Raw genomic sequence first — 72,089 nt, 5'->3', positions numbered from 1 at the left:
GATGTCACTGAGGACTTTCAAAAGAGTGACAAATGGAGAACAACTTACAAAGCAAAGAAAAGCTGCTAGCCTAGTTGCTTATGGAGGCACCAGAATTGAAACCAGTGGCATAGTCACACTGCCATGTCGCTTAAGGGAGCAGTGCTACCCCTTGCCTTTCTTCGTAGTGGACAGAGAGGTACAACCACTGCTAGGATTTCGAGCATGCAGGAACATGGGCATCGTAAAAAAGAGTCTCGACGTCCACCAAATCAGCGTGGAGAGCAACACTTACTTCAGCGCACAGGTGCTAGCCCAGTACAAAGACCTGTTCAGCGATGATCTAGGAGAACTTCTGGTCACATACTCCATGACACTGGATCCTAACATACCGCCTGTGGTCCGACCAGCTCACCGCGTCCCTGTTGCGATGCAAGAGACAGTCAGAGCAGAACGCATGCAACGCATAGGCGTCATAACACCAGTCACAGAGCCAACTGACTGGGTATCTTCCATGGTAGCAGCACACAAGAAGGACAAGCGCGAGATCAGACTGTGCATCAACCCAAAAGACCTCAACACAGCATTAAAGAGGCCTCACCATCCAATGCGTAGCGTAGAAGCCCAGATGTCTGGGGCAACAGTGTTCTCAGTTCTGGATGCCAAGAATTCTTTCTGGCAGATACGTCTTGACAAGAAATCCTCAATGCTGACCACATTCAGCACCCCGTTTGGGCGCTTCAGATTCCTACGCATGCCTTTTGGCATTAACTCCGCAAGTGAAGTGTTTCAGCGCTCGATGGAACAGCTGTTTGCGGGTTATCCATGTTCAGTTATCGTCGACGATATTATTATTGGAGGCAGCACTGTCGCTGAACACGATGCCAACTTAAGGAAAGTGCTAGAACGCGCCAGAGAGGTCAACCTAAGGCTAAATCCAAACAAGTGCAAATTTCGCCTGGACCAGGTAGCCTATGTAGGGCACATCTTCACAAGTGAAGGCCTGATGGCAGACCCCACTAAAACTGCAGCGATCAATGCAATGTCTGTCCCCACGGACGTCACGTCCTTACAGCGATTCCTTGGCATGGTCAATTACCTTGGCAAGTATATCCAGAACCTCAGCGACATCGCAGCACCTCTGAGGCAGCTCACTCACAAGGAGACTGCATGGTGTTGGTTCCAGCAGCATCAGGAGGCCTTTGACCGCCTTAAAGCATGTTTGTCCAGCCCGCCTGTTTTGGCATACTACAATGTCAAGGAGCCGGTCACACTTACGTGTGATGCATCCTGCTATGGACTAGGAGCTGCATGTTTGCAAAATGGCAGACCAATAGCCTTCGCGTCACGTGCGCTCACAGACACTGAGACACGATATGCTCAAATTGAAAAGGAGCTACTAGCTGTCGTATTTGCATGCACTAAATTCAGGGACTATGTCTACGGAAAACCCATCACAGTGGAAACCGACCACCAACCCTTGGTAACCATAATGAAGAAGCCCATCCATGTCGCCCCTGCCCGTCTCCAGAGAATGCTGCTCCGGCTGCAGAGCTACGACATCAGCCTAGTCTACAAAAAGGGCAAACACATGTATCTCGCAGACACTCTTTCCAGAGCTCCATGCTCAAAGACCTCACAAAGCCCATCTGAAAACACTGACTTCGAAGTCATGACCGTGAGTTGCATCTCCACAGCCCGTCTAGAAGAACTGCAAAGGCACACAGCGCAGGATGATGTGCTACAAGCCCTCAGCTCAGTCATTCAACGAGGATGGCCCTCGAGAGAAGGCCAGGTCCAGCCTGCCATCGCCCCCTTCTTTCCGTATAGGGACGAGCTCAGCGTGGACGACGGCATCATCATGAAAGGACATAAAGCAGTCATCCCCCACTCCCTGCACAGAGAGTACATCAGCATCGTGCACAAAGGCCACCCAGGTATTGAGGCAACTAAGCGTAGGGCTAGAAGCGTTGTCTTTTGGCCAGAAATGTCAAAGAACATAACAGAGGAGTTGCTCTCCTGTGCAGTGTGTAATAGCACCAAGGCACATCAGCAAAAAGAACCACTCAAGCTCCACCCCATTCCGGACCTCCCTTGGTCCACAGTAGCCGCCGACATTTTCGATTGGCACGGAAAGCATTACCAAGTCCTTGTTGATTCTTACTCTGGCTGGTTCGAGGTCGACCTCCTCCGCGACCTGACCTCAGCAGCAGTTATCTCAAAGCTAAAGAGGCATTTTTCAGTGCATGGTGCACCCCATACACTTTTCACTGACAATGGTAGACAATACACAAGTCAGCAGTTTAAAGATTTTGCCAAACAGTGGGATTTCACCCACTCCACAAGTAGCCCAGAGTTCCCACAATCGAATGGACTTGCTGAAAGAGCTGTACGCAGTGCCAAACAGCTTATGGAGAAATCACACAGGGATGGGACTGATGTTTTCTTTAACCTGCTAAACCTGAGAAACATTCCCCGTGACACGAAACTGGGCTCCCCTGCTGAACGTCTCATGTCCAGGCAGACTCGCGCTGGCATTCCTATGTGCAGCAAGTTGTTGCAGCCCGCTGCAAGGGATACCAGGCAAATCTGCGACCAGCTTCTCAACAAAAGGCTCACAGTGAAGTGTCATTATGACAAGTCAAGCCATCCACTGCAGCCCTTACAGGAGGGACAAGTTGTCCGCATGCAGACAGACAAAGGCTACGACAAGCTTGGAACTGTGACAGAGGTGAGCAGGGAGCCACGGTCGTACATTATCCAGGCCAATGGGAAAACCTACAGGAGGAATCGGCGCCACATCCTCCCTGTGGCGGAGCCACCTCCACCACAGCTCCAGCCCTACGACCCAGAGTGCCAGGATGCCAGTTCTCCTCCAGTGGATGGTTCAACACACACACCACACACACCTGAACCTGACACCACCAGTCCACAACACCCGCCCTCTCCCATAGCTGAATCACGTGTGCATGTCCCCATCCAGAACAGTGGATCGTACACTACACGTGCGGGTCGCACCTGCAAACCGAACCCAAAATATTTGTAAAAAAAAAAAAAGGAAATGCTTCTGTCATGTTCAGACAGTAATGCTGAATGTCAATATGTTGTATGTTGTAACGTAATGTTAACTGTGTGTGTACTGACATTATGCTGGCTAATAGTGGCAAGTTAATCGTATGCCAACCAGTATCAGGTTAAAACTGTGTTAAGAATTTATACTGGACCAGCAGAGTTTAGAAGGTGATGCAGAAAAGGAAATATTTTATTTTATTAGGTCCATTCACTTTTCTTTAAATGTTAATGGCTAAAAAGAAGGGATGTAGATCATTTGGTAAATGATTATCTGCATTGTTTGTTTGCAACCAGCCACCGTATGCAGGCCTCACTGTCCAATCAGAATGCTCTGTTGTTCCCAACTCTATTCTGATATGTATCTGGCGCCAGTTAAGCTGTTGTACGATTAAACTACAGTCGAGGTAAACTTTCGTGTGATCATTGACTCAAGCGCTGACAAGCAAACTTTTACAGTTTCGTTAGGAAGGGAGAAAGGGAAGTTTTTACTGTATCTTTTGTTTTGAGATTTATTTTGTTAGGTCAGTTAGTTTCCCTCTCTCGTTAGTTAGATTGTGTTTTGTTTGTTATTTTGGCTTGTCGACTCCTGAGTTTGTGTTCCTGGTTACCCACTTGATTTATGTTATATGTTTTATTTGTCTTTACATGTTAAGTGTAATAAATTCTGTTACACTTTCCCCAGTGTTCGCGACCGTGGTCTCCCCTCTTTTCCCCTGTTACGGTCTGACCCTAGACCGGGCCGTAACAGTTTTCTTGTGATAACAAGTTAATTATTTCGTTATCAAGAGAAAACAAAATGTCGTTTCTTATTACTTATAATGTTTATCAGAGATCAGGAGTGCCATGTCAGCATGCATAGATGGCATCTTGACAGCTGTAGCAACTGATTTAAGATGAAAATGTCAGGAGTACCCATTACTGATCAATGCATCAGACTGTACTTCAGTCAAGGTCTAACACAGGTAGAAATTGCATTGTGTCTTTCTGTTAGAGATAACATTCAGATCCTCCCCGACAGTCATGGCAGTGATCTTGAAGGCTTAAATCAGGTGTGATCAAATGCAGTGTTTCCAAAACCTCTCCTGGGCAACCCCTTGTCCATCATGTTCTGCATGATCTCTCCCTGTATGTATTTTGCCACAGCTGTAGCAAGCTGAAGCAGTGGTAGCAGTCGGAAGAACTCTGTGACATCCCCCAGCTCCCTCTCTGCTCCATGACATGACCAAACTGCAGACTGACTTTCAGTAAAAGAAAGGAAATGGTGTACTTGTACCACTGGGCTGCATTTCCACAAGGACACCAGACACATTATACATCGTTCTTCAGCTGATATTACTCGCTAGTTATAGTTTAAATCTGCAGCTTCTTTTTCTAACGTTACCCCCTTGGTCACACTAGCTAGCTACAAGAGATAGAGACAAAGTGAGCAGCTACCATTCATTTTCAGAGTGGGCGTTTTACAGCGACAAAGGACAGGTGGTCGTTATGCCGACAGCTAGGCGGGGCCAAAATAGACGAGAAGTCTATTTTATGCAAATGTTGAGCGATGCGATACGGCGACTGCCAATCCGAATGAAGGCAACGTGACGTAATTCGTTGGTCGCTGAACTCGAAAAAATAATCCACGGTGGCGGAATACGGTCTCAAACAGCTGTATTTCTGTATAAATGTAATATATTTGGCATTTTTTCTCTTTCATTTTGTAAAAGTAAGCGAGAAATAAACACTTTTAAATGCAAAAACCATGTTTTTGTAACCAGATAATACCTCTGTGGTGATTTACTGGGTCGATCCCCCTGCCAACTATCGATACAGGAGGGTGTCCGTCACGTTTGTAACCAGGTAACTACGAGCTAGGCACGCCCGGGAACGCCCATCGAGCGACAAACGCCAAGTGCTTGTCGTCCTCATTTGTAGCTAGTGTGACCGATTGGTTAGTCTACAGAATCGTGTTAGTGGGTCAGACTAACTAGCTAGCTAACTCAGTCCAACACTTCACCAAAAATATAAGGAGGTAAAACCTAGTATGAAAAAATTTGTTCAGCCGACAAACTAATCATATAGATCAGACAGCTGACTTATTACATTACTGTGTTGCTAACGTTAAAATAACTTAATACAATTTAGACCTAGCTAGACTAGATAACGTTAGCCTATTTGTGACATTGAACTAAGTTAGCTAACGTTAGCTAGCTAGCAGCAATAAGGAGCAATAACTCTTACTTTGTAAATTACAAAATTAGGTAACATATTAGTTCATAAATTCCCTTAACTGTGGGAGGATTGTGAAGGACAATCAATGTGCAGAGTGCAGTTTCCTGAAGACGCGCTGGTGTCCATAGTAACAGTGAGGTAGAATAAAGACACGACACGTTCGCCTACGGTTTTTAGTCAGTCTGCTCAGTCCGGGCTCAGGTAAGTGTTAAATGATAAGCCTGTTTTTCGCTTGGTTATGGTTTATGTCAGAATGAGTGGAATTTATTTCTAAGTCTTGCATGTAAATGCAACGTTCGTTGAGTCTTAGAATGTGGGATAATTTTGCTAATTATAGTTGGCTAATGTTAAAGAAAAAGCTAAACAGAGTAAGGGGATGGGTTGAATTTAGACCCTGGCAGTTTATCAGAGTTGTTACTGTTCCTGTGAATGGAGGGGGAGTGTGTGTTTCTCGAAGAGGTAGCCAAGCAATTTACTCATCATTGCAAAAAGGAAGTACCAGTTAGAGAAACGTGCTGGAGCACGGCTGACATTGGCAGATGAGAGTCCAGAGGCGTGTTAACGAGGGGCATGCCAGTGCAGACTTCACATATTAGGAATGCAACACCAACAGGTTACACACTGCACAATGCTAACAGCTACTAAATGCGCTCTGATTAACACCACGAAGAGCTACACTGTGCCTAGCTGGCACTGTAAGACTTTGCCAGTGTAATAAACTTAAATTTAGAGCTTTCTTCTTTTGATGGAACTTCATCTAATTTTCTATATAAGGAGCAGTCAGATGCGTTCCACACAATATTGCCTCAGTCACAGCTGAATAGTTTGTACAGTTCGTGAACGAACGAATCCTTTTGAACGAATCGTTGAGGTGAACTATGAAGACTTGCAGCCGGCTGCTGGTGACGGGACATTCTAAAACGCTTAACGTGGCTTGATGTACCTAAACGTCGATCAAAGAAGACCAAATTTCTCTCACACGTCTCTTGTCATAAACACTCTCACATATCAAAAAATCAAAACCGGAATCCAAGGAATATGGTCGTTATCTTACGTTAAGTGTTTTCCTTTCCATTTACGCCCATTATAAAGAAAACGCTTAACGTGGCTTGATGTACCTAAACGTCGATCAAAGAGGACCACATTTCTCTCACACGTCTCTAGCCATAAACACTCTCACATATCAAAAAATCAAAACCGAAATCCAATGAAAGTGGTAACTATCTTACGCGAAGTCCTCTTCATTGACCCCCATTATATGGAACTATATGGATTTAATATTGAGGTTGAAAATAAAGACACGACACGTTCGCCTACGGTTTTTAGTCAGAAAATTTACTGAACTTTCGCCATAAGAATCAACAACCTACACATTAGGATACATAAAGTGGTAAAAATGGGCTTACATTTGGGGGGGGGGGGGGGCATATTAGCCTACAACATCACTTGAGTTATAGGCTACTTCATCAGCAGGCCTATATTTTGATCAACGACATAGGGTTGTATATTTGCATGAATTTGACAAATCATTTGTAATCTGGTCAAACCAGTGAGAATTTGCTGTCACTGTTGCACAAGTGACAAGGTGATGTAGAGATTTTATTCTTATAATTAATTCTCATTTGAGAAATGTGCCAAAGAAATTGCGAGACCTGTAGCCCACCGTACATTGAACGCGCCTAATCAGCTGTGTCTACTGTCAGAATTTTCCATCCAGAAGACCAATGGAAAGATGCTTAATTTGGTCACTAGCAGGATCCGATTGGCTGTCAGAAGTGTCCATCAAAACCGCGTATCTCACGCCCCTTTCTTTTGAAGAGTGTCAACTGTTTTACCTCAGGTGCTGCTGATTGTCAATTTATCAGAAACTAGAAGAAAGTCGTCAGCCTGTTCGTGTAGGATAGTGCCATCAAGGTAAATCACCTTTATCTTCTTGTAAACATTATGTTTGATCTAGTTAACATTTATATTGGATAAAAGCGTCTGCCAAATGAATAAATGTAAATGTATATTCATGATGTTTGTTTGGATGGATTATTTAGCCAATTATTAATTCATTACTGATTTAAGTTCATGTTTAGAACTACTCAATGTCGGTAACTAACATATCTGTCAGCGTTAAATTTCTTTGTATTGCGAAGAAATAGCTAATATTCAATTTGTATGTCATTGATAACACTGATATATTTGCCTTGATCATATGTGGAGTGTTACACTGTGCATGCTTAAACACAGCGTTCTCACTCCCCATTCAGTGATTCCACTGAGAAATTTCCTTGTTTTTGAAAGAAAACCACACTTTTTCTATTCAATTAACCTAAATTTATCAGAAATATAGTGTAGACATCGTTAATGTTGTAAATGACTATTACATCTTAAAATGTCTGATTTTGAATGGAATATCTATGTAGGTGTAAAAGGCCCAGTTCTGCCACCATCACTCCTGTGTTTCAATGGCACATTATGTTAGCTAATCCTAAATTATCATGTTTAAAAGCCTAATTCATCACTAGAATACCCTTTTGCAATTAAGTTTGTGTGGCTGAAGGCTGTTGTGCTGTTTAAGGAAGCAATAAAACCAGCCTTCTGTGGGCTACTTGAGTATCTGGAACATCAGCACTTGTGGAGTTGATTATGGTCTAAATGGTCAGAAAGAAAGGGTGTATTTGGATGTCTTTCATAACAGACAACTGATTTCTCAATTTTGCACAGGTTGTTAAATGAATGTGTTGAAGGAACTTCAATTTGTGGTAGGCCTAATACATTGCAACCACATTATTTCTATTTATTTTACAGTTATCCAATGGAGTTTTGTATAAGCTATATCTGATGTTTTCAGCGTGTTCACAGAATGAAACCTAAGTGGAACCAATGAAAATGTATTTGCAGTTTACAAAGAAGTGTTATTTGCTTTTTTTCCCCCGAATGTTAGCCCATTTTAAACCATGTTATGTACCCTAATGTGTAGGTTGTTGATTCTTATGGAGAAAGTTCAGTGTCAATTTTCAATCTCAATGTTAAATTCATGACGGTCAGTTTCTTATAATGGGGGTCCAATGAAGAAGAAAGACTTCATTGGATTTCGGTTTTGATTTTTTGATATGTGAGTGTGTTTATGACAAGAGATGTGTGAGAGAAATTTGGTCGTCTTTGATCGATGTTTATATACATCAAGCCACGTTGAGCGTTTTAAATTAAAATTATTAAAATTAAAATTAAAAATATTATTAAATATTATTTTGCTCATCTGCCTGGAATATTATTTTATATTTACATTTTTAGCAGTAGCATATTTTAGGTGCGCACAATGTATTGCAGTTCTTGTTTATCACAACTGCAATTTTACGTAGGCTGTTGTAGCCGGGTAGCATCATCCTCCCTTTTCGCACCTGTTTCTGTTCAGTTTCCCGGTAATCAATTAGCATATCTAACAAGCTCCCAGTGTAATAAGACCCAGGTAAACCCTACCCGAACATCCGCTTCCGGGATATCCGCCCCTTTCGCTACCTGCTCCTACACTGTTGGAAAGGTGTGTGTCGATTTGCTGTGTACTGCTTTGCTTGCACCCATCGAATTATCCGTTTTCTTTTCAGCTTGATTTTGCAGCTGCTGCTAGGGCTGTGACGGTAATGATTTTTCCTTCCTGCGGTAATAAAGCAACAAATTACCGTAATTTAGCGGTTTACCGCACCCCCTCCCCCCGGCACCGACCTCTGACCCCCGACCCCTCGCAACACAAAAAGCCAACCCATAACGTTTGCACATGAACAACTTGTTTATTTTCCTGCAAAATTCTCAGGAAGGCTGATTACAGCTTAGAAAGTGATTGCAAACTTACAAATATTTTACATTTTAACATTTTTACATTTTAATATTTTATATTTTTAATTCACATAATTCTGTAGGCTATACAATAATGGCGTCTGAAGCAGCATGATCAGGTAGGCTATATGTAGCCGCATTAAAACAGTTAATTATTTTTCAAATCAAATGACAAATAAGAACATAGTAAGGGAACATTAGGCTAATGGTTTTTAAACATGCAACATAATTGAACATTCATGATGTCGGTAGGCTATCTACTACAATCACTGTTTGTATAAAGTGCTGCAAAAAATCGAAATGTACTCATTCTTTATTTTGCTGTCTTTATTTTACCAGGCAAACGCAGATGTGCTGAACGGCAAATTTTGTTTTAACCCTTTCGCGTGTACAGTCACACCGGTGTGATTAGCCGTTTAGTGCATATGCTAAAACTGGTGCAATTAGAACACTAGATTGGAGAAATTCTAGCTAAACATAGCCACACAAGGTAGGTCACCTCTGAAATCTTCTGCATGACTAGGCAGGGCCCTTCCCAATCGCTGTCAAGATTTGGGGAATGCCCCTTCTTACGGCGTGGGATTAACACCCACACCCTTTCCCCCGCTTTGAATCCCCTACCCTGACAGCGGGTGTCATAGGCTCTTTTCTGCCGCTGTCCTGCCACAGCCATATTCTCTCAAGCCAAACAGTGCACATTCTCCAGCCGATCCTGTAGCCTATGAACATACTCCAGATCAGGTGGCCCTGGAATATCTGGAATTGGGGGCCGTCCAAAAGCCAGGTCCACTGGGGTGCGGAGCTCCCTCCCAAACATAAGAGCTGCGGGTGTGCTTCCTGTTGATTCCTGTACTGCAGAGCGGCATGCCAGGAGAACTAAGGGTAGATGGTGGTCCCAATCCCTCTGATGTCTGGCAGTGAGCATGGCGAGCTGAGTTATCACGGTGCGATTGAATCTTTCCACCAAGCCATCACTCTGGGGATGCACCGGGGTGGTTCTTGTCTTCTGCACCCCCAGGCGACGGCACACCTCTGTGAATACTTGGGACTCAAAATTCCGCCCCTGGTCACTATGTAGCTCTTCTGGCACTCCAAACCGGGAGAACATGCCCTCTACCAAGCAGTCAGCAATGGTGGTGGTAGACTGGTCAGGGATGGCATACGCCTCTGGTCACTTGGTAAAGTAATCCATCACTGTAAGGATGTAACAGTTTCCATCATCTGTCACTGGGAATGGTCCAACCACCTCGACTCCGATCCTCTCCATCGGGGCCCCTACTCTGTACTGCTGTAGTGGAGCATGTGACTGCCCCGTAGGCCCCTTCTTGGCGTTGCAGATGTCACAGCGATGGCAAAAGCTCTCGACATCACGGCGACACCTCCCCCAGTAGAATTTCTCCTCCTAAGTGTCTTTGTGACACCAAAGTGCCCAACTCCAGGAGGTCCATGTACAGCCTGAAGCACTTGTTTCTGGAGAGATTGGGGGACAACCAACTGCCAGGTGACCCTACCTGTTGCCGGCTCATGCCAAGCCCCATAGAGCCGACCCTCCTGCAGCCGCAGTGAGTCCCACTGGCCCAGCAAAGCCTTCACGGTAGGTGAATGTGGGCTAGCTGTCTCCTTGCTGGGGTGTTCTCTGGCGGCGCTTACGGACGCAGCGGCTCAAGGCTCTCTACTACAGTTTTACCGGACTGCTAGCTCAACTAAAGAAGCAACCGCACAAACCTCCGCTACCATCTATTTTCACAAACGCCAGATCCCTCGCAAACAAAATGGATGAGTTACAGTCACAGCCTACAAATGCCTCATCCGTGAGTGTTGTCTGTTGATTGTGACGGAATCCTGGCTGCACTCGCAAATCCCCGACGCTATGGTGGAGCTAGCAGGACGGACCATCCATCGCCACGACCGGAACAAAGCCTCCGGTAAGAGCAAAGGGGGGGGGGCTCTGTGTTTACGTGCTTGAGGGCTGGTGTTCTAACAGCAAAATAATAGACAGCCACTGCTCACCGGACCTAGAGGCCATGTCTGTCCAGTGCAGACCGTTCTATCTGCCACGGGAGCTAACTGTAGTCATCGTTACCGCTGTCTATATCCCGCCGGATGCTAACGTTTGCACGGCGCTCGGACATCTTCAACACATTGTTAACAAACAACAGAGGACTCATCCCAACGGCGTCCACATAATCGCTGGGGATTTCAACCAAGCATGCTTAAAGACTGTGCTCCCCAAACTCCACCAGCATGTGAAGTGTTCTACTAGGGGAGAAAATACACTTGATCGTGTCTATACCAACATTAAGCATGCTTACAGAGCGACGCCCCTCCCCCACCTAGGACAATCCGACCATTTCTCTCTGCTCCTCATTCCAGCCTACACCCCCCTCTGAAAACAAACAAAACCGAGCACACAAACCATCAGAACCTGGCCTGAAAATGCTCTCTCTCAGCTACAGGACTGTTTTTGTCAGGGCTCCGCCCCCCTAGCTGTGGTGTTTTTGTTTTTCCCTGTCCATGTGCTTTTTGTTTTTCCTTGTGTTCCAGCCCTGCCCCGCTCCCCGCCTGGTCCCCGCCCACCTGATTGCACCATTACCTTCACCTGCCTGCCTGCTCACCTGCATCCCATCTCCTCATCAGCCCAGCCCTATTTCTACCCTGCTTGTTCTTGTCTTGTTTGCCAGTTCGTCTCAGCATTGTCGTACCTGTTTCGTTCCCGCAGTTTTTTGGATGTCTGATTTCTCCGTGTTTGACTCTGCCTGCCTTTCATCTTCGTTTTCTGCCTGCCGTTTTGTCCCGTTGCCTGATCGTTTGCCTGCCCGGTTCCTGACCCTGCCTGCTTCTGTTACCGACCCTGCTTTTGTCCACGGACTGCCTTCCGGTTTTCGACCCTGCCTGCTTTTGTTTCGCAACTTGCCTGCCGTCATAAATAAACCCGCCTGGAACCTGAAGCTCTCTTGGTCTGCGACTGAGTCCTTGGCTGAGCCCTTACAGTTTTGCTTGTACAAAATGGAATCTTTGAACAGCAGGACCTAGAGGCATACACAGAGACTGTGCTTTTCTACATAAAGAGCTGCATAGAAAATGTCATAGTGGACAAACGCATCTGGGTTTTTCCAAACGGGAAACCCTGGATGATGAATGAAGTCCAGACTCTGATCAGAGCTCGTAACTCTGCCTTCAGGGCGGAAGACAGCTCACTGTACAGCATTACCAGAGCCAACCTGAGAAGAGGCATCCAACATGCCAAGGAGGTCTACAGGAGGAAGATGGAGGGCTATCTCATGGACAACAACCCTCTGCAGATGTGGAGGGGCATCCAGGCCATAACCAACTACAAAGGCCAGAGCCCAACGACCACCGGCAGCAGCAGCACGCTGGCAGAGGAGCTGAACAGCTTCTTTGCCCGCTTTGAGACCACCACACACCTGCACACACTGCCTCCCCACAACTCCAGCACCCCCCCCCCCTCTCTCTCTCCAGGAGCATGAGGTGAGAAGGACACTGAGACCAGTGAACCCCAGGAAAGCTGCTGGACCTGACGGCATCCCGGGGACTGTGGTCAAGGTATGCGCAGACCAGCTGGCAGGGATCCTCACCAAGCTGTTCAACCTCTCCCTGACGCATGCCACCGTCCCTTCATGTCTGAAGGCCGCCACCATCATCCCCATTCCTAAAAAACCCGCCATAGACAGCCTCAGAGACTACAGACCCATAGCCCTCACGTCTGTAGTCATGAAGTGTTTTGAGCGGCTAGTCTCTCGGCACATCAGAGACTGCCTCCCTCCCTCCTTCGACCCCCACCAGTTTGCTTATAGAGCGAACCGATCTACAGAGGACGCCATCGCCATAACACTTCACAGAGCGCTGAGTCATCTGGAGAACCGGAAGAGCTATGTGAGGATGCTCTTCGTGGATTACAGCTCAGCGTTTAACACAATCATCCCAGACATATTAGTTACCAAACTGTTCAAACTGCAGATGGACCGCCCCACCTGCACCTGGATCAAACATATTCTCACAAACCGCCCACAATTTGTCAGACTTGGCCCCCACCTCTCCTCCACGCTCACACTCAGCACTGGTTCTCCTCAGGGCTGCGTGCTGAGCCCCTTACTGTACACCCTGTACACTTACGACTGCGCTCCGTCCCACCCAACCAACGGCATCATTAAGTTTGCGGACGACACCACTGTGGTTGGGCTCATCTCCGATGGGGATGAGATAGAGAAACTCTTTGTGTGGTGCTCAGAAAATAACCTGTCACTGAACGTCCTTAAAACAAAAGAACTTATCATGGACTTCAGGAAACACAGACAAGTCCGCGCCCCTCTCCTCATCAATAGAGAACGTGTGGAAACTCACCACCTTCAGGTTTCTGGGCACCCACATCTCTGCAGATCTCTCCTGGACATCCAACACCAAGGCTTTAGTGAAGAAGGCTCAGCAGTGGCTGCACTTCCTGCGTGTCCTCAGGAAGAACAACCTGGACAAGAAGCTGCTGCTGGCCTTCTATCACTCCTCTGTGGAGAGCATATTAACATACTCTCTGGGGGCTGTGTGGAGGGTTATTAACACCGCCCAAAAAATTATTGGATGCCCTTTGCCCTCCCTGGACGACATATCCAGATCCCGCTGCCTCAGTAAAATTAAGGCCATCACAGGAGACCCCTCACATCCCGCCTATCACCTGTTTGACCTGTTGCCCTCCGGACGGCGCTTCAGGTCAATCAAGTCCCACACCACCAGACTAACCAATAGCTTCTTCCCCTGGGCCATACGGACTGCTAACAAACATTGACACCCCCCCCCCAAGCCTCTACCTCAATACAACTGTGCAATTCCACTGTGCACTTTTAAGTGCCAGGCCATATTAATGCACAAGTTTTTCTTTATATTTCTTTTTATTTACAATGTGTCTTCTTTTTAAATTTGTATTTTACTGTATTTATTGTATTTTATTGTATATTTTGTATATATTTTTTTCTATATCGTGTGCCTTATTTGTATTGTGTTTACATAAATGTTCCTCAGTGCGCTGTTGTTGCAGACCACCCACAATTTCGTTGCACCCCCACCGTGCAATGACAATAAAGTCTATTCTGATTCTGATTCTGATGTTCCAACCAGTGCATCACTGGGCTCAAATCACTGTCTTGCCACTGGAGATCCCCTACTTCTGCTGGGGATAATTGCAGGAGTGGGCAAGAGAGGGCCCGTACAGCTGGACAGGACCATTGCTGCTCCCATTCCTCCAAGCGATGGCAGTGACGACAAGCTTCCTCCATGCAGGGCTGCCGGGAGAGGGCATCCGCATTGCCATGGTGCTTGCCCCCCCGGTGCTCAATGGTGAAGGCAGTCTTGTCCCGAGCCTCTGGCACCAGCTCCACCTGCCAGTACCCGCTTCTCAGATCTAGAGAGGTAAACCACCGGGAGCCGGCAACACTGTCCAGGGCCTCGTCACTGTGGGGGAGGGGATATGAATCTTTATGGGTCACAGCGTTAAGCCGTCGATAATCTACGCAAAAGCAGATAGACCTGTCCTTTTTGGTTACCAACACAGCTGGGGAAGCCCAGGGGCTGTCAGAGGGCTCAATCACCCCAGCCGAAGTCATCTCCTGGGTCTTTTCTTCTGCTGCCTGGAACTTAGTTAAGGGGAGGCGTCGGGCACGTTGGCGGACGGGGAGTGCATTGCCTGTGTCGATGTCATGCCGGACGAGGTTAGTGCGACCACACTCCGGGTCACTGACTGCGAAGAGGTGACGGTAATGTGCTAATAAGGCCCGTACCTGGGCCCCTTTGTCCTCAGTCAGCCCCTCTGTGCTTCTTTCAGTTAACTCTTCCAAAGCTGCCGCTGTCACTGGGGAGACTCCCAGGGCCCTTCAGCTACATTCATTACTCGGTCTCCACTTACTGTGCAGACCCTGGATGTGTCTTCTGCTAACACTTGCACCACCTGATTTCCCACTTCCAGGTGTGACTCCGCTGCCTTGATGACTGCGCCCACTGCTCCTAAGGAGTCCAGGCCCAGGATGCACCGCTCACTCATGTTGGCCAGCCAGAACTCCTGAAGAATCTCCCTGCCTCCGAGCTGCAACTTCAGCACACATCTTCCCCGCATCCGCACCTTCTGCCCAGTGACGGTCTTCATCTCTGTCCCGGTAGGCTGCCACTTGACGTTGTTTTCCAACACTCCTGGGCTGAGCAGGCTTATAGTGGGAAAAGAACACGGCCCTAGTGGAGGGCTCTCCGTTGAGTTGACAGGGCACAATAAGGCTCATCCCCGGAGCAATTTGTCCCACCACTTGCGGCCCTGTGATGTGTTGGGGTGAAGCAGCATGGGTCGGCCTTCCCCCTCTAGGCCGACCCGTTGGTGTTTCCCTGCCCTGATAAGGCAGTGGCTGTCGAAGCTGGGTTCGGGGGCAAGGGCCATCGTCTGGGCCGTGGACACTCCCGCCTGCGATGGCCTGGCTTCCCACACCCCCAACACAGAAAGGGTTCTACTTGCTGCATGGCTAGGACCGGGGCAGTTTCCTCCTCACTCCCTTGTATCTGGGGCCAAGGCATTGGAGCCACTGTAGTCACTCCACCTTCATTCAGGATAGCTTCTACCTCCTCAGCTGTTCACAATGCCTATGCTAGGGTCAGGGGGTGAGCCAGACGCACCTGTTGCTGCAGCTGGGGGGGCTGAAGGCTGCGGAGGAAGACATCCAGTGCAAGGCAGCGAATGGAGGACTGGGGGAGATCGGGGTAGGCTCGTCCAGCTAACCGTTGAATGTCTGACACCAGTGTGGCGTGGAACAGTTTAATTGGTTATATGCTTTATTGAGGGTGATGCAACAAGGCTACACTCTCTCAGCATAATGGGAAAGAGATTCCTCTCTAATGGTACATTGGTGACTCGACTCTCAACTCTACGGTTCCGGTTGACGGTTACTATAATTCTGAACATGTAATGTGTTGTAATTCACACCAATAACAACAGGCAATTGTCTTGTATGAAAACTTGTATGAAAAACACAACGAAACAGTACTTTATTAACCCCAGCACAAAGCATAATGGGTAGGATCCAGAATAACATTACTAACAATAACATGCTGGCTTCAGGTGATTCGCTACACTATGATTAATTTGCGTTAAAACATTAAGGCGTTAAAGTTTCCAGATTAATCGCGAATGAGCGTTATTGCGTTACGGTTGACAGCCCTAAAATAAATAAATAATTGTGGTGATGCGGTAATGAGCTCAACCCCGTGGTAGGCGTCTCATGACCGTGGTATTGTGGTGTTGCAGTTATTGTCACAGCCCTAGCTGCTGCCGGCGTAACTTTCAGTATATTCCTCTGCTACTTCAGGTAGTCACATTCTCAGTCCTAGTGCTGTATTTTCCCTGTGATTTGTGTGGTAGCAAGCACAATTGTTTTTGTTTGTAGCTTCATCTGCCAAGCCATAACATTTCCTGGTGTTCATCTTTGATGTGCGTTTGCCACATTGCGGGTTATGGGGCGCCGTTTGTAAAAATGTATACACTGATTTATCCTGCAGTTTTTGCACATTTACCATTGTCAAATGTAAAAAAAATGCAGTACAATTTTAAACTCACTTTTTCATACATTTACGGACAAATTGATGCAAATCTGTCAGTCTTTTTGAAGGGTAATATTTTTCATTAATGAAAAATATGAAATAATAACTTGTGTAAATATAAGTGTTACATTGTAAACTTACTTACTTTGACAGATTTGCATAAATTTGTCTGTAAATGTATGAAAAACAGTTTAAAATTGTACTGCATTTTTTTTACATTTGACAATGGTAAATGTGCAAAAACTGTGCAGGATAAATCAGTGTATACATTTTTACAAACGGCGTCCCATAGCGGGTACGTACGTGCAGGGTACAGTATTTTTAAACAAGGTTTGTTCCCTTTTTTGGTAACTTTATTCCGGCAGGTGGTACTAGGCCTGCAAACTGTTCCAGAGGAATCGGTATTGGCGTGCGCCGATCCTTTCAAGATGCTGTTTTGTCTCTGCCGTTTCGCCCTTGCTCTCGCCCTCGCCCTTAATGTGAATAAAGTCTTTATTAATAAATACTGACAAATCAACATGGTAGGCTACAAAACAAATGTGATGCATAAGCCTATGCATCACATTTGTAGCGTACTGTCTACATTAACAACAAATACAAACACGACATCACTGACTAGGCCTATAAGTATATTAAAATGTTTGGGCTCGGTTAATTCAAAACTTGTAAAATGAAGTATTTCACTTTGAATACAAGCGTTTTTTTTTTTTTTTTAAAGCAAATGACATGTACTTAGGCTGTTATATATGTTAAAATATGGGGTTCTATTACCTTCCTAAAGATGAAGTATACTTTACGGCCACATGATTGTTTGAATAGCATAATGAATATTATGATTTAGCTAATTATGATTAATTTCATTGATATTTGGTTTCACACGTGCTGTTTTGCCATAGAGCAGGCTAATAGTGGACATGATGTTTGGAACAATGTAGAGTAATTTTTAAAAAGCAATAAAACTATTTACAGATTCGTGTATCCCGACCGGATATGGAAATGAACAAATCAGTGAGTCAAAGATTCAAATCATTTTATTGAACTGAATGAAAGGAACCGAATCACTAAAAAGAATTCTTTTGAACACCACTACTGCTGAAGAAACAAGTGTGATTCGCTGGCTCATTATGAATTTTGTCGAAGGGGTGTGGTCTTAAAACAAAATCCATCCTCGGATGACTCAAGGGAGCACCCGGTTAACAACTGGAACCACTTAGAGGGGAGGGTGGAAAGGATGCGGTCTGAGCAGAATATCTGGTCATAATAGAATGTCTGTGGTACAACTGGCACGTTTCTGTGGTTATAGTGCCATAATACTGTACATACAGATACACAGATATTACCTATTTTTGTCTAATTTATTGCATATTGGATGTTTCAGTTTCCCTCTGACGAAATACACAAATATAGTAGTGTTACTGTGTCTTATGCTGGTGCTTGGTGAGATTAAGAAGCCTTGAGGTTCATAATTGTTTCCCACAAAGATGACTAATTTTATAGCATTATTGACCTGTATCATTTTCATCGCATGCATTAGCTACCTGTGAAGGACCAAATTACTAGACTAAATTATAATTATTATAAATTAGGCATATGCATATTATACTTTTTGTGCAGAGGAATAAATGGAGGAGTAGTTGTGTACACATTGGCAAGTGAGGCCCCAGGACTATATTGTGTCTGTACAGCTGAAATTTGTCCATGTTATTTTTTTTCTTAATTACAATAATAAGGGAATACAAAAATGTTTGTTTCCCACTAACTCTCCTACAAACATTATACTAAGGAGCTGACTGCTGTAGATAAGATAATGTGTGTTGGAATAGGAAGGAATATGGGTACAATTAAGCCGTTTTCACATATGAACTCCGGGCAAAGTGCGGAGAATCAGGTCCGGAAATTGGCCGGAATTGCCCTTTCACACATGTAGCACACAACGGGAGATTGTCCGTGACAGACACGTTCTCACCTACAGGAAATACTCCGCTTTGGTTTAGGTGAGGGGCGGCGCCTGGGTAGAGCGTGCAGGAGGCAGGACATGATGCAAAAACTACGCTGCAGAAATCACAGTGGCTGTATTCGAAACCGCCTACTGCATACTGTGTACTGCGTACTACACAAGTATATACTGTATACTGCATGCTATTTTTCAGTGTAGTACCCAGTATGCGACCATTAATAATTACATTTGTAGTATGTTACATTGTCTCTTGAAATCATTGCGAGTTTAGAAATATCCAGATTTCCTCGTATTTTCCAGTTAGACGCCACTTACATTCTCATGAGTGAAAAGTATTGACGAGATCACATAAAGTATTCACGAGTTTAGGTATTTTCAGGTTTTTTCTTTTCAGTGTCTTACCTTTCGGTGGTACGGGTACATAATGTGGCACAGAGGAGGAAAAAGTGAACATGGCTATTGTAGTTTTGGGTAGCCTATAAAAAAATCAGACGTAGTCATCCAAATGGTGCTACCGGTACACATAATTTATTATTAATTATACATTTATTATAACAAGAAGGTAGGTTTTTGTTGTTTGCTATGTAATGTTAGGTCACCAGTTCACCTATCTCACTATACCTATCACTGTTACTTAGCTACAGCTTAGCTAGCTACTAATCAGATAATAAACTACTAACCAACGTTATTAATCATCATAAGAGACAAGAGAGACATAAGAGACATCTCTTTAATGATCATTGGACTCAAAATAGCATGTATTTGGAGGTATCTGCAATGTCAACGAAAGAGTGGAAAGCAATGTACAGGTACGCAGAAAAGAGTACAAGGCAGATGTTTGTATTCTTCCAGTTTCGCACCAGTCGCATGATAGAAAGATAGAAACATCATCAACATGCCCACTCGCTCGCGGTGGATTCTCCAGAACGGTACCTGCTCTATTCACACATGGGCTCACTCCGACATGAGCCGGACTTTGTACTAGGGAGCTGACAGAATGAAGTCCGTCACATGTCCGGTCCGACTGATTCGGACATTTGCGTTCTCACATACAGCTCCTCCGGGTAAGGGCCGGATACGTTCCGGCGTCCAGTGCATGTGTGAAAGGGGCTTTAAACAGTGTACCAGATATCTATGTATCGATGTACCAGGTATTTCTGTTCCTCATCCAGGTAGCAGTACTTCTTCATCTTGCTACAATATATGCACTACTATTAAAGCATAGACATACCGCATGAGAAGTGCTCTTGAGCAAGGTTCATTCATATTATCCCTGTTATCATAGAAGCTGAGAGCAAAACTACCATTCTGTCACCTTCCCCCCATGTCTAGTGTAAAATAAAATGGATTTCACATAGAAATGAATACATGGATAGTAAAACTGTTTCAGTTCTTAGTACAATAAATGAATCCAGTATTAAAAATCTTTACTGTGGCCATTGACAGTTACAGTGGTGAATTCTGTAAATTCAGCCATCCCACTCTGTAGATAGCTGCATACAAGTAGCAGCACAGTAGCCATGTGGAAGTGAAAATTTCACTGTGAGACTATTGCTACAAAGACTTGGTGCTTCAAAAATACATATGTTGTTGTACACATATGCATTGCACACATGCTACCTCTCGCAAGTAATGAGCATGCAACTATAGGTAGGGGTGTGGTGCCCAGGAAATGAATGAGCATAGGGCTGAGCACCAGCATCATTGTGGAAGTACAGCCTCTGAGCAAAGACAGAGAACTGTGTGTTGTGTTGTGACTGTACTGACCAGCATGTCTGCTGCAGGTGTCAATTCCTTTAGACTGCTTGTGTAACTTGTCTAGCTATGTTATGAGTGGTATCTTTAGATGTAAAAATAAACATGGGACACACACACACATCTTACATCGTAGTAGCATAACTATATAACCTTTTGTTGTGTTTGTGCACTCACACAACAATGCTGTACAGCCAACAAAGTTCACCACAACTTTTTAATGTGTCTCTGCTCATTTAATATGTCACTGAATCTCTCACTGAACCACGGTATTAATGTGCAGCCTACTAACTGAACAATGTAATAGGGGTCCGCAACATAAAATAGACCCAATGTACCATATAGGAAAGTAGTTCATATAAACATAACACCTTTGCAATTATTGTATTGGGGGGAGGGGGGGGGGCACTTGGGGAAGAATGGAGTACCCTCAGGTTTATACAGGTCAGGTTTATATGCATTTTCTTTTGTGTTTACCACTTTATAAGTAATTCTTGGACTGGGTGGATTTTAGATAATGTAGAATGCATGTCAGCACTAAATTACAATGTAGTTAGAACACAATGTCTGGTAGGCTAGCTACTGGGTTTGGTAGTGTGTAGGTAAATGCCTGTGGTCTCTCAGGTGAATGCATGCCTTCTCTAAGTTAGCGGTTCTTTTTTGTCCCTTTGTCCCTTGTTCCTCCAAATGCATTGCATTTTGAATATTATATTTTACTATGAGAGAATAAAAAGACCTTGGACCGAGATGGACATAAGGTCATTGATCACAGGGGACTGTTAGGATCTACATTGCATTTATCTACTTATCCACAGGAACTGTCCCAGGGCAAAGTGTCACTACATACCAAGGCAAATGACACCAAATTGTCTGCGGGAACTGATGTAGAACAAAGGGTCATCAACACATCAATGCCTGTAGTCCAACAACTGTTGAGGTGTGGCCTAATCACACCTAGGTATTTCTGTGAGTGCTCATCTGAGCCTAGGCAGTCTTAGTTTGGGCGCTGTTGACATGCGTAACTTTGGCTCCTGGGGAATAAACCTCGTCTCTGCAAGACCAGTCTCATCTCCTTCATTCAACTGTCCGTTCCACAAAGTAGAACCTAACAGGACCAATTAAAAAAGCTCTATACTAAATTGACCAGCAAATAGGCAGTATGCTGGCCAGGACCAGATTTAATTGTCATTTCACCCTGAGACCAGAAGTAACTTGTCTATCAATTTCATAGTTACATTTCAGCAGTTGAGAGCAATACATTTGAAATGACGTGTGATTCCTTTTTTTTCCAGCTGCCATTTTATGCTGACATTTGGAATTTTCATAATTTCAACAATCTTGTCATGAGGCCACGAAATGCCTTTGCCACAGGCGGTGTGGGGATTTAAGAAGGAAGAACATATCCCTGGGCTACACTGACACATTCTTCAGCTGGTCGCACCCATTAGGTCCTGTTCTGCTCTTCACTCATCATGCAAGTTGTTGTGTTCAAACACATTCGGCAGGAATGAGGTGTTGCTGCATGCATACGCAATTAAATACAAAGCAACCTGCCAACATACACACCCATGCCCATTCTCACACACAGACAGTGCAGTGACTCTCCCTGCTGTCAGAGAAAGGCTGGGTTGTCCAAGCACTTTCTTCTGCTTGACTCATGCTGAGATAATTGCTGATTAGGGTACAAGATGTTCTTATAATATAAATTTGCGTAAACATGTTTGCTGTTGGTTCACACATAAACTCTGTGGCCTAGGGCTTGCAGTATTTCATATGGTTGACCTTGTTTGAGCTTGCTTAAATCTTAAATTAACATATGACAAGGCATTATTCATAAAGCACAAATTTGTGCTAAACTTACAGATGCCCCATATTCTCTAAAATGGGGATTTATCACCCCAGTTGAGCCTTTGTCCTTCTACTTAAAGTTCAGAGAAAGGGCAGGATGTGTAGGGCCAGGACTGGATGCCTTCCTGCCAGCACTGTGTCAATTCTAATGAGCAATATTATAAGTTGATTACCTACTTGATTCCACACCCCTGATCCCCCTCACCAGGCAGCTCCAAAGACCTGAAGTAGGAGACCAACACTGTTTCCGTGGCAAAAAAGGCCCAGCAGAGGATATACTTCCTGTGCCAGCTGAAGAAGTTCAACCTACCACAGGAATTGCTGGTAAAGTTCCACACAGCAATCATTGAGTCTGTCCTCACCACCTCCATAACAGTCTGGTTTGGCTAAACAAGACATCAACAAACTACAGTGTTCCATCAAGACTGCAGAAAAGATCATTGGAGTCAACCTGCCCACACTCTGAGATCTTTTCAATACCAGAGCTAGAAAACAGGCAGGCAAAATCATTGGTGATGGCCACCACATATTTGAACTCCTTCCCTCCGGCAGGCGCTTCAGATCACTACCCACCAAGACAAGCCAACACCGGAATAGCTTCTTCCAACATGCAATCACACTCCTGAACTGTTAAACTAACAACTCACAATGCAATAGGTGTGCAACTATAGTTGTACATACCCATATCCTGCACTCAGGTACACTTTATCTCACGCTCATTGTGCAATAGCTGTATATAACACAGTGCAATAGCTGCCTAAAACAAATTGCTGTACAGACCCACAGCCTGCATTCCTGTATACTCTAACTTATTGTGCAGTAGCTGTTAACTTATTGACCAGTATATGTTCATATTTATTTTTTATATTCCTCATTCATTCCATCCTTAGGCCATTCTATGTATGTGTTGTGCACTGCTCTTGTTGTTTGTTGTTCCACTACTGTTGGATGGGGTTCATTGTTGTCACCTTGTAAATCATTATGTGAATGCACTACGAGAGACCATGGAACCAAATTCCTTGTATGTGTAAAACTGTACTTGGCCAATAAAAACTGATTCTGATGCCTGGGAGTACACTGAAGGCAATGGAGTGTGTGTGTGTGTGTGTGTGTGTGCATATATTATTTATATGTACAGTGTAGAGTAGATGTAGTAGTGTAGATATATATATATTATGTATTATTATGTTATGTTATATGTATATATTATGTAATATATATTATGTTATAATATATATAATAAAATGTGTTTAGGGAGACCAGGTGTAGAGAGCCTGCACACCTCCACAGCTAAAAGGTGAAGTCCAAAAACAATCAAATAAAATACAGGCGACTACAATTATCTTGCTAGGAACAGCACCTACTCATCAAAAACTTAATCATTCCCGTACGAGCTCCAGAGTTGATGTCATTGTCTGCCGGCTAGCGACAGTCTTGGTAAACTGGGTGGAGCCAAATAAAGATTTTGATACTTTTATTCTTTTGTTTCGATCAATGTGGCGCAGTTTTAACGATCTTTAAATCTTATGGATAGTTTACCGCTGTCATTAGGCCATATGTGTCCGCCGATCAACACATTATACAGATCAGAAAGTCTGCGCAGCACTGACCCAAAAACGGACCCAAAAAGTCCGCAAACAGAGAGGCTTGCTAGAGGCCTTTACATTACCTTTAGAGTTTACGATCTATGGTGCGAACTACAAACTGTTCTGTTGGAGTTTCCTGTGATTTGCAGCTGTGTTCCTCCTGGGTGGAGTCGTGAGCAAGACCAGGAATGTAACACACTACGACCAGAAAATCGGTAAAGAAGACGGCATAAAAACTGGAGGAATTAGCATTGGAAGTGGAAGTAAAAAAAAAAAAAACCCAGATACTCAGCCGATAAACGACGGTAAGTATAGCAAAACTGAGAATGTATTTTCATGCTCTAACAGCGGCGAAGTACGCTTTTACAAAGTTCAACAACCAGAACTATATGGTTCAACACGAGTGACTTAAGTTTATTTTCTGTTGTTTTGTTCAAAACTGCGTAGATTAACTGTCCAGTCTTGTTCCCAGGATATTCGCGAATGACACGTCTAAAATGTCAGTTGGTCGCATAGTTTGCATGGAGCTAGTCCATTGTTTCAGTGAGAAGGCAACTCCTGGCTGTAGCGACTGCTGTGTACTCAACCATCAACAAACAACTCACGTTTGTTGATTTTTTCAGAGTTGTGAATCTGTCATAATAGGACTACCGGCCATCTGTTTAACTGACAGTGCGATGTAATAAAATTGCATTCTTATTTCAAAAGTTATTTACGTGCAATTTGTTGTGCAGACATATCATCACAGGCAGCGAGCGAGCTATACCTGTTCGCCCAGCTCGCGAGCATTGCAGTCAGCGATCGGTCGCTGCCCCTCCGCTTTTCATTTCCTTTTACGCTAATAATTTAAACGCACTGAAAGCAACAAGGAGATTTATAAATCTGGGAATGGAAAATATGCTTGTATTTTGGAACACATTTTAATTCAGATTTTAATCCGAATTCGAATTCTATTATAGGACAAATCTGTAGAATAGTCCTATGTAAAGTTAATAAGGGAGGTTTGAGTTGATATTTAATAAAAATGTGATCTCATTTTAATTCAAAATGACGCTATATTTTATGAAGGAGGAAACTTGCTCAGAAGTAGTTAATTCGCTGAAGCCATTACCTACAATGACTTTCATTCAACAACGTTTAGCCAGTGAAATTTATACTTGATTTGAAGGTTTTGGTTTTGTTGGTTTGATTCTGAGGTGGGGAACTCGTTCACTCGAGCAACATGCAACCTGTGAAAACAACCTGTAAATTGCCCAGCTTAAGTTGTTAGGTCTGTTAAGGAGATAATTAATGTAACGGTGGACAGTCTGAATTCCACTTTATAATTTATACTCTAATAACATGATTTTTATTAGAAATGAAACTTGTCGACATTCAAAACAAAAATAAAGTTCCTGTCCCATGGTAATTGTATCAGATATAAGAATCAGTACTGTTGTTTAAGTGACATTTTTTGAATAGTAATCCAGTTGCAGACATAGTCTTGGTTTCATATTAAATCTCAACATATTTGCATAGATCAGTGTTTCTTAATCATACTCCTGGAGCCCCCCTGCCCTGCATATCTTCCACCTATCCTTGCCCCAAACACACCTGATTGAAATTAGTGTTCTTGTTCTTGATTAAATCAGGTATGCTCAGCTAATCAAAAGTGCCACTGATGAGTTTAGCCAGGTAGGTAGAGCAGGGAAAGATGGAAAACGTGTGGAGCAGGGGGTCCCCAGGAGAGACCTTGAGAATCAGTGGCATAGATATTTGAGTTGCCCTTGTCAATTTCATGACACCTAAGCTAGATGAATAGCTTTTACTTAAGAGAAGAATCCGTTATTTGATGTGAAGTGTTATCAGAATAACCGTTAATTCCCAAGCATCCATGTTTGTTTAGGAAGATCAAGCGATCATCAGTCAAATAATTAAAAATAATAATTTTAGTTAATTAAAAATATAATATTATATAAAAAATATTTGTTTCTCAATGTCACTTGCTGCCCTCTTCAGAGTAGCCAGCAAGGATTTGGGTATGAACTTTAGCTGCATAGTTTTGAAATGTAATAATGAATAATGCAATGAACTTGTTGAAAGGATAGTAATGTAATAACTTCCATGAATAATGTCACAGTTTGCCAAAATCGATGTCTTTATATTGTCTCATTCATTTCAAGTGTTACACGCACAACACAGACATACATGCACACATTACAATTTTTTAAATTTATTTTATCTATCATGAATGAACTTAAATGCATCACCTGGATTTCATAAGATCCCAGATACACCAAGACCCTGTCGAGTCAATTCATCTGAGGTTTCTTAAAGTTGCATTCTTTCAACTTGATAAATATGTTACCTTAAATTGGAATGTGCTCTTACAAACATGTAAGCAGAACACATTGTTCCTCACAAAAAGTTTTATTAGGAGTGTGTGTGCTTAACTGCGTGTGGCAGTGTGGAGCTTACAATGTATGAGACAACATAAAGGCAGTGATTTTGGTAAGTTATTCCATGTTACAAGTTATTACCTTGAATGTAATTCAATGCAAAATTTACTACATTATGAAACATTGTTACATTGTCCAAAGTTATTATCTCTTCTTACAAGGTGTAATATGCAATACATCATACTGCTGCTCCTTACCACTACACCAAACTGCTGCCATGTTCCTTACCACTGTACCACACTTCTGCCCTGTTCCTAACCACTACACCAAACTGCTGCCATCGTCCTTACCACTACAGCACACTACTGCCCCGTTCCAAACAACTACACCACACTGCTGCCCTGCTCCTGACCACTACACCACACTCCTGCACTGCTAGTTTTCAACTGCCAAAAATTTAAGTTAGTTTGCTTGTTAATAGTACCAGCCATTCCATTTGCGGTACAATCAAATCTCCATCTGATTGTTTGGTTTTACCCTCCTTGTACAGCCAATGAAAGTTTGCACTATTGGTTTTTGATACTTGTTAAGGTTTGTGGGGTTTACACTGTACCTGAAAGCTAGACCTAGACCTGTGCTCAGTGCGGTATAATTTCATTGAATTCCAGCCTCCCCCTGCAATGTTTAGAAAAAATAGATTATCATCTTGCAAAGCTACAAAGTCATATTTCTATAGTATATCGAAGCAATACAGCATTGATAGGGGTTACTGAATTCCAAGTTTAATGTTATCACTTGCACTTGCCTTTAAGATGGGGTCTTAAATGGGATTACTTGCTTATAATTTTGATGCTGTCATCTACTCTGAGGTACCTGTGACCCTGAATAGCTCAAATTTATGAAAGGCAGGCATAGTCTGGGGGCACCCATTTTTGTACCACAGAAATAACCACAATAACTCAGACATCTGACTCCATATAAACATTTACTTATGTGACATGTTACCTCATTTTCACACATGTAATTCAGACACCTAATATGGCTGCAGTCAATTGCAAAAATGGGGCTGTTTTTCAGTTTAGCTGCTTCTCCTTCCTCTGGTTTTTTCCATCTTGATTTTCCTGTCATGTTACATCATCACAAATCTTTGACAAAGCATGACAAAACACTACCCTTGATTTTACCTCTCACCAATGATTTGTCCAGTCTGGACAAACCCTGTACTCAACAATAAAATGAAAACAATAACTGACAAACAAGGGTTCAAAGGTGCCAGCAGCATAGGTGTAGTAGAGGTTCAGTGTGAATATTGCACTTATTCCAAGTAGTAAATAAGTAATATAGTATAAATACTGCACGTGCTCCAATGATGACATAATTGAGTTCAGTAGTGGTACTGCTTTGGGGAAGAAACTGTTTTTCAGTCTGTTTGTGCGTGTACGGATTGTTCTGAAGCGCCTGCCTGATGGAAGGAGCCTAAACAGATGGTGTCCAGGGTGTGTAATGTCCTTTATGATGTTCTTAGCCCTCCTCACGAAGCGATTGCTGTGTAGATGTTCTAGTGATGCCAACTCTGTGCCAACGATGTCTTCTACTGTTTTCACAACACGCTGGAGGGCTTTTTTATCAGCTTTGGTGCAGCTGCTGTACCAGGCTGTCATGCAGTTTAAGATGCTCTCTGTGGTACATCTGTAAAAGTTGACGAGCAGCTTTTGGGGGAGGTTGGCTGTCCTTAGCCTCCTCAGAAAATAAAGGCGTTGTTGTGCCTTACCCACCACTGCTGAGGTGTTGTCAGCCCAGGAGAGGTCCTCTGAGACTCTCTCCACAGCTTCTGAGTTGATGTGGACAGGACTGTGTGTGGTCTTCTTGATAGTCCTAAAGTCCACGATAATCTCCTTGGTCTTTTTGATATTTAAGACCAGGTTATTGTTGGTGCACCACTTTGTAAGGTTCCGAACCTCCTCCCTGTATGCAGTTTTGTCGTTGTCCGTTAGGAGCACGATGACTGTCGTATCATCTGCGAACTTAACAATGGTGTTTGCATTGTGGATGGGTTGGCAGTCATGTGTGAAAAGTGTATAAAGGAGGGGGCTCAACACACAGCCCTATGGGATGCCAGTGCTCAGGGTGAGGGTGGAGGATGTGTGCTTGTCCAGTCTGACAGTCTGGGGGTGGTTAATGAGGAAGTCCAGTATCCAGTTGCATATGGAGGGAGTCCTAATGCGTGGAGTTTGTCAACCAGTTTGTTTGGCATGATGGTGTTAAACGCCGAGCTGTAGTCAACAAAGAGCATCCTGACGTAGGTGTTGTCTCTTTCCAGGTGAGAAAGAGCTGTATTGAGAGTCACACAGATGGCGTCCTCAGTCGATCTGTTTGCCCGGTAGGCAAACTGGTGTTGGTCTAGATCAGCTGGGACAGTGTCTTTGATGTGGGTGAGAACCAGTTGTTCAAAGCATTTTGCAATGACAGGGGTGAGAGCAACTAGCCAATAGTCATTGGGACAAGTTACTGTATTTTTTTTGGGAACAGGCATGATGGTGGTGGATTTGAGGCATGCAGGGACTGTACATGTGGATAGAGAGAGGTTGAAAATGTGTGAATACCTCTGTTAGCTGGTCAGTACAGGCCTGGAGTACATGCCCTTGTACACCATCAGGCCCAGCTGCTTTCCATGTGTTGATGCGAGAGGAGGCTTAGGGGTGATTTAATTGAGGTATTTAAATTTATAAAAGGAATCAATAAGGTTAACTATAATAGATTCTTTAGGGTGAGTTCAGTCTGTAAAACAAGAGGACATAAATGGAAACTAGTTAAGAGTAAGTTCTGCACTGATGTAAGGAAATATTATTTTACACAAAGAGTTATCAATACATGGAATAGGTTGCCAGGTCATGTAGTTGAGGCAGAGACCCTCGCTGTGTTCAAGTCTAGTCTTGATGCAGTTTTGGATACTCTTTAATTAAGAAATGGCGAGCTTAGTTGGGCCGAATGGCCTGTTCTCGTCATCATATGTTCTTATGTTCTATATACTGTATACTGCATGCTATTTTTCAGTGTAGTACCCAGTATGCAATCATGAATAATTACATTTGTAGCATGTTACATTGTCGCTTGAAATCATTACGAGTTTAGAAACATCCAGATTTCCCTGTGATATTTTACAGTTAGACGCCACTTGCATTCTCACGAGTGAAAAGTATTAACAGGTTCACGAAAAGCATTCACAAGTTGAAGTGTTTTCAGTGTCTTACCTTTCGGTGGTACGGGCACATAATGTGGCAGGGAGGAGGAAAAGGCGAACATAGCTATTGTACTTTTGGGTAGCCTATAAAAAAATCACACATAGCCATCCAAATGGCTAACCAGATAATAAACTACTAACCAATGTTATTAATCATCATAAGAGACAAGTTTTGGCAGTATAGCTGTAGCTAACTATCTCTTTAACGATCATTGGACTCAAAATAGCATGTATTTGGAGGTATCCACAATGTCAATGAAACAGTGGAAAGCAATTCACAGGCACGCGGAAAAGAGTACAAGGCAGATGTTTGTATTCTTCCGGTTTCGCGCCAGTCGCATGATAGAAAGATAGAAACGTCATCAACATGCCCACTCACATACAGCTCCTCCGGGTAAGGGCTGGATACGTTCCGGCTTTCAGTGCATGTCTGAAAGGGGCTTAAGAGTTGTCTAGTGTATGAGTTAGGGAACATTCTAAGATGTTTGTAATAATTAAGCTTCAAGCTGGCTAACTGCATGAACAGGAGATCAAATGTAGGACAAATGCTGTGTTCTGAGGTATAAGGACAAACGGTGACCTCAGCAAAAGCCCATGATGGAAGAATCACATTAGGCAAAGAAGATGCAAAAATTGAGCAGGGGGGTAGTTGCTTGGTAGTTCTTTCTCCCCAGAATTCTCTGTATTTACTTAACCTTTAAGAAGACATATAATCTTCAAATTTGGTCATATATCTAATTGTATGAACTGGACTGATTTATCACTGAACCATAGATGCACACTTGAAAAACTACAGTATTATTCTCAAAAGCAACATGTCTAAGTTTCTCAAAGGATATGTTGGTGCATTAGCTTTGATGATAGCCTATAGTTATGACTGTGTCTGTAGCATATTAAAGTAATCCAGGGTGAACATTAACAAGGTAAGATGTAGATTTCAAGTCAACAAAATAATAATGTTGTGGTGTGCCATTGACAGGAGCAGTATTTGAAGACTTTCAGTGAAACCTTGATACAGATACATCTAAGAGTACTGATTTCAGATAAAATGACCCCAAAACAAAATGTATTTAAAATGATAAAAATGAATGCATTGCTAATACCTTTAATAATACATTTAAATATAACACACAGTACTTGAACTAGTCAACTTGGACCTGTGACCTGCGCTCTTGTCCGAGATGAGTCAGAAGACACCAAAACGTACAGTGTTCAGAGGGACAGGCCTACAGCATTGTCAGAAACCACAGAGAATATCTATAAATCAGACTAGTGTTAGAAGTCAGCTAGTATAGACTGACAACCCACCACAGTGGAAGAAGAGATTCCTTTCCTGCCTTGTATGCACTGAGTGCAAACAGCTCTTGTCCAGGACACAGGTAGAACAAGACGACAGACTGTGCAGAGTACTGAGATGTACGCATTAGGGGTCAGAACAGCAGAATCACTGGCCGTCTTCCAGTGTTGTGCAAGTTCACACTTCAGAAGAGGTAGCTCAAAGTTCAGTTCACACAGATTAAAATGAACAAGTTCACGTTCATAGTTCACAATTTTGAATTTTAACAAGTTCACAGTCCCAGTTCATTTCTTCCATTTTGTAAATGAGCTGCTTCAGGAACTATATTATATGTACGTCTACATGCGCAGTGATTGTTATGCAGGATATGGGCAGTTGGTTGCAAGCTGGCGAGCTGTCTATATGATGAGTTGCACTAATAAAAACGTCTCAAGTATGGAATAACGTCATCCGTGTTTATTCATTTTTCATCAAGCAGTAACTTTATCACACCTAAGGATTCCGAATCTCGCGCAAACCTGAACGAGCTCAAGTTCATGTTCTTTAGTTGCAAACGGATACGTTCAAGTTTACCGTTCACCGAAAAAATGAGCATGTTCAATGAACGTTGAGTTGTGGCAGGAGGGCCTCGGTCAAACCCCAAGGAGGTCCTGGAAGACTTGCAACTGTGGGGAATCATGCTTATGTCATTCCCAAGAAGGATGGGTTTAGCGCACCTGCAAATCCTGTTACCCGCATCCTTGGGGTGTTGGCTTGCTGCCTGAGTCATGAAGCTGAATGAGCACCTTTCTGAAACCCTGTGCAAAACATAAGCTCTGTGGCAATGTGACTCTGCCCAACAAACACTCACTCATAATCTCACCATTTCAATGGCAATGGATACAAACAGCCTCAGATCAAAAGCTCTCTGTGAGGTTGGTGTCAGCTGCCTGTCTGTCTCTGCTTGTGTTATAGTTGCGTTGTTCACCAGTTAGCTATTTGGAATATGTGTGGAACACATACATTTGATATTTAAAGTATGCACACAAGAATGAATGACATGTCTCACGTGATTTACACTGTGGTGTTCAGGATTTCAGAAGGAGTTCTACTGTTGAAGGGGCAGCTGTTATAAAATGTCAGAAAAGCATGTCATTGCCCTTATGACGTGTGATGCGGCACTTGGATAACTCATTCATGCACTCAAATTTCTTTTACTGCCAGCTTCTTTTACGTGGTGTTTAGATTTAGATCATTGATGAAAGGCCCTTAAAAAAAGAATTCTGAGCTTTACTCACTGTAAAGGCAATACAAGTTGTTCAACAAGCGTAGACACCAGGAGAGAATACAGGAAACCTTAAACACACACTGTGAATTCGTGGCTCTAGATGAGACCTTATTTCTAGGTTAGACCACCTTCCTCCTGTGTAGAAAACTCATGAAAAGAACTTCTAAAAAAAAAAAACCTTTGTGTCTTCCATTTATAGAAGTACATAAGCCGTCAGTACGGAGCCAATAAAAAATAGTGTTTTTTAATCAAATGCAAAAAAAGAAACAAGTAGCAGAATAATAGTAGCAGGCCAAAAAGTACTGCTAAACAAAATTAAAAGTCTGTGAAGGAACATTCCTTTTATGATCATATTAAATAAAAGGTGCTTAGCACCAGTTTTCATGATCATATGAATAAGATGTGCTTATATTAAAAAGAGAAAGCTGTACTCGCTGTGTTTGGTTATGTGAACTGCTATTTTACCTATTGTAGGACCAGTAGGCTAGAGTTATCTGGGAGGAATAACCACCTGGCTGCTGTCCAGAAGACATTTGGAGCAAAGGGACACTGAGCCTGCATTTTCCTTTGTGTGTGTATGTGGAATTCCCCACACATTTTTTATGCATTTATGCAAGAGTCTGCACTTCCCTTAGCTGGTATGCTAACTGCACCTCTATTATGTTTTGATCAGGACTGGGTTTTCTTTGTGACTGACAAAAAAGTTAGGAACATTGAGACACAGATGACATGCATGTGTGTCAGGGTGCTTTTACTGCAATGTGTTATGTCCTGCTGATATTGAGCTTCAGGTCTGACACATCTAGAGCTGTATAGCATTACATTTCATTTACATCATCATGGCAGGGCATTTGTCAGTACCTTAAGATCACATGTGTATATTGTCACTTAAACCAACCAGGCTCTGATTTACACCAGATATATATTTGTCTATATCTGATTGTTTCAATTCATAATTTAGTTTAATTTACATTTGGCTCTTTTCCCACATGAAGTCTGACTTAATGTATGATTCATTTTTTTACTTATGAAAAATATGGTGAATCAGTGTCTTTGCTCTTCTGGAATTCTAGAAATAAATTTAAGTCTTGTAATTAAGAATTTTAATTTTAGACATAGGCAAAAAGACACGCTGGGATGGGCTGAATGGCCTGTTCTCAGCAATGTAATGTTTTTCTGTTCTTCTGAATATGCCCTTGTAGGCAACTCTGAAAAATGTATATTGGTTGGACTCAAAAAAAGCCAGACTATTTCCAATTCATGGAACAGTAGGTTATTTTTGAAATTCTAAAAGTATGGTAATATATTCATAGTTTGAGGACATTTGCATTAATATCATAATTGTTTCTGTGTAACACAGTGAAGAGAAAAAATCTTTTAGGGGCTGAGATCTAGATTTAAGTGTGTGAGGTTGTGTTAAAAAGTAAAACCATGGAATTTCTAACTGGCATTTCAGACCAAAGGAAAAGTGCTGCTTGGTGGTAAAGTGGTGATGTCATTAATGCAGCATCGGTCTGTGACATGATACCTGAGCTTAGAAGGATTTACCATGAATGCCATTCTGGATGCTTTCTCAAATGAATGTTCTTAAGTGCAAGCTGAAGAATTCCTTAGTGGCACTGTTTCAGTGCCTTGGGGAGTTAAATGTGAGCCATATGCATGTGATGTGTCGTATATTTCGTAATATATTATTTGTTATTTTGGAATTGGACCTATAATGCAGTCACTTATCACTGAGGAATAAGTTCTAATTGGCTAGAGTAAGTCTTATTTGGCAGATTGATACCATAGGGCCTCCAGAGAATTCGCTCATATTTGTTGACTGTTCTGCCTAGGCTATGCTTTAACATTAGCCTAATAGATGCATCTGCAGGGGGATTTATAATGATGTCAAAACAATTTCGTTCACAAAATAAAATCATGTTCATTCACACACACATATAATGCAAAACATTAGCCTGAGACGGAGGTACAGCTCATGGCTAGCTTCGGGGGTGCTTGCATCAAAATGCAGTTAACGTCCATTACAGTGCGCATGCTCATGAACGTGACACCGGTTCAGACAGAGGCAGTGGGAATTGATTAAACCAGTAGTATTAGCTAGCCAGCCCATTATATTGCGTTTTTGTATGATTACCATTGACATAATTTAATATATCACAATAAATAAATAACTAAATAAATAAACGTTTCAAGCTCTCTTGTGGGACATTTCAAGCGCTCTTGGGGGCCTTCTGGTGGCCATGGGGACCCTAAACAGGCGCTTAGTTCGCTTATATGTCGGGCCGGCCCTGCTACATGACTGTCTGCAATGAGGACTTGCGACTTTGGGATTTCACACTACACGTTTGAAAGAGAAGCTAGATTACTTTGTTTGGCTTCCAAGCCATGTTAGATACTTGCTCAGCTCATGTTTATTTACGTGTCCACTCTGGTTTAACCCTTTCGCACGTAACTTATTTTTTATGCTATGTAGCACACATGTTATTTTACATGGTTTGTTATGTTTTCATTAGTGTTATTAAGCTTCTCATAGTTTTCACTTAGCATTTGCATATTTTTTAGAGTTAAATTGCTGTTTCCTCAAAGCTAAAATTAGCTAGAATTTCTCCAATCTAGTGTTCAAATCGCACCAGTTTTAGCATACGCGCTAAACATCTAATCACTGGTGTGACCATATGCACGAAAGGGTTCATTTCCAATGGACCGACTGTAACTACAGACATGCAAGTTGCAGATCACCATTGCTTCATTTAGGCAGAATTAGTTAAACACTATAGTTTAACCGCTCATTAACGTTAGCGGTCTTCCACTGATAAACATGGCATAGCTAGCTTTGTGGGTAGCCTAATTTAGCAATGGACAGCATTATAAGCTGCTGTAAGCAATGTTGCCAGAGAATTTTTAGAAGTGACAAGGGAGAAATGATAGGACCGTTGTTTGTACTCACTAGAACTGCCACACTGTTTCATAAACAAACCTACAATCAAGTTTGTCAACAGCTTAGCCTACACCACTCAATTACCATTACGTTAAACGTAATTTTAATGTTTGACTGGTACCGTAAGTTTTTGTTGCACATCATTGGTTTATCGTAAACTAACTAGTCTGATCGATTACTCTTTGACTTGCTTTTGAGTGACAAGTACCCAAGTGGCATGTTGTGCAAAAAACCCACTGGAGACCTTGTTTGGGAAGGAAGTGGATAACAAGGTACCCAGCAACTGCATCCAGCCAAGGAGGTCATTTGTGTGTGTATTGAAAATGCTGTCCTCACTAGGGACACTTTTCACTCCAGTTTTACATAAGAAGGGATTTACTGCTCTACGCGTGCTCTGAAAAATGTAAAGCGATACGAAAATGCTCATGAAATCTTGTTTTTTGAAAATGATACATGATACATAAAGTTTTTATCCTCCGTCAGCAAAACAAAGCTGGTAGTTGACTTCTGCAAGACACAACAGAGGAGCTACACCCCACTCTCCATCAACGGTGCCCCAGTGGAGAGGGTGGGCAGCTTCCATTACCTCGGTGAACTCATCACCGAGGACCTGACATGGACCACTCAGACTTCCACCCCTAAGTCTCCTCTCGATTAGTCTAAACAGGTTAAGTGACTTGAGTCACTCGTAGCTTTTATATCTCATGCCAGGAACTAATTTAGTTGCCCTTCTTTGAACTTTTTCGAGTACCTCAATGACTTTCTTATAGTGCGGTGCCCAGAACTGCACACAGTATTTCAAGTGAGGTCTGACTAGAGCATTGTACAATTTCAATATAACCTCCTTAGATTTATAATCAATACTTTTGGCCATATATCCCAGCACCCTGCTGGCCTTTTTTGCTGCTACAGTACACCTGCCTAGATACTGTTAAACTTGGGTCAACTATTACTTTTACAACTATTACTATTACTCTTTTTCAAATTGAGCACATTCTAGTTTTTTCCCCGCATGAAGTAGCCTCGTCTAAGGTTCTGCTGTTTAGGTCTTCCTGTATTACCTTAGTTGATTCTATACTGTTGGTTAGACCCCCTAGTTTTGTATCATCTGCAAATTTTACTATTTTACTACTAACCTGTGCAACAAGATCATTTATGTATATAAGGAATAGCAAAGGCCCAAACACCAATCCCTGCGGAACTCCACTTTATACTGGACCTTGCTCTGATACAATTCCTCCCACCGTTACAGTCTGCTTTCTATTAGACAACCAACTTCAAACCCACTCAGTGATAGCTCCTGTAATTCCTGCAGATTTCACTTTCATTATGAGCATCTCATGTGGTACTTTGTCAAATGCCTTTTGAAAGTCCAAATAGATAATATCAAAAGCTTGGTTTGAGTCTAAACACACTGTAGCCTCCTCAACAAAGTCCAGGAGGTTTGTTAAGCAGGAGATCCCTCTGCTAAAACCATGTTGGTTATCATTTAAGATACCATTTTGTTCAAGGAATAATTGCATATTGTCCCTAATGATGGATTCCAGTAATTCACTTGTGATACAAGTTAAACTGACGGGCCTATAATTGCCTGGATCAGTCCGGTCTCCTTTCTTGTAGATAGGTACTACACTGACGTGTTTCCAGTCATCTGGTATTTCTCCAGTTTCAAGGGAGAGGCTTGTAAACCACTTCCGCTAGTTCCCTGAGAACTCTTGGGTATATTCCGTCGGGGCCTGCTGCCTTTTTTGTTTTAAGTTTTTGAAATTTATTTAGTAATTCTGCATCATTTAAATGAGCTTCCTCCATAAGACTGAGAACTGAATGCACCTGAAGGCATATGCGAAAACACTTCACTAGTGAAACTCTCCACAAAGTAACTGTTTAGGGTATCAGCTAGGGCTGGGCGGTATGGCCTAAAATTTATATCACGGTATAATTTGAAGCACGGACGGTAACGGTATATATCACGGTATATTTGTTTCTTAAAATTTCAATACAAATGCTTCTGTAGGGGTAAAGCACTGGTATGGCAACTGCATGACATTTTTACTATTACTGTTTACTATCACTGTACTCTTAACTGTATTGCTAGTACATATTTCACATAGTACAGAGGTATTTTAAGAACATTTATTGTGCAAAACTGTAAAATCAAGCTACACAAAGTGAAAATAAAAACTGACTCAGGGATTAAAGTTCTTCCTCGCTACAGTGGATTCCCGTCAGTTGGATTCCAGACAGGCCATGTATGAGATCAGTGTAGATCTGAAGGAAAAAAAAGTGAGGGGAGGGGGGTTGGAATTGCGCTACCAGATGATAGGTAGCTGATTTGTATAGGCATACAATCTACTTGGATGTCGGTTATATATATACAGTATATATAATATATATATATAATAACCGACATCCAAGTAGACGATACAATTGGAGATGATAGCCCCACGGTGTATTGAATTAGGCTAATCAATTAATCTCGTCTTGGCGTACGCATGCACATTCAACTTCAGTCTACACACAAGCCAACGTTAGATTAACACCAACATATACATTTATAAACGTGACAAAATACCCCAAAATCCCCAAAGTAGAAGAGTCTTAATGTCCAGCAAGCAATAGAAATAGTTCAAATAAGAATAAAGTTAATCAAGACTGCAATCAAAGTCAAAGTTTGTGATGAAGAAGGTGCGAGAAGCCACGGTTCAAAAAGGAACAACCTGCAACCTCACCACTCCGTCAAACGAGAAGAAAGCAATCCTTTTGCGACCATGCACATCTTCTGACCGAGAATAATCCACAAGGAAAGTTTATTCCAGCAGCTAAGAATCATGAGCCTTATTATTAAAAGAAAATAACATGCAGATAGACTTTTAATGGGTGGCCATTATAGTGGGACAAATGGGTTTTGAAGGGTTTTGTCACATGGTTGTATGTAGGCTACATTTTGTGATGTTAGACTACTGCTTTGTGTGTGTGAGCGAGTGAAGGGGGCTCACGGTGTCCCAGACAATATTTTAATGCTTCAGAACAGATTAATCACTGTCAGGTCAGCAAAGATTTGTGTATGTAGATAAAGCTTAGTATTGTGTCTTTTCGATGAAGTTACACTGAGATTTATGAGGGCTCTACCGGTCAGCATGGTATAGTCAAAATCCATACCGTAGGGCAAATTCATACCTCTATGCCTTCTATACCATTTATACCGTCCACCCCTAGCAGCAATAGTTTTGTTATCATAAACCATAACTCCATCCTTATTTTTTATACCTCTTATTTCATCCTTAGCTATCCTTTTTCGACTGTAATATTGAAAAAAAGTGTTTAGGGTTGGTCTTTGCATCTAGTGCAATCTGTCTTTCAAAACGCCTTTTAGCTTCCCTTATTTCGTTCGTAACTTGAGCGTGCATATTACTGTATTCAATCTTATTACTCTCTGAGCCGTCCAACTTGTATTTTCTGAATAATTGCCTTTTTTGTTTCAAACTGTCCTGTAGTGGCTTATTCATCCATTGTGAATGCTTCTTTTTTTAGCTTCCCTTTTCTCACTTGCGGAATGAATTTATGCTGTACATCCAGAATAATAATGCTCCACATTTCTTTCACAGTTTTGCCATCTAGAAGAGGTACCCAGTTTATATTCCTTGTATAATCACACATTTTAATAATGTCAGCTCGTCTAAAGTTGAAAACTCTAGGAGACTGCAGACTTAACTTGCCAAAAAACTTGCAAGTGTAACTGCACTATGGTCACTTGTTCCAAGTCGCTCCCCTACCTCAGTACTGAAAATTCTATCAGGATTATTACATGGGACCAGATCTACAATTGTGTTCTCTCTTGTAGGTTGAGTAACAGACTGTATCAAAAAACAGTCATTTACAACATCCAAAAACTCTTCCTCACATTTACCTTGACCTGACACAGCTTCCCAATTAATTGAAGGGTAATTGAAGTCCCCCATTATTATGGTCTCACCCTCCTGACATGCTAGTTTAGTATTATCACAGAGCATACTGTTAACACTGCTGTCTGAGGCTGGTGGCCTATGACATACTCCAACATTCAGACCTTTTTCATTTTCCCCCAATAGTTTAATCCATATGTCTTCACTAACACCAGGGGGCTCTGTTCTTGGAATTTATTGAATATTAATATTATCCTTTACGTAGAGAGCTCCTCTTCTATTGATTCTATCTTAGCAGCTTGTATCCCTCCACGTTATACTCATCCCCATCCCCTGCACCAAGCCACATCTCTGATCCCAACATCAACAACTACTATTGCTTGTAACAGTTTCTATATCCAAAATGGGCTCTTCAGTCCTCCCACTCTCAGGATTGTGGGTCAAATCATCCTGCAGTGGCATGAAACGGTTGGTCACCGTGATCTCCGGAGATGCCACCCCTCTTGGAATTGTGCGCCCCTTTCTATGCCTACGCCCTACTGTAACCCAGCTCTGTATCTTCCACCCTACCCGGCTTTGGTGAGCACACTATCTCCCTATAGGGCGTACCAATCAGATCCTGGAATTACTGTGGAGTGCAGCTAGTTGGGCCTCGAGATCAAGAATCTTGTTCTTCAAGTGCTCAACGGGTCGGCAACGATCACAGATGAACTCATACTGGAGGTCTCCCTCCAGAAATCCGATCTTCCAGCAATTCTCACACAGTTTTGGCCACATTTTTCTCCCCTAACTGAACATGCTTTCCCTAAATAAAGATTTACTGCCGAGACAGAATTACCAGCTAAAAAGTGCTAAAGCACCAAGGTGGCTCAGAACAGCCAAAGGCAGATACAATAAAACTACGCTTACAGTTCAGCAAAAGCAGATGCGCTAACACAACCAGAATCAGGATATCCTAAAAGCAAACACTGAGGAACAGTAAAAACAAAGTAAACAAGCAAACTGGCTGGCTAGCTAAACTACTCGCCTAGCTAGCCAAAGTATGCTACTTAAAGTTTTAATGATTTGCTCCTGAGAGGGCGAAAAACCACAAAAAAACCTCTCATCAGTTAGGCCCTGTTCACACCTGGTATTAACATGCGTCTTGGGTGATCCGATCACAAGTGGACAGCTCTAAATACGTCTGTTCACACCTGGCATTAAAATGCGTCCCCACACGCGTCTCGAGTGACCACTTGTGATCGGATCTCACTTCCCCGCTCTATATGCAAACAAACACATACATCGTTTCTGTTTGCAAATGTAAGTTTACGCATCATTTAAAGGTCCACTTGAACGAATCTTGTTATGACTGTCACTATGAAATAATGTGTGTTGTATCTGTAAATGAAAACCTAGTTGACTAGCAAGCTTGATTCCGTTCATCACTGAAATTAAATACCCTTAACTCAGCCGCAGCTGATCTTTTGATAAATTCTGTTTATCCTTGGAAAAAGCAGAAACGCTACATTAGAACTGTATTTGTCTGGCACCTTGCTAGTATGGTTGAATTAAATAGGCTAAGTAAGATATTATGTTTACAAAGTTTCTTATGTCATTCACTGCAATGAAAATGTTTCATAATGTAGTTTAATATCAAAAGGTGTTTGCCGGTTTGCTTGTGTTGTGAATACATCTATGAATTACTTTTCTAAAACCGAAGCTCGCTTGTTATGGAAGAAGGGACATTCTAAAATGCTTAACGTGGCTTAATGTTCCAAAACAGCGATCAATGATCACCAAATTTCTCTCAAACATCTCCACCTGTCAAAAAAATCAAAACCGAAATCCTATAAGAATAAGAATAAGAAATACTTTATTAATCCCAAGGGAAATTTGAGTGTCACAACAGCCCGTCCAGCACAAATCAAACGCAACAATAGAATAAAATAAAATATTTATTATTTTATTATTATTTTGGTATTATTATACTTGTGCATAACAATAATAATAACTGTATAGTGCAATTCTTAAACCAGTTAACTGTGAGAGGGAGTGAGATAGTTATTTTAATTGTGCAGTGAATATGTGTGCAGGGGAACAGCACAGGGCATCAAGCATCAGTCTGATCCATGTTGCGGCAGAGGGGAGGAGTTATAAAGTTTGATGGCTGCCGGCAGAAACGACCTTCTGTGTCTCTCAGGGGAACACCTGGGGGAGATCATCATCGACATCTTCTCCATCTGGAAACGGGTCAGAGTAGGCTTATACCTGTGGAAGTCAACGACCAGCTGACATTTAGCTGCAGATGGTTCAGGCTGCACCACTCCACTAAGCGGTCTACCAGTCCCCTGTATTCTGCCTCCTGTTGCCCGTTGATACACCCCACGATGGCAGAGTCATCAGAGAACTTCTGAAGGTGGCATGACTCTGAGTTGTACCTGAAGTCGGAGGTGTACAGGGTGAACAGGAGGGGGGAGAGGACGGTCTCCTGGGGGGCCCCTGTGCTGCTCAATACTGTCTCTGACACACTGCTCCCTAGTCTCACATACTGTAGTCTGTTGGTCTCCCAGCAATAAAGGCTGTATGGTGTTGAAGGCACTGGAGAAGTCAAAGAACATGACTCTCACAGTGGCCCCAGCCTCATCACGATGGGAGTAGGCTCGGTGTAGCAGGTATATGATGGTATCCTCCACTCTGATGTGTTCCTGGTAAGCAAACTGCAGGGGGTCCAATGCTGGTCTGACTAGGGGTCTGAGGACCAGCCTCTCCGGGTCTTCATCACATGTGATGTTAATGCCACTGGCTTGTAGTCATTTAAGACCTTGGGGTGCCCCCTCTTAGGCACAGGGACCAGGCATGATGTTTTCCACAGTGTGGGAACCCTTCCCAGACTCAGGCTCAGATTGAAGGTGCTTTGGAAGACTCCACATAGCTGTTTGGCACACCCCTTAAGCACCTCCATCGTCACACCATCAGGGCCTGCAGCTTTGCCTGAGTGGAGTCCTTCCAGTTGCATTTTCACCTGGTCAGTTGTGATGGTTGGGGGGAGTAGCGAGGGGGGAGGGGCAGTTCCAGATACAGGGACCTGAAAAGGGCTGGAGGTAGGCTGTATGGTGATTGGGGAGATGTGAATGGTGGAGGGGCTGGGGGGTGGGTGGACAAAGGCTCCAGTGTCAAACCTGTTGAAAAACAGGTTTAACTTATTGGCCCTGGCCACACTGTCCTCTCTCATACGGCTGCTGGTCTGATTGTAGCCGGTGATTCTCCTCATGCGTTCCACACTTCCCGTGTGTTGTTTTGTTGCAGCCTGTACTCTATCCTCCTCCTATAGGCGTTCATGCCCTCCCTGATCTTAAGACTCAGTGTTTTCTGGACCCTCTTAATCTCCTCCTTATCCCCAGCTCTGATGGCCCTCTTTTTGTCATTAAGAAGGGCTAGTAATCCAGGGTTTGTTGTTCAGGAAACACTGTACTGTATACTGTGGGGATGACATTGTCCACGCAGAAGTTAATGTAGTCTGTAATGCAATGTGTTAACCCATCTATGTCATCTCCATGTGGCTCGGTTAGACCCTCCCAGTCTGTAGCCACAAAACAGCCCCTCAGAGCCTCAATTGCATCATGTGACCACCTCCTGACTGTCCTGGTGGTCGCAGGTTGCCGCTGGACCAGAGGCTTATACTGGGGTGACAGGTGGACCAGGTTGTGATCAAATCTGCCAAGTGGGGGGAGGGCTGTGGAACTGTATGCGTCCTTAATGTTTGCATACAGTAAATCCAGGTTTTTATTGTCTCTGGCTGGACAGTCAACAAACTGGGTAAAGTTTGTCATGGTGGAGGAGAGAGTCACATGGTTAAAGTCCCCAGATATCGCGATGAAAGCGATGGGGTGCTGTGACTGGAGCTCTGCTGTGACCGAGCGGATGACGTCACACACTGTGGTTGCGTCTGCCGATGGCAGAACATACACCGCGATCACTGTAGCATGTGAGAATTCCCTTGGCAGATAAGAAGGATGTAGGTTTACCGCTAAAAGTTCAATGTGCGGGCCGCAGACTCTATCCTTAACAGTAATAAGCCTCAGATTACACCATCTGTTGTTAATGAGAACAGCAAGCCCCTAACGACCTCACATGATGGAAGGGAGAAAAAAGTGTCCCGATGAGCAGGAACATAAGAAAAACTTCAATAAAGTGTGCAGAGTGCATTCTTAAGAGACTAAAAGAAGGAAAAATGCTAAAAAAAAAAAAAAGATGCTAAAAGCTAACATAAATAGACAAAACAATACAAATAGGTCGGAGCAGTTGCAACGGGCAGCTGCCTGTAGCAGTGCCGGAAGTTGATGAAATCCTATGAGTATGGACGCTTTTTTGATAGGAGATAGTGTTTATGACATGTGAGATGTTAGACAAATTTGGTGATCATTGATCACTGTTTTGGGAAATGCTATGTTAAGCTTTTTCCTTACAATGGGTGTCAACGGAGAGGAAAACGTAGTGAGATAATGACCATACTTCTAGGATTTCGATTTTGATTTTTTGACAGGAGGAAATGTTTCTGACAAGAGATGTCTGAAAGAAATGTGGTGATCATTGAGCACAGTTTTGGAACACTAAGCCACGTTAAGCGTTTTAGAATGTCCCCTTGATATTCATGATATCGTAAACCTTGACTCCCACAATAGTATAACATTTATTTGTAGAACTACAACACTTCACATATTATTCATAATACCATTTTTCCATGTACTATATTGCATTACACCTTTGGGGCTTGGAAGCATTTGAGGTAGCTTGCGAACTCTAGTTGTTGTTGTTGCCTGTTATCGCACTTTAAAACCCTTTCGCACGTAACATATCTTTCATGCTGTGTAGCGCACATGGTTCGTTATGTTTTCATTAGCGTTATTAAGCATCTCATTGTTTTCAGTTAGCATTTGCTATATTTTTTTAAAGTTAAATCGCTGTTACTTCAAAGCTAAAATTAGCTAGAATTTTTACAATCTCGTGTTATAATCGCACCGGTTTTAGCTTAAGCACTAAACGGGTAATCACACTGGTGTGAATGCCGTTGGGGCGTGAATGAGTATGTAGGCTACTTCTGCTACGCAGAGGACGTCAGTTGAGGAGGCGGTCCTTCAGTGTGGCCCAGGACGCATTTGCGTTCACACTGCTAAAACAATATGGCCATATGTGGCCCAGACCACCTCCGAATGTGGTCTGAAAGATCGGATCTGAAATCAGATCTTGGTGCGTTCACACCTGTACTTAGCACTGTCAACTTGTGATTGGATCACCAAAGACGCATGTTAATACCAGGTGTGAACAGGGCCTTAGAGTATGTGCCGAATTAGCTACATTTGCTAATGACTTAGCTTGTTGGCCAACGCTTCGACGGAGAAAAAAAGAGGAAAATTCCCTCTCTGTCCCCTAATGGCAACAAAAGATTCAACTTTAGGAGCAGATCAGACCAATCTTATTTAATAGCTAGGTAAATAGCCCCAGTTTTTATTTTTATCCGATTGAATTGAATAGAATGAATAGAATGTAGGAGCTCAGAGAACCACTCCACAAACACAGCACACTCTTGTCCAGGCAAGAGCAATCGAGCAATCAAACAAGAGAGCACAGCATGTAGGCCTGTTTGTAGGCCTACTCCTTTTTAATTACAATGGAATATGTCCCCTCATTATTGTGGACTTTTAAAAACGGTAACCCGTGGTCCCATTCTGAAGAATGGTTCCAGAAATCTTCTCTGTAGAGACGATGATAATTTGTGATGGGAGAAGTAACAGTAGTAATGACAACAATGTCCCCTTTAGCACTATAGGAAATATTTCTCACTCTCCTGGGGCACTAGCAGGGACAGGTATATACCTGTGCAGGTGCACCCTAAGGCAGGTTCACTCTTCTGTGTTTGAGCTGCCCCTGAGGCAGGGCAGGCTAATGTAGTGAATATGATGTCACGGCTGCTTAAAGCAATACCGGCAGCAGTGTATGTGCCTATTACTGCAGGATCTGTTCTGCATACTGCTAACCACATGTCTTTACCTGGGTTCATAGCCCCTTTGTGAGCCAGTCCTTTACATGGTGATAATGAATCATTTTGCTATCAACCAGTTAAGACAGATTTGAGACATTGCATGTTTGGATGTTAATGCATCTGCTGGCCTCTGCTTTAAAAGGAGGGAGCATGAATCAAGTTTGTTAATTATACAGTTCATAGTGGGTGAGATAATCAGAAGCATGATTCATGTGGGCCAACTGTGTTGGATATTTGGAGGGGGGGTATTTGATTACTACACATAATGCATATTGCCTGTGTGTGTGTATAGGGGTATATACTAGCGGTCGACTGATTATCTGGTCGTCAGAAGAAAATGCTATTGGCATGGCTAACATTCGTTACACAAAATTCCCTCATTGACCAAGACAGACAACATTGAATCTGACCTTGAAAATCAAAGGTTATTTCAGACCTGCTGCTGGAAACAAGGATGGAAGGTCAGTATCCAGTAAAAGGGTTGTTGTGCTGAAACCATGCTGTTAACCAAATTGCACTAAGCTAATTGGACCTTTTTGAATCAGTATAATTAGTATACGCTTAAGTTAAAAAAACAAGCTTGGAACATAAAAAATAAGGACTTGTAGTAAGGACTAATTGGTGCACTTATGCTATAAGTTGCAACAGTTTGGCACTGCACATTTAACAAATAGTAATGTATATTTACTCTTTCAAATGAAACATTTAAAGAAATTTACCCTAAAGCACAGCCCTTCTGAATTACAGTCATCATTTAAGCAACCGTTCACGAAATTAAACTTCAGCTCGCACTGTTGCACTGTATGTGGGAACCTCGTGGCAAAGCTGAAAGTACCCGATTTTTCGCTTTGATGTTTCTTCATTTGCCTCATCATCATCATGGAAGTCGAGTTATTAAAATAAAAAATTGCAGCACACAGATTGCACTTCACTGTATTTTCACTAACTTTATCACAGTCCTTCCACACGGTAGCATACTTTTGTATGAGGTGTCCATTTTTCAGCAAATGGGCTCCTAGAATCTCTCCTGAGCTTCAGAAAGCGTGGATGCGCAGGCTAGTTTTAAGGTTTGATATTTCATACTTTATGATGACAATGCAGCCTAAATGATTTATCAGTTTGCTTTATTTCTTACGCAATGATTGCCATCATTTGTCCGATAATTGAATGCTTTTGAAATAGCGATAGGCATCTGTTGCGTAGCCAAAATAATATAACCATGTAGAAATTTACCAACAACGTCGATATTAGCCCCCTTTTAGTAGGCCCTGTGTCTCTTTCGTACACCGTCTCATTCGAACTTACACACATGCTGCAGCTCAAATGCGACCCTCACCCACTGTAATGCCAAATGTGATTGGCAAAGTCTGCCAGCATTTGCAGTGGAAGTAAAGACCCTTGGAGTGCTCATGGCAAGGCTTGGCAAATTTCCGGGTCACACTCTACACAGGGAAAATGATGAGCAGAGACAGACTGAATGGCCTGTCCTCCCTGCTCTTAGATGTCCAATTTGCTTAAAGTATCTGAAGAATTTTACTCCCCCTCTACCCTATTTTGGATCATATTCTCCCGAGGTTAATGTATGGAACCTTACTCTCCAAAAATTAAGCGAACATATTCCAGAAGCTTATTTCAGGCTGCAATTACACTCTTTCCAAAAGCCAAGTACAGGGGCATTTAAATGCATTGAAAATGTTGATTACCTCAGTCTGACCTAGGAGCCTGCTGGAGTAAGCACTTTAGTGAATGGTAAATTTGATTTAAGTGAAAAATCTGGGATGGGTAACCTGTGGCCCTAGGGCCTGAAGAGCTCTGTGCATGACTCCAGCAGTGAATGTGAGGGAAAAAAACCTACATCAGTTATGAATTGGATAATGCTATGACTTGGGTTACGGCTTTGTGGGGTCGTGTGAATTACATAAAAAGCTACTACAGCATAAACAGTTTTTAGTGGGCTTTTGAGCACACGTACATTATACATTTTTTGCTTAGCAGACACCTATGCAGAGCAATGTACATGATGAGTATATTTGATTAATCCATCATCCACACACCAACAGGAGCCAGTGTCAAATACACAACCAGAAATGTGCACCTGGTCCAACACATGAGTGCAACATAATATACCCTTACAGGAGTGTACCATTCCAACACAATACCAATACATACCATAGTGATTGCAATTTTTAGTTTATTTTAATCTTTGAGAAAGAATTTTCATTTGATCTTCTTGCTCTTTATTTAACTTTATGCCTGAAAACATATGACTAAGGTAGTAAAGAAGGTTTGTAATTAAGTCCATGTTGTCACAGCCTATTTCTTTTCACACCGAAAAAAAAATGTTAAAAGCATTGAAATCTCGGCCTGAAATATCAGTCACAGATAATCGTTATCGTATCGGCCTTGAAAAAACCATATCGGTCGAACCCTAGCATATAGCCATATGCAGTATATATATATATATATATATATATATATATATATATATATAGCCAATTAGCACGAACCACATAATATTGTCTGCAGGCCACAGTGCACTAAACAGAGCACTCTGGATGGGACCCAATTGGTCAATGTACCAGACTGACTGGGAGGGAATGGGAAGCGGCACCCATCTTGCTGAGATTATACATGTACATGTAGAAACACAGCACCCCTGTAGTGAGGCCTCTGCTTCACCAAGTCCATAGTTTCACTTCACTGAACTTAAAGACAAATGTTTGGACAGATGATAAAGGACCAGAGCAGGTGTTGAACTCCTGCATGAACAGTCTCTTATTAACCCGTTATTAGCTTAAGCTAAACACTTATGTGCCCAGTGAGTAGTTGCTTTCACTCTCTGCACGGTGTGACTGTCTGTAATGGCATGTCCTTTTGTAAGGTCTGACTGCTTTTCTATCTGCATGCCCTTTCCAAGCTCTTTATCTAAGGAGTCTGAAGTCCCTGCCCTGTCCTCTGCCATGTAGATGCCTATGATCTGCAGGCATTGTGTCTTTGCTCTAGAATGCTTACGTTTGCGTAGACATTTGTTTGGCAAAATGGAGATCTGTTCATCTGTGCTGTTTTTCCCTGTACATTGAAGTTAATGGCAATCCCTTTGTCGAGGTACTAAAGCGGCTGTTACTTTTCTTAAAAAGTGAGACCATGGGGTGCTCAGGCAACTCCTGATAATTACATCACTCAGCATGGCTTTCTCTTTCATGATCATATCAATCATAAGTAAACTCAACAAGGGGATTAAGTGTCTTTGTGCATGAGAACTGTCAGGATGACAGATGTTGCAGCCTTGCAAGTTACAGGCTGTGGTTAGGTGATGTTATCTATCTAGCTAAAAGCTGGTTTGTAGGATAGCAGGGCTGTCCAGCTTGCACCAGAGTAGGAGCCAGAATTTGCCAGTATCATTCTCAAAATGCCATGATAATATTATAAAATTTGAATACCTGATTAATTTGTTATACCGAGAACCATCAAATGTTTTTTTTTTTTAATCACCCTTTTATTTCTCTGAAATCTACTTTCTGGGCGGAAGGTTGGAATGGCAATGGCTATATATCGCACAGCTATTTTTAGCGCAATAACGGTTATCTCCAATATGTGGCGCTAGGTTTTTTCCCGTATGTTTTTCAGTGGCAGCGGGTGAGCTGGAAACAGGGGAAGCGGAAACACTACCTTTAAGTCTATCATTACTTTCAACCTCTTTCCCTTTATCCTCTTTGATTAACAATAAAACAAATAATTCACAGAATAATTGACAGCAATCATAAATAGAGTAAATGATTATGCTCGCGAAACAGCACAGGTTGTCTGTAGTTTGTGTGCTTGCGAAAGCTACAACGTGAGATTGTTTACTTATCAAAGATGGCATTTATCAATTTAAATTACATGCTCAAATTAACAAGGATGGAAATTTGAATAATTAAGTGGCATGTAATCCCAAAGCTTTCTCTTAAATGTTTCACATTATAGCTTTCTTGTGTTACAAAATTCAAATGACAAAACGGAGCTAAATTTAGTTAAATTGATTTAAATTACTGAGAATAAACTTTTAGGTTAGGTTGAGTGCAATGAACAATAAAGTTTAGAACACAGACCTCACAAAATCTGTGATGCATTTAACATAGTTTAAATCAATAAATTTGGTGTCAATTATTCTGTGAATTATATGTTTTATTGTTAATCAAGGAGGATAAAGGGGAACAGGTTGAAAGTAATGATGGATTTAAAGGTGGTGTTTCCGCTTCCCCTGTTTCCAGCTCACCCGCCGCCACTGAAAAACATACGGGAAAAAACCTAACATCACATACCGACATACTGGGGATAGCCGTTATTGCGCTAAAAAAGGCTGTGCTATATATCACAATGGCTATATCATGCAGCCTAAATGGGGAGGCCCTGGGTATGTATTGGTATTGTGTTGGAAAGGTACACTCCTGTAGGGTATATTATGTTGCAGGTGCACATTTCTGGTTGTGTATTTGACACTGGCTCCTGTTGGTGTGTGGATGATGGATTAATCAAATATACTCATCATGTACATTGCTCTGCATAAGTGTCTGCTAAGCAAAAAAATGTATGTATTGTATGTATTTTTATGTAATTCACACGACCCAACGATGCTGTCACCCAAGTCATAGCATTATCCAATTCATAATTGATGTAGGTTTTTTCCCTCACATTCACTGCTGGAGTCATGCACAGAGCTCTTCAGGCCCTAGGGCCACAGGTTACCCATCCCAGATTTTTCACTTAAATCAAATTTACCATTCACTAAAGTGCTTACTCCAGCAGGCTCCTAGGTCAGACTGAGGTAATCAACATTTTCAATGCATTTAAATGCCCCTGTACTTGGCTTTTGGAAAGAGTGTAATTGCAGCCTGAAATAAGCCTCTGGAATATGTTCGCTTAATTTTTGGAGAGTAAGGTTCCATACATTAACCTCGGGAGAATATGATCCAAAATAGGGTAGAGGGGGAGTAAAATTCTTCAGATACTTTAAGCAAATTGGACATCTAAGAGCAGGGAGGACAGGCCATTCAGTCTGTCACTGCTCATCATTTTCCTTGTGTAGAGTGTGACCCGGAAATTTGCCAAGCCTTGCCATGAGCACTCCAAGTGTCTTTGCTTTCACTGCAAATGCTGGCAGACTTCCATGCATCAATAATTCTCTGTGTGATAAAAAATTCCTAGTGTCACTGTATTCTCTTGAAAGTCAGCTCATGCAGTGTTTGTCAAATGCAAATTTGACCATAGGAATTTTTAATTCAGTACCTTATTGTTCAGTGTAACAGTGAAACAAATCTTGTATAGCAATACTTTATGAGCAATTTTTTGAAATAGTGATGGAATTATGAAATCTATGCAATATTTGACTCATTTTCTGACCAGTTGGTATGGAACAGTATCTAGGAGGGCTACCTATTGCTTAGAAAACCCTAGCAAACACATGGCACACATTTACATGTGAATTCTTGAGACTGCTTTTTGCTCTGAATATGCAGAGTAGCAGCCCTTTGACACTATAACAAGCTTGAAAACATTTGTGTGTGTCGGAGGTAGGGGATTACAGTTAGACAATGATCCAATGGAAAATGTATTATGAGACTGAGGCTAGGGAAAATATCTGTATCAACTTGAATGAATTACACTTTGACATTTTTTGAGTTTATCTGAAGCATCTTCAATGAATACACATTTATCTGTCATGGGGCATTCATAGGAAGCCAGCCATATTCCCCCCTTTGTGCTGATTATTCCCTCTGGTCTCCTCCAGGCTCTCGGTCTCCACCCCTGCACCCCTGTCCTGGTCCTGCAATGGCTCGCCGCTCACAGAGCTCCTCTCAGGAGGGCAACCCCCTGGACCCCAACTACCTACCGCCCCACTACCGAGAGGAGTATCGGCTGGCCATTGATGCACTCGTAGAAGATGATTTGGAGGGCTACTGTGACTTTCTGCAGAGTGCTGGCGTGGTGAACTTCCTGTCCTGGTCAGAGATCGAACACATTAAGTACACAGTGCAGGCCCCGCACCAGAGCACCCAGCCCGAGCTGCCATACCTGGAGATGGAGCCTGATGGCTCCTCTGACACTTACTGGCCAGTCCAGTCTGACCTGGATGCCCCAGGCTTGGACCTGGGCTGGCCCAACCGCCATGGTTTCATGGGGCCCACAGAGGTCACCACACTGGTCAATCCCTCTGACCCCAGTATGCCCAGTATCAAAGAGCAGGCCCGCAGGCTCATCACCAATGCTCATCAGGTGGGTCTCATATGGTTTCTCTGGGGCTGATGGGTTGCTGACTGAAGACAATAAGAGTAGGGTTGGGTACCGAAACCTGGTGCCAGTATGGCACCGGTTCCTATACAACCGGTATCTACCTGACCAAATCTCAACGCAGATTTCGGTCCCTCATTTTGGTGCCGCTTAACCCTTTCGCGTGTATGGTCACACCGGTGTGATTAGCCATTTAGCGCATATGCTAAAACCGGTGCGATTAGAACACTAGATTAGAAATTCTAGCTAATTTTAGCTTTGAGGAAACAGCGATTTAACTCTAAAAATATAGCACATGCTAACTGAAAACTGTGAGAAGCTTACTAACGCTAATGAAAACACCTAAAGGAACCATGTAACGTAACATATGCAACATAGCATAAAAAAATAAGTTACATGTGAAAGGGTTGTTAAGGCACTAGGTTTCTTCCCCGTATGTTTTTCCCCATATCTGATGCGGGAGCACACCAGGTTTCCGAGGCCATGTGAAATGCTTCTGGGGGAAAAAACGGCACTCGTATCTATTCGATATTGATATCACAGCAACAGCACTATGCTGCTTCCATGTGGTAGATAGAAACACATGGCTACAAAAGATAAAGAGTGAAAACATATGCTAACAATGTGAACATTTGTTAAGTGTTCTGTATTTATTTATATTTATACATTTAAGTATACTTTAAACTGTTAACAGTTAATATATTGTTCAATTTAAAGTTCAGATTTGCCTTAGCAATGAAAAAGCCGATCTTTAATGTCGTCGACTGTCGTTTGGTGCTTTTTTTTTAAAGTATTGGTTCAGGCACCGTTTAGGCACCAGGACCGTTTTAAAAGTATCGCTGTAGCACCAGTATCTTAGTCTTATCCAAGTGTTCATGGGGACTGGGGAAGCTAAATTACTTCACTTACTGCATGTTTAAAACCTTTCGCGCGTTTGGTCACACCGGTGTGATTAGCCGTTTAGTATGTATTCTAAAACCAGTGCGATTAGAACACTAGATTGGTTAGACCGCCGGGGCAGTAGTGTAGCATAGTGGTTAAGGAGCAGGACTCGTAACCGAAAGGCTGCCGGCTCAATCCCTGCTGGGCTACCACTGCTGCTGTACCCTTGGGCAAGGTACCTAACCCACAACTGCCTCAGTAAATATACAGCTGTATAAATGGATAACATTGTAAAGAACTGTAATCTGTGTCGCTTTGGATAAAAGGGAAATGAATAAATGTAAATGAAAAATTCTCACAAATTTTATTTTCAAGAAAACAGTGATTTAACGTAAAAAAAATAGCAAATGCTAACTGAAAACTATGAGAAAGTTAATAACGCTAATGAAAACATAACAAACCATGTAACATAGCATAAAAATAAGTTACATGCGAAAGGGTTAACTTCATGTGCATTTCTCTCTATAGGCGCATCCACTATACTGCGAAGATGACTCCCCAGCCTCAACTTCATCTTCGCAGCCGACACTTAAAACTTTAACAAAAGGCTGTTTTTTTATTTATTTGTTTTATAAGTTATTGTGTTGGTGTTACAAGTTCATAAGTTGTGTGATATACTGTGTTGAAATAAATCAACAAACTGTTCAGTCTCCTTGCTGGTTGTTCCGACACATTCAGAATCATTACCTCTTTTGCTGTTAGCATTGTCGATAACAGGGGGCTCGCTCTGTGCGTGTACTTGTAAAATTTGTATTTTAAAAGGGTCATTATTACGGTTTTGTATTTCACTTTAATGTAGCACAGTATTAACAATGTTACTTATTACATTCTTTCTCAGCCCTGGAACTGAAACCATTTTCTGATGCCCCATAAATATATATTTAGATAAGTAAATTAATATCATAAACGTGCGACGACTAGTCGACCAATGGCTTGAACTAATGACTACTAGTCGACTAGGAAAATCTTTGGTTGGGGGCAGCCCTAGTGGTAAGGATGGCAGTGTTATGAGTATCGCTGTGATACTCATAACTCATAACTGTTTGCGCGGCAGGTGATTGGCGTGGTGATGGACATGTTCACGGATGTTGACCTCTTTACTGACCTCCTGGACGCTACCATGCGAAATGTTGCTGTCTACATCCTATTAGATGAGCAAAATGCACACCACTTTACAGCTATGGTCAGCAACTGCAGAATCAACCTGGAGAGAGTTCCAGTGAGTCTTTACTTTTGTTTCTTACTTTAATTTACTGTATTTACCTTCAACAGAAATAGAGGTATGGGATGAAAGCAGCTGGACTGTTCCATCTGAGCAATTGCATTTTTATGTTTTATGATCTAAAACAGTATGCATTGTAAGTCAAACTAGATGTAATCATAAAATAACAGGAATTAGGAGTGAGGTAAGAGGTGTATCAGGTGTGCCAGATGTACCGGTTGACTGGTCCTGTGTGTTTGCAGCTAATGCGCGTCAGGACAGTGGCAGGCACCACTTACTTCTGTCGCACAGGGAAGTCCTTCAAAGGCCAGATGATGGATCGTTTCCTGCTGGCAGACTGTAGGGCTGTACTCAGTGGGAACTACAGGTAAGATGGCTCTGTCTCTTCACCATGCAGTCAGTGTGTTTGGACTGTGGAATGTGATTCTTGTCCTTAATCATTTTTCAATCAATACAATTTCAAGTGTCTAGCAACTCTTGTATGACTTGTCTCTGTTCAGAACACAAGTAGAATCTTAGCTTTTAAATCTAGAATTAGATACAGTACTTAAAATGGTATACAGTGAAACTGGTGCAGTTAAAACAAATGATTTTCTTTCAAGCTTTGATCACACAAATGGCCGTGTTCGCTTGGTAGAAGATTGTATTCCACGGGGAGACTTCCGTTTTGTGTTTTTGTCCATTGCATTGACATTCACCTCAAGATGCAATATCATTGACAGCATTTGTAATGTTTATATACATTTCATAACTACATACAGGCTTCTTAGCATTGGCAAATGGTAAGAAGCCTGACAAATTAATTGGACCTCAGCAATTACAAAAAACTGAGCAAAAGTGATATGAGCAAAGGTGACAGTCTGTGGTCATTATTGGCTTTCACCCTTGAATAAATCAATCAATATGTACATTAAATATCCCACAGGCTCCTTTGGAAAGGTGCTTATTTCCAGTTTATAGAAATTTATATGATAACATTCATGAGATAACATAACAAACAGTTACATAATGTCACATTTATACTTTCCTAAGCCTGATGTGACCCCTCTGAAAGTTCAGAGGTTCATTTGCTGAACAGTCCCTATTAACGAGATTAATGTCACTATTGATGATTGGCGATGCATAATTATGAAATCATAATTTGTTGGATTTGCAGTGAAAAAGTTAACAATACTGGAGCAATTAAAGAGACTAATGTTAGAATAATTATCAATATGCAACACTGTTTTATTCCTCTTTTTACTCTTCCTTAAAATTCAGTAAGCATAATTACTGAAATTGTAATTATAGGAAATTTCCTCTGGGGTGAAGGGAACATTTTTGAAGACACAGCTGTCTAACATTGTCTGATACTGTAAAGCAATTATTGAGGAGCAAAATATGATCATTACTGAGGTGTGACATTGTTCACTAGCTGTTTGCTGAATTGCCCTGCCTTAGAAACAATCGCCAACAATCAGAGCAAACGCTCCTTCATTATTGTCCTTTAGGGTCATTCCCACTCTTGTTCTGTGTTTGCAGTTTCATGTGGTCTTTTGAGAAGATCCACCGATGCCTTGTCCACCTGTTTATTGGGGAGCTGGTAACCACATTTGATGAAGAGTTCCGAATCCTGTACGCCCAGTCCCAGCCTCTTGTCATTGAGAATGCCATACTTCCATTGCCTGGGGAAGGTCATTTTTCCAACTGTCAATATGGCATCCAGCGGACTCCATGTTTCAGGAATACCAGAGGCTACCTGAACATGGAGAGTATCCACCATGCAGGATTCCCAGGACATTCCTTTGGGGACCACGTGGATATGAAACACAATATGCCTCCTTTTAGGAGGGAGGACCCTTTCCCCAGCTCCCTAGAGCCTGCCCAAATGCAGATGCATAGCACAAAATACGCCTTTAAGCAATTAAGAATGGAACAGTCTTTCATGGAGCAGGGCAGGTCCATGGTGACTTCCAGGAACATGGAGATGAAAGCATACAAAAGGCACAGCTATGCAGAGGGGACCCATGAAAGCTACTCCTCTTCCAGACAGTTCATGCAACAGCAGGTCATGAACAACCTGGAGGAGATGGAAGCCCACAGCAGCCAGTTCTACAGGGAGCAGCATCTTCATCAGAGTCCAGGGCAAGGACTAGGGCATGGCATGGATGACCAAATCTCATACAATCAAACAGATCATTACTCTGACCTTGGGCGCCCACCTGAGTTAGAACAACCTGATAGTTATAACCATATCATGGATTACTTGTCTTCCAATTCCTCCAAGGAGATGATGCATGGTTCTGGTAATGTATTAGCACCAGGTGAGGATCACTACAGTCCTATGAACCCCAGGAGGCAGAGTATGGGCCAGCCATATATCTGCCAGACATCCCCAACTCAGCTGCATCCCCCAGACCAAAGGCTGCTATTTACTGAGTCCATCCTGGACCGGCAGCTACGGGATCCAAGCCTAAAACAGGGGCTGCGAAAGTGGAGAATCAACTCATACCTCAGTGCCTTCGAAGATGCAGGAGAGGAGGGCCTTCCAGAGCCACTGGGGCATGATGCCTTTGATGAGCCATCGCAGTCTTCTGACAGAAGGTTGTGCAGCCTAGAACCATCAGTTCCCAGGTTTAACACCAAAGAGCTCCCAAGGATTCCCAAATCCAAGCAGGATCTGCTCCCATGCTATGGAAAGCCCATCATGCCAGAGGTGCAAAAAGATCTCCCTGGTGACCAAGCTCTCACAACAACAGACTCTAAAATTATGCCATCAACTGCTTTTGAGATATCAACTAACACAGAGCACACTAAGGCAGAGGAAGTAAAGTTTAAAGAGACCAGAGAGATCGGTATTACCAGACAAGACTCATTCCGTGGCAGAATCAACCCCATTCTACAGAGGAGCTCTAGATTAAGGTCCTCCTTGATCTTCGGTGCTTGTCAGTTAGAGCAGGATAGCACAGTGGTGACAAAAACAGCTTCAGGGCTTGACCAAAAAGACAACTCCAATGAAGATGATGAGAGTGACCCCTTAAAAACATCCTCTGTTGTTGCACAGATTTTGGAGAAAAGAAGATCTGTAGCAAGAGAACCATTTGACTGGAGCAGTCACAAAAAGCAGCTTTCAAAGGACACGCTGCCACTGAAAGCAAAAGAGTGTAATGAGGAAACGAGTGAGAAATCATCAAAGGATTCTGCACTCAAGGAACAACCAAAAGTTCAGGAGATAGAATGTTCAAAAGATGCAACAGAGGAAATGCACCTGGTAACAGTTCCAGTGGAAGCTTCCAGACCTCCACCCAGCACAACAGCCTTTTTAGATATGAATGATCCAGATGTTAGGCTCTCGTATTTTAAAGAATTAGCTGCCAAACGAAAGGCTTCAAAAATGCCTAAGGAGTCAGAGGCTGTCAAAAGCTCAGAACCTGCCCTCAAAAAGTCAGACCTCATAGAGAATCCAACTGACAGTAACCTGAAAGACCCAGGGATCTCAGTAAAGGTGGTAAAACCTGCAGCTCCAGCTGTAAAAGAAACACAGAATTCAACAGAAGCTGTCATCAACAAGCCATCCATTTCCATCACACCAACAGAACCCATTTCAGACAAGCCAGACACCTCACTGGTACCTTCAGCGTTAGTGCAACCCCCCCCCCAGATGCCCAAAGTTATAAAACCATCTGGACCTGATCTCAAAGGACAGGACTCCCAATCCAAGGAGCACAAAGATGCAGACCCCACAGCTCTGAAGAAAGAACCTGGACCAAAGAAAGAACCTGAGCCAAAGCCTGCCAAGTCATTTCCTTCACCCAAGTTCTTCAAAAAAGACCCTCTAATACAATCCAAGGAATCCCAGACTAATAACGTTTCCTGTGAGGAGGACCTGCATAGAGATGCCACAGACACAGAGAAGAGTGAGCTGAAGGAGGCCTGGCAACTTGATGCCTCCACTGTGACCCATGGTGAGGCAGAGGGGAAACTGCCAAAGATCCCCAGCCCCAACCCGTCTCTCAACCTAAGAGAAAGCTTTGAGGGCAAGCAAGATACAAAGGCCCAGGACTTTCTGAAGAAGCAGACTCAGAAACTCAAGGGAATACTTGGAACAAAAGGTGAAAAAAAAGTGCCAGTAGTAGATGAAGGCAAGACGCCTTCCATCCAGAAAGTGAACGTAATTCTGGAAACGGTCACAGAATCCCAAAGCTCCACTGAGGCCAAGCGAGATGACCGCATTGTGGTAACCAATGGCAAAGAGGAGAATGCTGACCATAAACCGCTCTCACGAGCAGCTTGCAAAACCAGTCCATCTTGGTACCAGACAACCCCCAGCAGTGTAATGTATAGCACCAACCTCAGGGATGACACCAAGGTCATCTTAGAGCAGATCTCAGCCAGCAACCAAAACAGGATAGAGCTGGCTAAGCAAACCACTGGCATCACTAATGAAGCTAAATCCAGTGAGGGTGACAAGAGTGTGGATGTGGAAGCAAAGCCCTCTAGCAATCCCTTGAGTAGGACCAGGTTCCAGTGCTCTCAGGCTAACCTTCAAGAGCGGGAAAATCTGCTGAAGAGGATTGAGAGTATGCGGAAAGAAAAGAAAGTCTACAGTCGGTTTGAGGTATAATAGTATGGCTCCAAACTGGTATTTTTCAAAAATAAAAGCAAAGTCATAAATAAATTTAAAAAAAATCAAGTGCACATTCAGTGCATTCATTTGCATAACAACTTTACTACCTGTCTGCAATACCATAATGCTAATACATTCCTTAGAGCATAATTAACTCTGAGGAAAATACTTATGTCCAACTATTATGTATGATGTTAGAATTTAACAAGTTGTTCACCTGCAGAATTTACATTAAATGACATTACTATTTTTTTTTAGCTGTCATAAAACTAAAAATGACCCTTACTCCCACTGAGATCATGAATGAACAGCTGGTTCACTACTGAATAGTCGTTTGTGATTTAGTTGTGTGACACTATCCCGCATTATGCAGAAACTGGAAAAAAATGTATTTGAATATAAGCTGAGCAAATGGAAAGACACCTACTGTGCTTATACTTACTTGCATGTCTTCTGCTGTGCTTTACAGATGGGGTCCTAACCATATACCACGAAGATAAGAGGATCTTCAATCTGTTGGTAAAACACAAAGGACCAAATGGAGGATGATGCTCTGATTCATTCTCTACCTTCTGTGGTTTTAAAAATGCTTTTCCCTTTTTCACCCTAATGTTTTTTGAGTTGCCAAATGTCCACCGGGTTCACCACGTCCTTGCATCCTCTGCATTCGCGCATGACTGCTGAAGCATTACAAACACAATCCTCTGATCTTTCACACTACAGGTCCTATGGTGTACTACAACAGAGCAAATGGGGGGGGGGGGGGGGGCGGCACAAGACGAGTTGGTAGAGGGTACTAATCAGCAGTTGGACTCTGGCTGATGTAACTCAGGCTACCCCCAGCAGGATGAAGCCAATTGTGTTCTATCACTGCCAAGTCAATGGCTAACAACACAGGCCAGCCTCTGGATAAGGAGACTGGCAATATGGATATGTTATAGTATGTCTAATTTCATATGGTATTAGGAGAGTGAATGTGAACAAGACTGATCTGTAGTATCGGAATATTGCTCATTTTGTGAATAATGCACTGGACTTCCTGCTTGACTACACGCTGTTTATGCATTGTTGTGAATGCTTAATGTTTAACCTCTCTCTCCTAGGTATATTTGTGCTGCTGTCTATATTTAAACTCTGATTCAACTCCTGGTTCATATAATTATACCAATCATTACAGATAAAGCCATTATCTTACACTAAAGATGTGGCTAGGTAATAAAAATGAACTAATATTTAAACTGTATACCCAAACAAGAAGATATACTTAGTGACCACTTTATTAGCAGGGTTCCTACACATTTTCCATTTCAAAATTCCATACTTTTCCAGACTCAAATTAACTTCTCTGTAGATTCTGAAGACCATATTTGGCATGAGTACAAATAGCTAGATGTTTATTATGTAAATAACTGGTTTTAAAATCCAGCTGTTAACATGAATGTTACATTCTGACTATTTATGCAATTGTGTTGCCACATAATTGCCAGAAGATTGTAGCTAGGTACTGTAGCTCATACAAATCAATTAACACCAAACCCAGACAAGTTCAATGCACAGCATATTCAAGCTGCAATGCTAAAACAGTGAAATGTTATTCAGTTTTGTCATGTAAATTTAAATAACTATACCTTCAACCCCTACAGTAACAGAAGGGATGTTCATGTACAATTCACCAGGGAACTAGAAAAGAGAGCTAAAGTCCATTGACTTTGCTTCATTGGCTGTTAGATGGAGTAAAACATAAAACATATTTGCAAACAGTGTTTAACAAATAACTATAGTCAAATAATTATTAGTAATCATACATTAAAAGAATGCCTTTTGAGACCTTAAAATACATAAGAACAAAATGTAAAATCATCAGTCACAAAAAGTTTAAGAATACTCTCCCATTGACTTGTTTTTACCCTCAAACCCCACTTGCTCTCTAAAAATATAAAGTGCTGTGTGAACCACTGTGGGACTGTAAAGAGGAACACACACACACACACACTTGAGTTGGTCCACCTCATCCTGTACTACCTTCCATTTCTGTGTTTGTTGTGTGTGCTCCCTCTTTTCCTCATCAAGGTAGGCTACACATGGTATCTCTGTCTTGCACAGCCAGCAGACTGTAGTAGTTCTTTGGCCATCCCTACATTAGCTACATTAGAATTTGGAGGCCAGGGCAACACCTTGAACACTTCATCTTCCTCAAACCATTCCTGAACAATGTGTGCAGTGTGGCAGGGCGCATTATCCTGTTGAAAGAGGCCACTGCCATCAGGGAATACCATTGCCATGAAGGGGTGTACCTGGTCTGAAACGATGTTTAGGTAGGTTGCACGTGTCGAATTGACGTCTATATGAATGGCCGGACCCAGGGTTTCCCAGCAGAACATTGCCCAGAGCATCACACTCCCTCCACCGGCTTGTCTTCCCACGGTGCATCCTGGTGCCATCAGTTCCCCAGGTGAACGGCGCACACGTACATAGCCATCCACATGATCTAGAAAACGGGACTCATTGGACCAGGCGTGCCCATTGTAGGCACTTTCGACAGTAGACCGGGGTCATCATGAGCTCTCTGACCGGTCTGCGGCTATGCAGCCCCATACGCAGCAGGGTGCGATGCACTGTGACACATTCCTCCCGTAACCATCAGTAAAATTTTCTGTGACTTGTGCCACAGTAGACCTTCTGTCATTTTGTACCAGACAGGATAGCCTTCGTTGCCCTTGTCGCCAGTTTGTAGTTTGTCCCTTCTTGGGCCACTGTCAGTAGGTACTCACCACTGCTGACTGGGAGCACCCCAGAAGCCTTGCTGTTTCAGAAATGCTGTGACCCAGTCGTCTGGCCATAACAATTTGGCCCGAGTCGCTCAGGTCTTGCTGCCCATTTCTCCTGCATCTAACACATTGACTACGAGAACCGATTGTTCGCTTACCATCTAATCTACCCAGACCTTGACATGTGCCCTTGTTTGGAGATGATCAACGTTATTCGGTTTACCTGTGAGTGGTCATAATGTTTTGGCTTATCAGTGTATACATGCTATTCAAAGATATTACAAACTAATTTGGTTGCGGATGTCCGGATTTGGTACAGTTATAAGGCACTTGGGGCAGAGCTGTTTTGCAAGCTGTGATGTACAGGCGTAGAGGCAGCTCTGCGTAGGAGTGTGCGTTCAGTCGCATGCCATACTTCTTGCCTTGCTTTCGACAACATCAAGCTCACTCTGGCCCGCGCTCTCTCACACAGTGGTAAACATTTTGGCTGTGCTGGCTGCATGCTCCAAACGCCATGGAAAACACTCCGCCTGTATGATCAATTTATTTTTAGAAATTCTGAATTTTATATTCTACAAAACAGAATAGGGCAATAGACTGGAAACACAAATATTTTCCATACTCTATTTTTTCCGTACTTATCCAGACCTGGAAATTACTAAAATCAAATTCCATACTTTTCCATACTGCATAGGAACGCTGTATTAGGTACACCTGTACACCTGCTCGCTGATGCAAAAATCTAATCAGCCAATCATCTGGCAGCAACTCAATGCATAAAATCACAAAGACATAGTCAAGAGGTTCAGTTCAGACCAAACATCAGAATGGGTTGGAAATCTGATTTAAGTGACTTTGACTGTGGGATGATTGTTGGTGCCAGGCAGAGTGGTTTGAGTATCTCAGAAACTGCTGATCCCCTGGGATTTTCACGTACAACAGTCTCTAGAGTGTATAGAGAATGGTGCGAAAAACAAAAAACATCCAGCAAACGGCAGTTCTGTGGGCAAAAACGCCATGTTAATGACAGAGGTCAGAGGAGAATGGCCAGACTGGTCCAAGCTGACAGGAAGGCGACAGTAACCCAAATAACCACACGTTACAACAGTGCTATGCAGAAAAGCATTTCTGAACATACAACACATCAAACATTGAGGTGGATGGGCTACAGCAGCAGAAGACCCCTCTGGGTACCACTCCTGCCAGCTAAGAACAGGAAACTGAGGCTACAGTGGGCACAGGCTCACCAAAACTGGACGGTAGATGTTTAGAAAAACATTGCCTGGTCTGACAAATCTCAATTTCTGCTGCGACGTGCAGCTGGTAGGGTCAGAATTTGGCGTAAACGACATGAATCCATGGATCCGTCCTGCCTTGTGTCAATGGTTCAGACTGGAGGTGGTGGTGTAATGATGTGGGGAACATTAGGCACCTTAATACCAACTGAGCATCATTTAAATGCCACAGCCTACATCAGTATTGTTGCTGACCACGTGCATCCCTTTATGACCACAGTCTACCCATCTTTTAATGGTTATTGCCAGCAGGAGAATGATGACGTGTGCTTTGTGACATGGCACAAACTGGTTCCAGGAACATGACAATGAGTTCAGTGTACTCCAATAGCCTCCACAGTCACCAGATCTCAATCCAATAGAGCACCTTTGGGATGTGGTGGAACGGGACATTCGCAGCATAAATGTGCAGCCGACAAATCTGCAGCAACTGCGTGATGCCATCATGTCAGCATGGAGCAGAATCTCTAAGGAATGTTTGTAGCACCTTGTTGAATCCATGCCATGAAGAATTCAGGCCGTTTTGGAGGCAAAGGGGGTCCTACCCAGTATTAGGGGGGTGTACCTAATAAAGTGGTCACAGAGTATATAAGGAATGGTTTTAAGTAACTGTCTGAAGCAGTTTCCTTGAAATGTCTGTAAAAGGTTGCAAACTTATAAACATGCTATAGTATCAGTTTTAATTGTGCCTGCAAATTAATGTACCCATACCTATTAGCATTCAAATAGTTAAAACAATTAGATATTTCTATAAAAGGGAAGAAATTTATTTTAGTGCAAGCGTAGCTCATGGTGGTAGATAATCTCAAAGAGATTTTTTACCAGTTTGCAACCAAGTACAGTTGTTTATGATCCATGCCTGCGGTCCCTACCTGTAGTTTTAAGAACCCCCTATCTGTAGTATTACAGCATGTATATGCATGTGTGTATGCTAACTTGAGGAGAAGCATTGTTGGTGCCATCTACCTGACTGAGGACATTAAGCACCCAATGAGCAAAGACCACACAGACCACAGGGAGGATGTTTCCTGGTGTGCTAAAACTCTAGCCAGTATTACAACCAGAGAGAGCCATTGCCCTGCTCAATAAAATCCATAAAGCCCAAGTCAAACAGTGCCTTCTACTAAGTAGTTAGAACGTTTAGGTGAGCGTGATTGTATGTCACATTTTTAAAGCAATGCTAGTCTTCCTGACTGTTTGTCAACTATAATAAAACTACATCGCCAGTTGTGTAATTTTTTCTATTCTTTCAGTCAAAGAGAGAAGTAGTAATATATACTGAAGTAACTTAAAAAAAATCTAGTGTTATATTGACTAAACAAAAATCAAGTAGTCATCAATGAGCACTTTGCTTGGGCCTGACAGTGCTGGAAAATATGTTTTCAGGTGTTTGAACCCATCAGATGAATTATCTATTAATTTGAAATGTTTTGTGATTCTGGGAATATCATAACCATCTTGAACATATTGGTAATTTACCAGTTAGACTGTTGATCTGCCCGTGCACATGAAACAAGGAACGTTTCCAGAAAGCACACACAACTAATTGAGTACAGTACAGTGAAATAGCATTAATGATTTTTCCTGTGATTTTAAAGAATGAAACAGTGTGAAATCTTAATTACAGCTTTCAGTAAAACCAAAGAAAAGTCAGACTGTACTGTTGCCATTACATACAAGCATTGTGCTTTTTATATGCATTTTTGAAATATGTTTATATGTATATCTTGTATTTGTCACAGCTGATTTGTTGCAGTAATCTTGCACATCAAAATATTCATAGGGGGTTGAGCAGTTATTCAGTGTGACATGTGTGACTGTGCCACTGTAATATTAAATGTGTTAATGTAAACAATAAATTGTTCTATACTGTGTTGTGAGAAAGCACACAGTGATTTAAATAGGCAAAAGTAAAAACAGAGGTTGTTTAAGTCCTGAGTCATACATGCCAGTGCTGCTTCCCACTGGTTTTTGCTGGTTTTCTGGTTTTGCAACATAGTATTTGTCGTGGGTACGATTGTCTAGGGGTATAGCTTTCGCTTACAAGGGAAGGCAGCTGGCCTGGAATGGCGGAAATGGTAGGAAAACCAGAACTTACCTTCACCAGGTCACGTCGTAAGTTGTCAGGGCCAGCTCAAGCCGCCGCTCCGCCGGCGAAGAGCTCCGCGTCTTTGGTGTTTGACCATAGTTTAATTTGTATGAGGTAGTTTTCTAAAAGCATGGCAGGCACTAACGGAAGCTAAACATCCAAAGCAAATACTTATTTAAGAGGAGGCTGAAGTACTGAAATGTGTTGTTTTAAAGAGTTGTCAGATATTTGTAGTTGTTAATTTGGTTAAAGCATTTACCCTGAATCACCACTGAGAACAACTTGCAAGCATGATAAGTTCTATAATTCTAGAAATTGGAATTTGTCAGAACTGGATCAGCCTTTTGTGATTTTTATTTGAGAAAGAACACTTTCATTACAGATTTTTATTTTAAGGAGCTAATTTGTTACTTAGTAATCCTTTTTAACTTTCATTTACAATATGATTCAGCTACCAGTTAATCTATCTATAAATATAAAAAAAAAAAAAAAAAAAAAAAAAAAAAAAAAAAAAGACACCTCACAAGATAAAAGGAGATTTTTGATCATTGTTTAGCAGCCATACTTAAGATATAATCTAGAAGCAAAACCAATACTGTACCACTTGTCATGCCCTGAAAATGAATCTGTCAGGACTCAGGCACGGACTCAGACGCGGACCACGAGTGCTCCAATTACAGGCGTTTATAAGCAGAATCCTCAAACAAGCAGGCAGTCCAAAAACAGGCAGGGTCAAAATACCAGGTAAGCAGTCCAAGGGCAAAACAGGGATCAAAAACCGAAACAGGCAGGGTCAAACCTTGAAGGCAGGCAGATCAGGCAATCAGGACAGAAGGGCAGGCAAAAAAAACGAAGTCGAGGAAGAGGCGAGGCAAAAACCAGCAAAATCCAAACAGGGTAAACAGGCAGGAAACGAGACAGGCAGAAAACACTGAAACGATCTGGCAAACAACACAGAGACAAGCAGGGTAGATATAGGGCTGGGCTGATTAGGAGATGGGAAGCAGGTGTGCAGGCAGGCGGGTGGAGACAATCAGGTGGGCGGAGACAGGGCGGAGAGCGGGGCAGGGCTAGAACACAAGGAAAACAAAGGCACATGGACAGGGAAAAACAAAAACACAACAGCTAGGGGGCGGGAGCCCTGACAGAATCAGAGTTCTGTTTGCTCCATGCCTTCTCATTCTCTCCATCCTAGTCTCAGCCTGGGCTTGGGAATACATTTTAACATTTTGAATGTTTTCAGTGCTTTGCCCAGTTCCTACTTTGTTGTGTTATTACTGTAAAATGATCTGCCATCTCTATCATTTCTGTTATGGTTAGCTTTGTGTTAATATTTCATGTCTATATTATAGAATTAGACAAGTGGCTTGAGGGTGCAAACAGGGAATGTGAAATAGAAATACTGAAAAGTAGAAACTCATTTCTGACTTTATAGGTGGGACACCATAGACAGCTGACTTGAGATAGGATGGAATTGGTCCAGAGAGGCTATAATGTTTGCTATAATGTTAGTGTTTGTGTTTTAATGCCTATAATGTACATAGCATTGATGACAGGTGGGCATGTTGGCTAATTCTAAGTCTTTAATGAGTTAAAAGGTGTTATGAAGTTGTTGCTGTGGACTAGCCAATCAGGTAACCTCTCACAGTGCCTTTAAATGAGCATTTGTACCAGTGCCATAGTGTGTTGTTCAGTATCAGGAGATGTGGCAGAACAGGGATGTAGAAGATTCAGGCGAGAACACTTCGCACTGGGTGGAAGTGAGTCCTCTGAGAGGCTTCCTATAACCCCTTCTGGCTTCATCTGTGAAGCTGGCCTGGGAAGGGATGCTAGTGAGGGTCCAAGTCTTGTCATCTAGGATGACAAGGGTTTTTAAGATTACTATTTAAATACTAGTGCACATAATGTTAGCTGCAATCCTCACTTCAAAAATGGTTACAGCCCTGTCACAGGGTTCATACACACCTAAATTTTGATTGGATCAAATATGGCTTTCTAAACCTCTTTTATATACCAACGTACATGCTGACAATGGTAGACAAAGTACCAAACTGTTAATGAATTGAGAAGTATGAATATGTCTTTTTTTACCCCTGCTTGGTTGTAAGCTTGCTTGTAAGCTTGCTTGCTTTACTTACAGCTACTCTGTGTGTAATGTAGTGGGTGAGCATTAGATGGGCATTAAGTTCCAGGTCCATGTTTTCCATTTCATGTACATTTACATGTAAAATGAAGTGAAGTACAGTACAACACAATGAAAAAGCATATGGAGTCAAAAATATTAGAAGCACTGCATGACCAGGTTTCAATGGCAGACTAGGCAAGGTACAAGGTAGCAGATAAAGCTAATGCATTAAACAATTAAAATTATGTTAAAAAAGTAATCTATTTTATAGTTTAGTAGGAGACCATTTTGAGGCATGAGAAGTTCCTTTAGGGGGTAGTGTTTCAGGTACTCAGGTGAGAGAGGAAGAGCTGTGTCTTCAGATGTTTCTTGAAGACAGGGACTCAACAGAATGGTTGAAGTGTGGAAGTTAATTCCACCACCAGGGGACAACAGTAGAGAAGTTTCTGGATAGTGATTTTACGTCGCAATGCAACAGGACCAACAGACGCTGTGCAGTAGCAGAGCATATAGCAGTCGGGAGGGAACATAAGGTTGTAGCAGTGAGTTCAAGTAGGTAGGTGCTGTATGCAAGCATCAAGGCCTTGAACATGATGCAGACAGCTACAGGGGAGCCAGTGGAGTGAGACCAAGATAGGTATAACGTGAGCGCCCTTTTTAGTTGGTTGAAAACCAGCCAATGCAGCCGCATTCTGTATCAACTGCAGAGGCTTAATAGTGCATGCAGGTAGGCCAGCCAAGAGAGCATTGCATTAGTCCAGTCTTGAGATGACCTTGACAAGGAGCTGCACAGCATACTCAGATAGGTTGGGCCTGATTTTCCTGATGTTATACAGCGCAAATCTGCATGATCTGGCAGTCGTTGCAATGTGGTCAGTAAATTTTAGCTAGTCATCAATCACTACCCCCAGGTTCCTTGCAGACTTGGTTGGAGTTAGTGTCATTGAACTGAGCTCTACGGTGATGTCGTGCTGGATCGATGGGCTGGCTGGGATGACTAGGAGCTCAGTCTTGGATATGCTGAGTTGAAGGTGGCACTCCTTCATCCAGGCTGAGATGTCTGATAGACAGGCAGAAATCCATGCTGAGACCGTGGGGTCCTCAGGTTGGAATGAGAGTTAGAGCTGGGTGTCATCGGCATAGCAATGGTAGGAGAAGCCATGCGCCTGAATGATTGAACCCAGTGTGATTGTGCACAGTCTGAAGAGGAAGGGGCCAAGCACCAATTTCATACTATTGTAAATATTAAAAAATAGATCCTTGTTGATTTGACCTGATCTTCATACTACTGGCCTTCCACATATCACTGAAAAAGTTGAATCTGCAAAATATATTCAGTAATCTATATAGTTAGTCTATATAGTCAGTCAATTTTTAAACGCTAAAATCAATGAAACAAAATGGCTGAGACGTGTAGCTTTGTACAGTGAATTATCCTTCAAGATGAATGCATTAGGTTTAAGTAAGGTTTCTTTTAAAGCCTTCTGGGTTGTTCTGTCAGAAAATAAAATGACAGAAAGGAGCTGGTTGGATTTACCAATTTAAATCTGCCTTGTGAGGCAATCAGACTGAGATTAAAGTTCATATAGACCTTTTTTTTCAGAAAACTAATTAAAAATGTCCAAATATAGCTGCAAGAAGTCATCTCTAATCATGTCTAATCATGTCACAATGGTGACACTAGTGTGTTGAGTAAAAATTGTTTCTCAGATTTTATGATTTGAATTTAGATATTTTGTGTTTTTGCCAAGCATAAAAGAATAATCCACTACTCCACCTCAACCATATGAGCAATAGCTATGAAATTTGGTATGACACATCCCAGAAGCCATCACTTTATATTGCCATGTTTAAGTCAAAGGTTCAAGTCAAATGGGTAATATCAACTTTTCCTTCCCAATTTAGAGCATACCCTAAAGCCACTGTGTAGTATATTTTACATGACGCATGCTGTCATATTGCTTTCAAATTTGGAGCAGATGCCAAGTCTGAAAACAATTAATCCAATGCTGAATGAGATTTGTATAATCAGAATGAATACTCAGGTAAAGGTTTTATATTGTGCTGGAGCATATAACGTAAAATATACATTTGGTATGAAATGAAGAATAGTTATCTTACCAGCAAATTTATGTAAGTTAGCAGTGTAGCTAGTAAGCTAGCTACCTCATCTGGGTAAGACGAGCCTTTCCACCCTCTCTGGACAGCTGCCATGCCAAAGAAACACAGCACCAGTCTGGGTTTGGCTTACTGCTTTCGTTCACTGTATTTGCACATAAACAATGTCCAAAAGAACAAACTAAGCATGAGGCTGTGGTATATGAAGGATATTAGCATGACAGGTGAGAGTGCTGCAGTTTCTGGGTGTGCTTGGGGAGTCTGGGCTATGTCCTCTGGAGACTTTTGGATATAGCTGTTAATTTGTCCTCGTGAACTTGGGGAGACATGTGGTATACATGATTATGTGGTTTGGCTATATAGGGCATTAAAATGATATTAGAGTGTAAATATTCAATGCAGACTTGTTTCTGAATTCACATTTACCTCTGTATTTATGTGGCCCTTGAGCATCAAGTATGTTACTTAATGATGTAAAGAATCCATCGATCTTAAAACGATCTCTTGTCCAATTAGAGGCCTCACCAAAAAAGGCATGGCCCACAGTATGGGTGATTTGTGACAATGCTCTGTAAACCACTAAACTGCCTACTCAGTGAAGGCACAAATGGCAGAAACACTAGCAGAGTGAGTGTGTGTTCTAGGTGGTGGTGCTCCCTGCTCCTGCTTGCTAACCACAAGGCAAGTGGACATTTTGAATGAGGTTGCTGTCATTCTATAGCCCACCACATCCTGTCATGTACTAAGGAAGAGGAAGAGGCAAATTCTCAGTCCTTTCAGAGAAAACAGCCTCCTATGGATGACTGTAGTTTCAGAAGATGTTGAAGATTGCGGCTTTCTACCTACTTCATGTTGTAGGTAAGTTGAATTAATTCATTTGTTGGTATTGGACAATTCATCTTTGGGATATAACATAGTACAGTAAACTGAGTATAGTAAATTCACCTGTTTACAGATCATACTCTGTATTATCATTAGTAATGATTATACTATTAAGGTAATTATGTTGCAAAATGCAAGAGCTTGTAGACTTGATCTTGAGAACTTGTAGAATATGATGTGAGAACTTGTAGAACAAAAATCTGAATTTGTATGTTTAAATTTTCACTTGTAGAAAAAATGTGAACTTTTATGTTGAAATTCTCATTCATCTCATAGAAAATATTCACACACCCATGTTCTGAATGTGAAGTCACAGAAAAAATATTCACAAATATGTAGATTGATATTTACATAAATACAATGACAGCTGCATACTTGTAATCCAACATTTACTCATATTTATTTTTTTTTACTTCGATTCGATTTTCCAGTACAACCGCAACTCGGTGATTACAACCACAACTCAGTGATTACAATCTCTCGAATCGGTCCCTGCAACTTCAAATCTGCGCGCCTTGACTTTTGCAACACTTCTTGCAATGTGTTGCAAAACCAACTTGCACTTGTAGCTCCTGAAGTGAGAGAGCAGAGTGGGGAGCAGGAGGCAGGGGGTGAACCAATCAGAAATCAGAAGACGAAGCACTTGTTTATGAATCTGATATCAAAAAACGATACGAAATTTAAAATGAGCATTTTTAATGTCTTAATTCTGTGTGAACCAGAAACACTTGTCAAAGGCATTGATCAAAGGCTCCAGATCACCATCAGATACAGCATCAGTCATCCCATTGAATGAATCATGAAAATGTCACCCCACTCAACTGGGGGATAGTAGGCTGCTGCTTCTTCCCTGCTAGCAGATGCAGATCATGCCTTTCTATTGTGATATCTATTATATAGATGGACATGTTGATTTCCTGTGCATTTTCCATTCTTGTGGACAAAACATCTTGGGAACTGGGAAACCAGGGGGGTATCCTACAACACCTACATACCTAGTGAGAGAGCTACCACTAGGACGCGTAGCTAACCTATATGTCAGGTAGGATATCTAGCTATCAGGAAATTGGCCAGATTAAGTGACGCCAGTGTTACAGTTAGCTACTAAAAAATGGTTTGACATCTCTAACAACTTGGTAATATTAGCTAATCAATTAAAGAGAATTGAAAGAAAAGAAGGTACACGGATTATACACCCATTCATGATTTGAGCCATGTGCTGAACTATGACAAATATGTTAATAAATTCTTATTCTTGGCAAGTCCATATACAAAGCTAGATGTGATTCAACCAAAATTGAACACATTCTGCAGCAACATCGCTGTATTCCGCAAGATCCTGTGCCATGCATCGGTGCTCCAATGATGGGCATCTTAGTAGGCCCTCCATGATTTGCAGTTCTGTACCACATATGCAAGTGAGATCCTGGTTGTCTTGGTATCCCCATTTGTTTAAGCACACTTTGGAACATCCAACACCACATCTTAATCTGTTAAGGCATTTTCACTTTGTCCAATGTAGGTCAGAGCCTGGTGTAAGACATTATATATTCAAGACCATTTTGTCAGCTAGTGAAAGGTGCTGTAGACTTTCCTCACACCTTAGAACTGTGGTATTTTCTGGTGAGGCTTCCACAGCAGGTTGACACCGTGCAAGAAGCTCTGTCTTGATTGTAGACAGTTCTGTGCTGGCACATGACCAAACAGAGGGATGCCTGCTGGGATGTAGAGACTGTCATTTGAAGTTGGTCTCAGGCATCCGGTGATCAGGTGGCATGTAGCAGGATCCCGCTTTTTGGCATGGGGAGATCTTTCCCATATTCAGCAGCTGAGTAGCAAAGAGCTAGAGTAGAAGATCTCAAGAGTTCCTGGGCTTGCTTCCCAAGTTGTACCAGTCAGTTGACTAATGATGTTGTTTCTGGAGCTCACTTTGCTTTTAGTCTTCTCTACATGGTGTTCGAAAGAGAGACATCCGTCTGAGGTGACTCCAATTCTCAAGGGTTGTTCCTGACCATATAACTCCAAGCTTGCACTTGACTTCACGATTTCTGAGATGGAAGGCACACACCTGGGTCTTGGATGGATCAGCACGAAGGCGATTTTCTTCATAGCACGTTGTCAGCTCATTGAGAGCATTGGAGAGTCTTTCTCTTACAACTCTGAAAACAGTGTCTTGAGCTCCTACACCGAGATTGTCTGCATAAATGAACCGTCTGGTTCCCTCACTATGTGGTTGGTCATTAGTGTAGATGTTGAAGGGGTCTTGAGTGTTCTCCATCTGCTCTTCTTCCCACCCAATTCAACAAAAAAGTGCCTGTTAGCCAGCATGCTTTCAATGTGTTCTGTCAGCTTGATGTCCTTAGTGATCTCCAAGATTTTATAGAGAAGGCATCTGTGGTTGACAGTATCATAGGCAGCTGACAAGTCGACGAACACGACTCTGGACCTCCTCATAACCATCTTTGATGTACTGTGTGACATTGTTTATAAATACATTTTATCATTTATAACCACGGCAACTCTGCTTTCAACAGTGGAGACAGGGAACAATACACTAGTGCTAAATATGAGCTCTGCAATCAGGTAAGCCAAGTCAAACTATGCCATAAAATTGGAACAACAGATTACATCAAATGACACAAGAACTATCTGCAAAAAACTAAAGGAGATGACCAGCTACAAAAAAGTCCCTCCCCAACACCTGATATCGATATTGACCTCCCAGACAAACTCAATGAGTTCTACAGGAGGTTTGAACAGTCTCCATTCCCACCTTACTCTCCCCCTATCCCCCCTCCACCCCCTCCATTCTACATTCAGGAGGAGGAGGTGAGGGCCACGTTTAGGAAAATTAACAAGAGGAAAGGAGCAGGCCAGGACAGGATCAGCCCAGCTGTGCACAACCAC

At 42.3% G+C, this 72,089-nt stretch overlaps 1 protein-coding gene across 1 annotated transcript; it reads left to right on the top strand.

The window, feature by feature from the left end:
- Nucleotides 1-23,858: 23,858 nt before the first annotated feature.
- Nucleotides 23,859-58,672, top strand: LOC118784706 (protein FAM83H-like). The gene is made up of 6 exons (XM_036539091.1): nt 23,859-24,122; nt 50,636-51,120; nt 53,132-53,296; nt 53,542-53,666; nt 54,821-57,896; nt 58,375-58,672. The coding sequence occupies exons 2-6, from the start codon at nt 50,677-50,679 to the stop codon at nt 58,384-58,386; spliced, it is 3,822 nt and encodes a 1,273-aa protein (XP_036394984.1). The 5' UTR covers nt 23,859-24,122; nt 50,636-50,676; the 3' UTR covers nt 58,387-58,672.
- Nucleotides 58,673-72,089: the final 13,417 nt, after the last annotated feature.

Source organism: Megalops cyprinoides, chromosome 10 (assembly GCF_013368585.1).
Source record: "Megalops cyprinoides isolate fMegCyp1 chromosome 10, fMegCyp1.pri, whole genome shotgun sequence".
Lineage (NCBI taxonomy): Eukaryota > Metazoa > Chordata > Actinopteri > Elopiformes > Megalopidae > Megalops > Megalops cyprinoides.
This window is presented reverse-complemented; position numbering and strand designations above follow the sequence as displayed.

Bases quoted from the DNA above. Each gene is read 5' to 3' on its own strand.
- LOC118784706 (XM_036539091.1), top strand. From the start codon at position 50,677: ATGGCTCGCCGCTCACAGAGCTCCTCTCAGGAGGGCAACCCCCTGGAC. The intron at 53,297-53,541 runs GTGAGTCTTTAC...GTGTGTTTGCAG, and splicing joins TCAACCTGGAGAGAGTTCCA to CTAATGCGCGTCAGGACAGT. The intron at 53,667-54,820 runs GTAAGATGGCTC...CTGTGTTTGCAG, and splicing joins GTACTCAGTGGGAACTACAG to TTTCATGTGGTCTTTTGAGA.